Source organism: Lolium perenne, chromosome 1 (genome assembly GCF_019359855.2).
Source record: "Lolium perenne isolate Kyuss_39 chromosome 1, Kyuss_2.0, whole genome shotgun sequence".
Taxonomy (NCBI): domain Eukaryota; kingdom Viridiplantae; phylum Streptophyta; class Magnoliopsida; order Poales; family Poaceae; genus Lolium; species Lolium perenne.
Window position 1 is genome coordinate 185,846,229 of NC_067244.2, and position 72,089 is coordinate 185,918,317.

At 43.0% G+C, this 72,089-nt stretch overlaps 2 protein-coding genes and 1 pseudogene across 19 annotated transcripts; all 3 read right to left on the bottom strand.

Annotated features, from left to right (window-relative positions):
* Positions 1-32,894: 32,894 nt before the first annotated feature.
* Positions 32,895-41,335, bottom strand: LOC127315751 (uncharacterized). 18 transcript variants are annotated; one of them, XR_011745704.1, is made up of 13 exons: positions 41,247-41,329; positions 40,236-40,339; positions 39,778-39,832; positions 39,600-39,697; positions 39,430-39,520; positions 39,069-39,195; positions 38,201-38,958; positions 37,604-37,717; positions 37,005-37,094; positions 33,987-34,019; positions 33,700-33,757; positions 33,501-33,590; positions 32,895-33,334 (listed from the first exon to the last, which is right to left on the bottom strand). XR_011745704.1 is itself a non-coding variant. In XM_071820368.1 (6 exons), exons 1-5 carry the CDS (start codon positions 38,252-38,254, stop codon positions 33,530-33,532), a joined length of 396 nt encoding a protein of 131 aa, XP_071676469.1. In that variant the 5' UTR covers positions 38,255-38,357; the 3' UTR covers positions 32,895-33,334; positions 33,501-33,529. The 18 variants fall into 18 exon arrangements, 4 of the variants coding, with proteins under 4 accessions (XP_071676469.1, XP_071676463.1, XP_071676470.1 ...); XR_011745707.1 differs by lacking the exon at positions 33,987-34,019 and having other exon boundaries at positions 33,706-33,757; XR_011745705.1 differs by lacking the exon at positions 33,987-34,019 and having other exon boundaries at positions 33,700-33,804.
* A 7,256-nt stretch (positions 41,336-48,591) lies between these two features.
* On the bottom strand, positions 48,592-54,938 carry LOC127315760 (mannosylglycoprotein endo-beta-mannosidase). Its single transcript, XM_051346220.2, has 11 exons — positions 54,624-54,938; positions 54,306-54,444; positions 53,774-54,001; positions 53,604-53,662; positions 52,649-52,697; positions 52,234-52,464; positions 51,250-51,419; positions 50,969-51,173; positions 49,947-50,615; positions 49,624-49,851; positions 48,592-49,546 (listed from the first exon to the last, which is right to left on the bottom strand). The coding sequence occupies exons 1-11, from the start codon at positions 54,785-54,787 to the stop codon at positions 48,743-48,745; spliced, it is 2,946 nt and encodes a 981-aa protein (XP_051202180.1). The 5' UTR covers positions 54,788-54,938; the 3' UTR covers positions 48,592-48,742.
* A 1,901-nt stretch (positions 54,939-56,839) lies between these two features.
* On the bottom strand, positions 56,840-59,121 carry LOC127335584 (protein FAR1-RELATED SEQUENCE 5-like; annotated as a pseudogene).
* Positions 59,122-72,089: the final 12,968 nt, after the last annotated feature.

Genomic DNA, 72,089 nt, shown 5'->3' on the forward strand with positions numbered 1-72,089 from the left:
TTATCATCTGAACCCCCTCTAGTATTAAGTTGCTAACAACAGACAATTGCATTAAGTATTGCGCGTAATGTAATCAGTGACTACATCCTTGAACATAGCACCAATGTTTTATCCCTAGTGGCAACAGCACATCCGTAACCTTAGTGGTTCTTGTCATTCCTCCAGATTCACGGAGACATGAACCCACTATCGAGCATAAATACTCCCTCTTGGAGTTACTAGCATCAACTTGGCCAGAGCATCTACTAATAACGGAGAGCATGCAAGATCATAAACAACACATAGACATAACTTTGATAATCAACATAACAAGTATTCTCTATTCATCGGATCCCAATAAACGCAACATATAGAATTACAGATAGATGATCTTGATCATGTTAGGCAGCTCACAAGATCCGACAATGAAGCACAATGGGGAGAAGACAACCATCTAGCTACTGCTATGGACCCATAGTCCAGGGGTAGACTACTCACACATCACTCCGGAGGCGACCATGGCGGCGTAGAGTCCTCCGGGAGATGAATCCCCTCTCCGGCAGGGTGCCGGAGGCGATCTCCTGAATCCCCCGAGATGGGATCGGCGGCGGCGGCGTCTCAAGAAGGTTTTCCGTATCGTGGCTCTCGTGACCGGGGTTTCGCGATGGAGGCTTTAAGTAGGCGGAAGGGCAGGTCAGGAGGCGGCACGAGGGGCCCACACCACAGGGCCGCGCGGCCAAGGGGGGGGGCCGCGCCGCCCTAGGGTGTGGCCACCTCGTGGCCCCACTTCGTCTCCTCTTCGGTCTTCTGGAAGCTTCGTGGCGAAATAGGACCCTGGGCGTTGATTTCGTCCAATTCTGAGAATATTTCGTTACTAGGATTTCTGAAACCAAAAACAGCAGAAACAAAGAATCGGCACTTCGGCATCTTGTTAATAGGTTAGTTCCAGAAAATGCACGAATATGACATAAAGTGTGCATAAAACATGTAGATAACATCAATAATGTGGCATGGAACATAAGAAATTATCGATACATTGGAGACGTATCACCCACCTTGGGTAGGTTTCCCTACACATGGAAGGTTTTGGGTTGGGGTCTTATTCGAAGACTTGTAGTCCAACACTTGGGGGTTCCACCTATATAATGAGGGACAAGGGGAGGGGGCCAGCCACACCAAAGCCACCGTGGCCGCACCCCTCATAGTGGCCGGCCACCCCCTCTCCCCAAACCGTAGCCGCCCTCCTCTCCTCCACCTCTCCCGCAACGCTTAGCGAAGCTCCACCGGAGATCTCCATCGCCACCGCCACCACGCCGTCGTGCTGCCGGATTCAAGGAGGAGCTACTACTTCCGCTGCCCGCTGGAACGGGGAGAAAGACGTCGTCTTCATCAACACCGAACGTGTGACCGAGTACGGAGGTGCTACCCGATTGTGGCACCGTCAAGATCTTCTACGCGCTTTTGAAAGCGGCAAGTGATCGTCTACCGCAGCAACAAGAGCCTCATCTTGTAGGCTTTGGAAATCTTCAAGGGTGAGTCTCGTTCATCCCCTCGTTGCTCCCGTCTTCTAGATTGCATCTTGGCTTGGATTGCGTTCTCGTGGTAGGAATTTTTTTGTTTTCTATGCAACGAATCCCTACAATGACATCGACATGTTTGAAATCATATCACAAGCATTCAATGTGTTGATTTGTTTCCGTAGGTGTTTAACTCAAAAACTGCATGTATATTGATGCTTCCTGAGGCAAAGGTGGGGCTGCGGCACTGAAGCGTGACGTCAACCGGTCAATGATGCATGTAAAATGCATACATGACCTTTATACTTTATTAACATGTATTCCCATATATTTGCAACATATATGATGCTATTACAATGTTTTATATTGATTTATGGGGATTTACCAATGATCCCCTTTATTTGGGTTATTACTCTATAGAATAGGCAAACCCAGTTTTATGTATTTTCACTTTCAGATATAGAGTGAATGCATGTGCTATGTTAATCACGTGACAAAAGTGATGATCTTGTTTGTTCAAGGTAGCATATTTGATATTCGAACATCATGTCAAAGTACTTATGGCTATACTTTGTTAAGTCTTAATACAAGATTATTTGAAGTTTTTCCTGTCTTGTGAAGTATAAGAGAGATGTGTTGCATCATCTCTATGTTAGGACGAGATGTCCATATGAATGCGTATCTTACACATATTGAATTTATATATTCTTTGTTTCTCATTGATGAATTGTTATTATCAACTACAACTTAAAAGAGAGAATAGTCACGAGAACCCATGAACCCCGGTCCAATTTTAATTAGAAGAAACACACTTCCATTGCATTTATATTACTTTCTGTTTACTGCATTATTTTAATTAAAAAATACAAAAATATTTAGTTATCTTCTTTACACACAAAATACCGTAACAATCAACCCTTTAGTTCATTTACTTAGTCTACTTTACTTGTCTAGTTTACTTTACTTTCGTTACTATTTTATTTTACTAATATTAATACGAAACCTTGTGCTTGATAACCACACGGTGGAGTTGAAGACACACGGCTTTATTTTATGTTGCAAGATTGCTAGAAGAAAAGAGGGAGAGATACATTTTTACCCATTCACCGAGAGTTCGATATAAACACTCGAGTCACCCTTGTGGGGAAAATACTCTGCAGACACAAGTTCCAACGGCATCAGTTAGTCATAATGATATCTAAATACTATGCAGACATATCACTCTCTAATCATGCATATAATTTTAAATTTCTATTTTCAATATTATTAAGTGACTTATGAGATGAATTTTATGTGTGATAGAATTATATTGGTATTATTTGAAGCGTGTGTGAATAAGAACCAAAGACTTAGGTCTTGATTTTCAAATTATTTGAATTCAAGTTTGACTAAGTCAAAGATGCATTTTTAATTCAAATGAAAACATGTAAAAATTACTTGTAATTCTTAAGCACACAATGACTAGACTAGGTTGCAAACATTACAAGTTTCAAGTTGCTATTATTTTCCCCAAATTTTGAAATATTCAAATATATTATCAAATTTAAATTTCATTCCTTGTGATGACGGAACTCAAGTTTCATAAGTAGAGTTCAAATTCAATCTGTTTACTTTATGAATAAAAAAGGTTGAAATTTTCCATCATTTTGGAGATTCATGCTATGCAAATGCACAAATTCTATTTCTAGTGCCTTTTTTATGTCCTATTTTTCCAGGTGTTACGCTTTCGTATGGAGCTCCTGCGGATACATAGGATGACTATCGGCACAAACATATTTTTACTAGTGTTTGTGGCAATGTTTGCGTCACTCTATCAAAGGTTACCAAGTAAAGAAGACACAACTCGGGTACTAACACAAAACAAGGTGGCACCATTTCCTAGTATACTTGGAAGAATCAAGTGCATCCATCAGGGCATGTCTAAATGTTCCTTTGGAGAGTGCAGTGTGGTACTTGAATTAGTGACAGAATATGACCTTTGAATTTTTCATGCTTTCTTTATCATGGATGTATCTCACAACGACATCAACCGTGTTGCAACACTGTTGGATGTTTTAGACTTGCTGAAGGCCATGCTCTTGCGGTCAACTATGAGATCAATAGCTTCTCATACACCAAAGGTTACTTGCTGATGGCATTAAATGTAAATGGGAGACATTTGTGAAGACAATCTCTAGCCTCATACTCCCTCTGTTCCTAGATATAAGCCATATAGTTTTTTGAGAAAAATTCCAGAATATAAGGTTTACTGTGTTGCCTCAATTGTATGGACAATATATTTAGAGATTTGATTAGGTTTCCTTAGCTTATGCAAAGATCTCTATTAGCTCAGGTCAATTGCCTAGTGTTAATCTCATCCAAACATTGTGTATTTTTTCCAAAATTTGTGTTCCTTAATTTCCGTGCCAGAAACTATATGGCTTATATTTAGGAACAGAGGGAGTACTAAGGATTCTTTTTGGTTTTCTTCGTACCAAGAGAGGTGTAGGAAGAATGTCGAGCGAGCATTTGGTACTTCAAGCTTTTGTTGCTATTGTCACATACCCTGCTCCTAACTAGTTAACATCTCAGATGTGGGAGGCGATGCATGCTCGTGCACAACATGGATATCATCATCAAGAGTGAGTACATCGCTCTAGTGGGTTGTGATCATCAATATGAGAACTAGGACCCTGCTGCCCAAGTCGATCATGACTGTGGCGACCGAGTTTGGAGATTTTCTCGCCATGCATCGAGAAATGTGAGACGCACATATTCATCATCGTGTACAAGATAGCCTAGTGGAGCCTAGTTGACATGTCTTGATCTATCGGAATTCTTGCGTGAACTAAGAAAATTTAAATTATGCGTAATAGGACTATTTGAAATTGCATGAACTGTTTAGTTTATTGGTTTGGATTAGTGTAATAAAATCATTTAGTTGCTTAAAACTATGCAGCCAGTTCGTATTCAAGTTTTATGTTTCGATTTATCCAGAATATGGAAAATACCATGGGACTCCTTTTAGGTGGCGCCTGCGCCTTGGTACCGATCAAAATCCAGTGGAAGTGGCGATCAAAATGAACGAGCTGAAGCTGAGGCCCCTACTGTCGTAGCGAAGCACTGTTCTTGTCCTTTTCCAAGTCGTGATGAGTCCCCAAATTTAGTGGCCGCAACGGGTTTTTACCATGCCAGAGCCAGATGGAGAAGAGATTACCGTCACCTCGACCGTCTTTGCTCCCGGTCCCGGCCGGGGCAGGCGAGAAAGAGCCGGGCGACAGTGACCACGCACTGTGTGATCGCGCCATGTCCCGTGCGAAAAGGAAAGCAGCTCAGAGGGGGTGTTTGTTGTGGCTTTTTTTGGCTTTTGGCTTTGGCAAAAGCCACCAAAAGCACCTAAAAGGGTGCTTTTTTTGGCTTTTGGATTTTGGAAGCCAAAAGAATAGGATCTTTGTTTTTGGCTTCCAAAATCCAAAAACCAAAAAAAGCCACAACAAACACCTCCTCAGACTGTGGGTTCGGAGTTCCCCCTGTGCCTGTTGGCTCGGTCACAAGTCACGGGCAGCAATCCTGCGGCTGCGAGCCACAGGTCACGCCACCTCGGCCGTCGTCCAGCCGTGCATGCGAGACACGCGCCGCCGCGCGCGCAACGCAAGTCACCGGAAGGAAGTCCGGCGCCGGAGGCAAACTCAGTCCATTTCCACCCGGCGCACGGCTACGGGAAGCCACGGAAGGAATGTAAGAAAAAGGCGGCCTTTTTAACCCCCTGACGCGCACGGAAGCTCTGTGGATTCCGGCGTACGCCAGCTCGGCTGGCGTCGCCGGCGGGGGGAAGCATGGAATGGCATCCGCCGCAGCGCGCCGTTGGGAGGCCACTCGTGCGCTGTCCGTGCCTTGCCTCGCCGTGATCGCACATTGCATGGCTGGCCTTGCGTGGTGGGGTGTGCATGCCCTGCACTACCGTTTAGTCGTCTATCCGAGTTGTGAGATCATGATTAGCCGAGGAGAAATCAAAACGGTGCGTGCGTGCGTGCTTGGTTAGTAGTCGCCGTGCGTGGGGCCTGGTCGACAAGGATTAGCACTAGTGCCCCCGTAAAGAACATGGAAATCCGGCTATTATATTGCGCAGTGGATGTGACTGGGGATTAGATTAGACGATCGGTGGTTGGGCGTACTGGGACGGGATTAGATTCTTGTGCTTGGATGAGTGTGTGTTATAGTGGGAGGAAGAATACCGCACTGCCACTGCACTCGTGATCAGGGGGGCCAAATAGACGCCCGAGTCGTGCCACAGCTTCGTTTCTGGGCTTACAATGCCACGCGGCGGAGGAGTTGTTTATTTATGCCGGGCTGCTGCGTTGTCTGATGTGGCGAGGAGCTTGCGCCTGTGCCTGTCTGCTGATGGTTTCTGCAGAGATGTCGTAAGCTAGTTTGTGCGTGCGTGCGTGTTGCAGGGAAGTCCGTCATGGTTTTTGTTTGCGCGGAGAAAATAAATGGCGATGATGATTACGATCGAAGAGGCTGTGTATAGGAGTATATGCGTTTCGAACAAGACGAAGTTTCAGTCCGGCAAGAGAACAAGGGAGCAGTTTCGTCAGTAAATGCTCTCTGGTGATCGGCTGACAACCTAACGGGCTACGGCCCCTCCTCCGCTAACGACGATGATGATGCGTAGTGCGTGTATGCGTATGGAACGAGACGAAGTTTCCATCATGGAAACAGAACAAGGATGCAGTTTCGCTGGTAGTATATGCTTAGTTGCTTACGCAAGCACGACGGGGAGATCGAAATGCCCTGCAGCTCGCCTGACAACCTAACGGGCTGTTACGGTCCCTCCTCTACGGTGATGAGCTGATGGTGCACGTACCGTTTAATTGAGGCCGGCACGACGCCTTCTGACATGAATTAATTCTTTCTTTTAGGGCATCTCCAACGGGACCATGTATTTTGGACGCGTAAAATAGTATCGCGCGTCGCACAACGGATATGGAATTAGTCTTTTTTTACCGCGCGTCCGGTTTGCACCTGGGATGCTTTGAGTGGGGCGACGTATTTGCGCGTCCGCATGAATTGGGATGTTTTAAACATAAAATAAACATGTTCAAAGTAGTCTCAGTTATTATATCTAAATTTTTAAAAATCTACATGAAAATAAGATGATATTAACCTCTACGCATTGTCTTGATGGCCAACCAATGTCCACTGATGCTCAATCAGATCAACTGTAGACATCTAGATACGTTATCGTCAGTGACTTCAACACTGATATGCAGATACTCCTGCCAGGATGATGCCTTAGGGATTGGCGCAACTAGCTCACCTTGGAAATACCATTGGTGCTCATTGCGGCCATCAAGACGCTTGTTCTTAACTATCATGTTGTGCATCATCACACAACATGTCATCACTTCATGCATGGTCTTCAGCGACCATGTTCTTGCTGGGTGACGGGCAATTTCTCACCAAGCTTGGAGCACACCAAATCCCCGCTCCACATCTTTCCTTCAAGACTCTTGCATCTTGGCAAACCTCTTAGTCTTTTCCGTGTTTGGATTACGGACAGTCTTCACTGGTGTGGCCCATTTAGGGTAGATGCCATCAGCAAGATAATATGGCTTGTCATATTTATTTCCATTGATCTCGTAGCTCACCCGGGGAGCTTTGCCTTGCATAAGCCTGTTGAAAATCGGTGATCGGTGCAACACTTGGATGTCATTGTTGAAAATGGCCATGCCAAAGAATGAATGCCAAATGATAAGTCTTGAGATATCACTGCTTCAAGAATTACAGTGCATCCCTCCGCATGGCCGATGTACTGATTCTGCCATCCAAATGGATAGTTCTTCCACTTCCAGTGCAAGAAATTTATGCTGCCAATCATTCCTGAGAACCCTCTAGACGCGTTGATAGACAACACCCGTCTTGTATCCTCAACGGTTGGCTCCCTACGGTAATGTTGTCTGAACACGACAACCACAGCTCGACAAAACCGGTACATGGACACAAGGCAAGTGCTCTCACCCATTCGAAGATACTCGTTGAATATATCAGCAGCAATTCCATAGGATAGAATGCGAATAGCTGCGGAACATTTTTGGTACGAGGTGAAACCTAGCACACCTATTGCATCGGGCTTGCATTGGAAGTACGGGTCGTAGTCTCTGACGCCCCATAGAATGACCATGAAAAGGTCCCTTGATATCCTGTACCGGCACCGGAACATTTTTTCCGGGAACATCAGATTGGTGCGGTCAAAGTAGTCCCCGTGGAGCCGAAGGTTTCCTTCCACTCTGTTCCACGGCAGGTTTTTGAGCGGCCCTTCACAGAGCCCCGGTGCACCGACATCTGGCTGGCATTGTACTCGTGGAGGATGGAGGCCGCAGCAGTAGCCATGGTCTGCACCTTGTGATCGGACTCTTCGTCGGAAGAGGAGTCAATGACCTCAGCACGGGAACTTGTCTAACATCTTCCACATGTCCATCTGCGTGGGTAGCAACTGCGGATCAATGGTCGCCCACGAAGCGCCCAAAAGATGAGTAAGAAACCTGCTACTGGCGCAATTGACCGAACAGGTCGTGAGCGGCGAGGCCGAGCGGCGCAAACGGTAGATGTTTGGCCCCCAAATAGGCGACAGGTGCGCCAGAACCTTCCCGGCGCGGCGAGGATTGAGCAGACGGTGTGTACTACGGCGGGGTTGGGGTTGGGGTGGTGGCGTCGCACTAGGGCAGCAAAGAGGAGGGAAAAAGAAGCAAATCCACGCGGTTAATTCCGCTGTCCTTGAAGTGCGGGATCGGGTAAGAAAAGAAGGACGCTCGGCATGACCGTGCAACATCTACTGAGAGGCAACCTGCCGCATATTTGGACCGCGTTTGCGTCTCCGTGGATGGCCTGGTCACTATGCGTCGCCCCGCTGGAGCAGGGTGAAGGCGAATTTTTCTATTGCACGGACGCAAATGGTCGCTCAGTGTCCGTTTGCGTCTCCCTCTTGGAGATGCCCCTATCGCATACGGTTCCACCTTTCTTGTCGCATCAGAGATATTATAGCCACTTGATAACTTTTAAAAGACATTACTTTATCAATATATAGCCAACCTTTTAGTCTCAGAATGTGCTTAGAAGCACGTGCTAGAGCTAGCTCTTGCATGAGAGCCCACTTACATTCCCTCTCTTCTTCTCTCCCTCCAACTAAACATAATTAGTATATTTAAATCCTTATAACTTGGTGAATAAACCTTATTGTACTTGCTCTCACCCGACACTATCCGCGGCGTCATGGGCGGTCGGACTGTCGTGGCGAGGTAGGGAATTACAGTAGCCCCGAACTTCACCAATAGCTCCCTTCCCCCGCCACATCAGCTAGAGAAGACAATAGATATAAGTCATACAATACATTATCTCGTATATCCATCTCTAGAAATTAATATTAATAATTTAATTTTGGTTGGAAGTTTGTTGCTAATGGAAGAGATATGTGACATAATGGAGAAAATAGTCTTCTCTTATTTTCTAAGAGATGGTCCCTTAGCTAAGGTAAGACAACCTACTCTCTCTTCATTCTCTCTCCTCCAACTAAGCAAAAATCTGACGTGGCATATCTAAGGAAAGGCAAACATCACCACATTGTACGTTCCCTAATAAGGGCCAGTGGCAGGACCAAGCAGACGTCTGTTGCAAAGGCCACAAAGATGAAGCTCTGAGAGCATCTCCACTGGTACCTCTTCAAAGCCTCTAAAATGATATATGAGGATTCGGGGCCAAAGACCGCGTCGATGGATGTTTGAGCCACCACATTACCCGCATGGCCCACCACAGCAACCGTCCACGTCGCCTGAGTGAAGCTACCGGCGCCTGCCAAAGAATGCCAAGCTGGACCAACGGCGAGACCACAAGCAGGTCTTCGCTCGACGTGTGAGTCCTTCCTTCCCTCCACCCGCTCCCCTACATCGGTGATTCGACTTAGGTTGAAGGTTCAGGTGTGTTTGCCGATTTAGGAAAAGAATTACAATTGTGTTCATAGCTTAAAATTGTGCCAATTCTCGTCGATGTGTTGTACCTCGACATGGACTATGCACCGGAGACCATCGCCAACCCATCATGGACAGACCTTGCCGATCCCGAGCCGGCCTCGCGTTGTGGTATGCACGACCTTCTGCCCCGTGAAGGCCATTTATTTTGAATGCATGGACACGCACATGACACCAGTTCTATGTGTGTTCGAAGAAAACAATAAGTAGTTGTGTGCTACATTGTTTCGATTTAGTACATATGTAAACTAGCTTAAATTTTTTCATGATTCATATTTGTAGGATGGTATCAATAGTGGGTTTATGGGTTGAGCTGGTCCTGAGTGGTCTTTGCAGTGCCAATGTCCATTGACTTCTTTGTGGGGCATGTCTAAGAGGTAAGGTGGAAGAAAAACATTACTATTTAATGATGGATGCGAATCAATGGATGGATGCCGTTGTGAAGGTGGAGCAAAACTATGCAAAATTAAAGAATGGTGTGGACAATTCTGAAAATCAGTTGTGCAAAATGGAGAAGAAGAGAGATTTGATGCTAGAGGAGAAAAATATATGGGAGGGAAAACTAAAAATAGGTTAAGAAGACGTTGAAATACACATTGGTTGATCATCTGAAAGTTGGTAATGCAAGAAAGAATAAGTTGAAGAAGATCCAAAAAAATTGTGATCAGAGAGATTTGTGTATTGAGTGTGTGTGCTCAACAATTTTTTTATTAGTTGTTCTAAAATAGTTATGTCTGAGACTATGTGCTATGAAAACTATTATGCGAGGCACGGGTATAGTCTTCATGGCTAAATGTCGCACATACCAAAACATTTGTGCATAATTTAAACAAATATCATGTTGTGCCAACCTATGCTACAAGCAGATTTAAATAAGATGTATTTGTGTATTGTGTTAGGGAGAGATGTGCATTACTTTATGTGACAGTTGCACATAAAGTAATGCACATCTCTTGAGAGCAAGTTGTCATAAGTTGTCACATAAAGTAAGAAGGTGGTTCTTAATGTCTCTTGAGCAAGAGTAATCCTTCTCATTATTACATTCCAGACATGGATAACACATAAAATCTTGCTTCGACTTGTTGGCCTCGGCCATAAGCAGGAAAGATTTCACGCCCTCTGATGACCCACAAGTATGGGGGTGTATCGTAGTATTTTAGATAAATAAGAGTGTCGAACCCAACGAGGAGCAGAAGGTGTTGACAAGCAGTTTCGATGAAGGATTCACTGTAAATGCTCACAGACAAGTATTCAGGGGGTTTTGATATAGCAGATAAATAAAGTACGAGTAAGTAAAATGCGAGAGAAATAATTGCAGAGAGTGCCCCAATCCTTTTTAGCAAAAAGGACAAGCCGGTTTGTTTACTTATATAATGACCAAACGTTCTTGAGGACACACGGGAATTTAGTCTAGTGCTTTCGCTTCATATAGCTGATTAATCTTCATTGTTTTGATAAGTGTTGTGTGGGTGAACCTATGCTAATGCACCGCCCTTCCTAGGACAAATACATACTTGTGATTATACCCCTTGCAAGCATCCGCAACTACAAGAAAGTAATTAAGATAAATCTAACCACAGCCTTAAACTCTGAGATCCTGCTATCCCTCCTGCATCGATATACCAACGGGGGTTTAGGTTTCTGTCACTCCGGCAACCCCACAATTAGCAAACGAATACAAAATGTATTCCCCTAGGCCCAGAAAGGTGAAGTATTATGTACTCGACATTCACATGACACCACTAGAAGAATAACACCACAACTTAAATATCAAACCATTGAATATTACCCAACATAATTCACTACTAACATTTAGACTTCACCCATGTCCTCAAGAACTAAACGAACTACTCACGAGACATCCTATGGAACATGATCAGATGTGATATGATGATGAATAACAATCTGAACATAAACCTTGGTTCAACGGTTTCACTCAATAGCATCAATAACAAGTAGAAATCAATATTGGGAGAGTTTCCCCTATCAAACAATCAAGATCGAACCCTAATTGTTACAGCGGTGACGATGTGCAGCGGTGGAGATGGAGGTGATGATGATGGAGATGATGGTGATGATGATGGAGATGATGTCCAGCTCGATGACGGTGACAATGGCGTCGATTTCCACCTCCGGGAGGGAATTTTCCCGGCAGATTTCAGCCTGCCGGAGAGCTCTTTTCTCTCTGATGTTTTCCGCCCCGCAGAGGCGGCTGTGACTCTTCGCGACTATCCCCTGGAGCTTAGGTTTTCGGGACGAAGAAGTACGCGAAGGAGAGGAGGCCAGAGGGGGCTGTGGGCCCCCTCCCCACAAGGCGGCGTGGCCAGGCCTGGGCCCGTGCCAGCCTATGGGGGTCCCATGGCGGCCCTCCTCGGCTCCTCCTTTTGGCTACTTCCGTCTTCTGGAAAAATAGGATTTTCCATATAACTTCCGTCAATTGTTGATCTTCCGAAATATTGCATTCTGACGGTGCTTTTTCCAGCAGAATCCTGACTCCGGTACGCGATTCTCCAATAATCCTGAAACATGCAAAATAGATGAAATAACATAAGTATCACCTCTAAATATGAAATATATCAATGAATAACAGCAAAATATGATATAAAATGGTGATGCAAAATGGACGTATCAACTCCCCCCAAGCTTAGACTTCGCTTGTCCCCAAGCGAAACTGAACTCGGTAAACAAGACCACATGTTTATGGAGTGAAGAGTCGATAAACCAAATACGGACAAGAAACATCATATTTATTCACACAATACATTCTAGTGAACAACTTCCTCATATAATTCAACTTGAAACAAGTAGAGAGTAATCACAAATAAAGGTGCATAAGAAATCATAATTGGTGATGGCAAACTTCGTTCTTGGTCAGAGAACAATTAACAGATTATACTTATCTGTCGAGCAGCGCTCTTATGTTAAAGCTTATATGGCACAACTTGCATACTCAATCATAATAATCTCCTCATAATCATTGATAACTTTCAAAGCTATATTCATTCAGATAAAACTTGCACTAAACAAGGAAGAGTAAAAGGCATGATTAAGCAGATCACAATATAGGTAGTTTGATCACAACAACTCAATTGCTTGCTTAAGATGGAGGGAAATAGGTTTACTGACTCAACATAAAGTAAAAGATACGCCCTTCGCAGAGGGAAGCAGGGATTAAATCATGTGCTAGAGCTTTTTCAGTTTTGAAATCATATAGAGAGCATAAAAGTAAAATTTTGAGAGGTGTTTGTTGTTGTCAACGAATGGTAGCGGGTACTCTAACCCCCTTGCCAGACAGACTCTCGAAGAGCGGCTCCCATGAAACTTTTATTTTTGGGTGACACTCCTTCCAACCTTTTCTTTCACGAGCCACGGCTAACCGAATCCTCGGGTGCCTTCCAACAATCACATACCATGAAGGAGTGTCTATTTACAAAATTATGAAGGTTAATTAATTGGGGCTGGGAACCCCATTGCCAGCTCTTTTTGCAAAATTATTGGATAAGTGGATGAAGCCACTAGTCCATTGGTGAAAGTTGCCCAACAAGATTGAAAGGTAAAACACCACATACTTCCTCATGAGCTATAAAACATTGACACAAATAAGGGATGATAAAATTTGAATTGTTTAAAGGTAGCACATGAAGTATTTACTTGGAATGGCAGGAAATACCACATAGTAGGTAGTTATGGTGGACACTGATGGCGTAGGTTTGGTATAAGGGTTTGGATGCACGAGAAGTATTCCCTCTCAGTACAGGTCTTTGGCTAGCAAGGTTGATTAGCAAGCATAAGAGTTGAGGGAAACAAACAAATATACATGTGATTGAAACAATCATGCATCTTCCTTGTAAGCACAAACAATTTTAACTTCAGAATAATAAGCTAAGAGCTAACAAGAAAGAAAGATAATGAAACAACATATCTACATGTATTTCTCTTTTCTACTTAAACCTCAAAGTGTTGTCGCCATTGACCAATGCTAAGTTTGCCAAAACCAAATAGATTTACTCAATGCTCCCAAAGTGATACCAATACTAACAACAAGATCAATCATATAATAGAAATTGCAAACTAAAATAAGATGTGCAATATGTAAATGATAAGACTTCTCATTGATATTTCATAACGATAACTCACACCAAGGGATACATAGACAACCAACTAAAGAGAGATACTTCCACACTGCAACCCATCTTATATGATAACTTCCCTACTCATGATATGACACTACTTGATAGTAAAAAGTAAAAGATAGTGATGATGTGATACCGTGGCACTCCCCCAAGCTTGGAACAAACCAAGGGGGTGCCAATACCGATGATGAATTACTCCTTCGGCGATGGTGGTGATGAATTCTTGATAAGCTTCTTAACAAGCTCCTTTAGCTCATCAATCTCGTACGTGAGGTTGCGGATCATCTCTGAATTGTGCTCGACGCGGTTAAGAAGTATGTCCGACGGCGAGTCCCAACTCTTAGAGTTGTTTCCCACTCTTCAGCTTCAGGCTTCATCCTTCCTGCAGTGTTAGAACGATCTATGTCCCAATTGCTAGGCAATACTGCCTTGGGAATCCTTTCAATTTGACTATTGTAAATTAGATTGCGGAAGGGATTGTAGGTGCCTGGAGGAGATATCTTTGGAGCTAGGTAGTGACGTGGAACCATTCCTCTGGTGCGAATTCTTGCGCTCTTCTTGGTAATGAAAGGGTTTTCCACCACCTCGATGCTTGCAACGGTGGCACGCGGGTATGCATGCGAGTCTTCCTCCACTTCTTCTTCATCTTCTTCCTTGACTCTCTCATCCACCTCTTTCCACTCGGGATCTTGAATATCTTCATCCGAAAGCTCCTTGCCCTTGTTGTTGGAGACCATGGTGCTTCTAGACCAAAGACAGATCCTGGCAGAAAACAGCTCGAAACAAAACACGTCGAGAAAACGATATACGGACCTCCAGGGGTCCGGAGGATTATATAGAAGAAATTTTTACGACAGAAGGAAAGTACCAGGTCAAACCAGAGTCGGAAAGGAGCAGTGAGGGGCTCTCCTCATAGGGCGGCGCGGCCAGGCTGGGGCCCGCGCCGGCCTATGGGGTCACGCCCTCGTGCGTCTCCTCCACTCCGTTTCGATCTCGTAATTTTTCATATTTTCCAAAAACAGCAAAAACATTGTTCGGAAAGTTAAACGCGGACTTTTTATTACCAGTACTGTTACCTATTCAAAGTCGAATTCTGCAGAACTGTCAATTTGACCTTTGATGAAAGCTTCCGGAGTTACCACTCGAATAACATCAACATCTTCATTATAAGAATCTCCAGAGATATAATGCTTGAGTCTTTGTCCATTCACCACTTGTGTGACATCGCCTTGCAGAGAACTAATTTTAATTGCTCCTGAACGATACACCTCCACAATGACATATGGTCCTTCCCATTTTGAGAGTAATTTCCCTGCAAAAAATCTGAGACGAGACCGATACAATAGGACTTTATCCCCAACATTAAATTCTCTTTTGATAATTCTTCTATCATGTCATTTCTTAACTTTCTCTTTAAAGAGTTTAGCATTTTCATAAGCTTCACTTCTCCATTCATCTAAAGAACTCAATTGTAGCAATCTCTTCTTACCGGCAAGTTTAGGATCTTTATTTAGTTCTCTTACAGCCCAATAAGCTTTGTGCTCTAGTTCTAAAGGTAAATGACAAGCTTTCCCATAAACCATTTTATAAGGTGACATACCCATGGGATTTTTATAAGCAGTTCTATAAGCCCATAGTGCTTCCTTCAATTTACTAGCCCAATTCTTTCTAGATTTATTAACAGTCTTTTGCAAGATAGATTTAATCTCTCTATTTGATAATTCTACTTGCCCACTAGTTTGAGGATGATAAGCGGAAGCAATTCTATGATTAATACCATATTTAGCAAGAGTTTTTCTAAAACCACCATGAATAAAATGAGAACCTCCATCAGTCATAAGATATCTAGGAACTCCAAATCTAGGAAAAATAATGTCTAAAAGCATTCTCAAAGAGGTCTCACCATCAGCACTTTTTGTGGGTATGGCTTCCACCCATTTAGTGACATAATCAACAGCAACAAGTATATGAGTGTTACCTTCTGAAGAAGGGAAATGACCCATGAAGTCAAATCCCCAACAATCAAATGGTTCAATAGCAAGAGTATAATTCATAGGCATTTCATTGCGTCTGGAGATATTACCAACCCTTTGACATTCATCACAAGATAAAATAAACTTTCTTGCATCTTTGAAGAGAGTTGGCCAATAAAAACCTGATTGTAGAACCTTTTGCGCGGTTCTATCGCCGGCGTGATGTCCTCCATAAGCACTACCATGACATTTACTCAATATCTCTTGTTGTTCATATTCGAGAACATATCTTCGCAGAATACCATCCACTCCTTCTTTATATAAGTGTGGGTCATCCCAAAAATAATGCCTCAAGTCATAAAAGAATTTCCTCCTTTGCTGAACTGAAAAGGTTGGAGGCAAGTACTTGGAAACAATAAAGTTAGCATAATCAGCATACCAAGGACTGTCTCGCGAGCTCACCTTTATTACAGCCAATTGTTCATTTGGAAAACTATCATTAACAGGAACAGGATCATAAGCAATATTTTCCAATCTAGACAAATTATCAGCAACAGGATTATCAACACCTTTCCTATCTATAATATGTAAATCAAATTCTTGCAACAAAAGCACCCATCTAATAAGCCTTGGCTTAGCATATTTCTTTTGCATAAGGTATCTAATTGCCGCATGATCAGTATGAATTGTAACTTTTGAATCAACAATATAAGGTCTAAACTTGTCACAAGCAAAGACTACAGCTAACAATTCTTTTTCAGTTGTAGCATAATTTCTTTGAGCAGCATCAAGAGTTTTACTAGCATAATGAATAACATTCAATTTTTTATCTACTCGCTATCCAAGAACAGCGCCTACAGCAAAATCACTAGCATCACACATAATTTCAAAAGGTAAGTTCCAATCAGGAGGTTCAACTATAGGAGCAGTTGTTAATGCTTTCTTTAGAGTTTCAAAAGCTTCCTTACAATCATCATCAAAAACAAAAGGTACATCTTTTTGAAGAAGATTAGTAAGAGACTTTGAAATCTTAGAAAAGTCTTTAATAAATCTCCTATAAAACCCAGCATGACCAAGAACACTACGAATACCTTTAACATCCCTTGGATAGGGCATTTTCTCAATTGCTTCAACTTTAGCTCTATCAACTTCAATACCTCTCTCGGAAATTTTATGTCCCAATACAATTCCTTCATTAACCATAAAGTGGCATTTCTCCCAATTAAGAATAAGGTTAGTTTCTTCACATCTCTGCAAAACTTTATCAAGGTTTCGCAAGCAATTGTCAAAAGAATTCCCATAGACAGAAAAATCATCCATGAATACCTCTACAATATTCTCGCAAAAGCCATGAAAAATAGCAGACATGCATCTTTGAAAAGTAGCAGGAACATTACATAAATCAAAAGGCATACGTCTATAAGCATAAGTTCCATAGAGACAAGTGAAAGTGGTTTTCTCTTGATCCTTAGTTTTAACAGCAATTTGTGAAAACCCAGAATAACCATCAAGATAGCAAAAATTAGTATTTTTAGATAATCTTTCTAACATTTGATCAATAAAAGGTAAAGGGTAATGATCTTTCTTAGTAACTTTATTAACTTTTCGATAATCAATGCACATTCTATACCCTACAACTACTCTTTGAGGTATGAGCTCATCATTATCATTAGGTACAACAGTCATTCCTCCTTTCTTAGGAACACAATGCACAGGACTAACTCATCTACTATCAGCAATAGGATATATAATACCAGCTTCAAGAAGTTTTAATACCTCATTTCTTACCACATCCTTCATTTTAGGAATTAGACGACGTTGATGTTCAACAACAGGCTTTGCATCATCTTCCATATTAATGGCATGTTGGCAAATAGAGGGAGAAATCCCCTTCAAGTCATCAAGAGTGTAGCCAATAGCTCCTCGGTGTTTCTTCAATATTTCCAATAACCTTTCTTCCTCGAACTCTGAAAGCTTAGAACTAATAATAACAGGATATATTTTCTTATCATCAATATGAGCATATTTAAGATTATCAGGCAATGGTTTTAAATCAAAATCAGGATCTTCCTTTGGTGGTGGCGTTGTACCTAGATCTTCAACCGGTAAATCATGCTTAAGAATAGGTTGACGAAGGAAAATTTCATCAAGCTCATTTCTTTCTTCCCTAAAAACTTCACTCTCACTATCCTCCAAATGTTGCTGCAAAGGATTATTAGGAGCAAGAGCAATAGATGCACACTGTTCAACTCTAAAATCATTATTAGGCAAATCAGATTTATAAGGAGTTTTGGCAAATTTGGAGAAATTAAACTCATAAGATTCACCAGCAAATTTAGTCACAATTTTCTCTTTCTTGCAATCTATAACAGCTCCACAAGTATTTAGAAAAGGTCTACCAAAAATAATAGGACAAGACTTACTAGCAGCAGAACCAAGTACCAAAAAGTCAGCAGGATATTTAATCTTACCACATAGAACTTCCACATCTCGAACAATACCAATTGGAGAGATAGTTTCTCTATTAGCTAGCCGAATAACCACATCAATATCTTCAAGTTCACAAGAACCAATTTCATGCATGATCTTCGTGTAAAGCTCATAAGGAATAGCACTAATACTTGCACCAATATCGCATACACCATAATAGCAATGATCACCAATTCTAACAGAGAGCATAGGAACACTAGTTTTCCTAGACTTATTAGGATGTGAAACAATATTAGAAGCATCTTCACAGAAAATAATATGACCATCTTCCACATTTTCAGTCACAAGATCTTTAACTATTGCAATAGCAGGTTCAACCTTTATTTGCTCTTCAGGTTCTATAGGTTTCTTTCCACTTTTATTAACCGCACTATTTATAACAGAATACTCCTTCATTTTAGCAGGGAAAGGAGTTCTTTCAATATAAGCTTCGGGAAGAATATGATCAACAGTTTCAATTACAACACATTTATTTATAGATGAATCAATTTTATCTTTATACGGTTCATGATACTTATCAAAATTATTCCTAGGCAATTCAAAATGAGAGGCAAAAGCTTTATAAAGATTTGCAATGACTTGAGAATCAAGACCATAAGTAGCACTCATATTATGAAATTTATCAGTATCCATAAAAACTTCAATGCAGTTATAATCATAGTTTATACCTGACTCTCTACCTTTGTCGTTCTCCCATCCTTCAGTATTGTCCTGAATCCGATCAAGAAGGTCCCTCTTAAACTCTTCTTTGTTGCGTGTAAATGATCTAGAATAAGAAGTATCCAGCAAGATCTTATCTTAAAAAGAAAGTCTTGCATAGAAATTATCAATGATAATATTACCAGGAAGCTCATGAATGGGGCATTTGAGCATTAAAGACTTCAATCTCCCCCATGCTTGGGCAATACTCTCTCCATCATGAGGCTAGAAATTATATATGCGGTTCCAGCCTTTGTGAATTTCACTTGGAGGATAGAATTTAGAATAAAATAGAGGCACAATATCATTCCAATCAAGAGAATCCCCATTCTTCAACAATTTATACCAATGCGCCGCTTTACCAGACAGCGATATAGAGAATAGTTTCTTCCTAACTTCATCCATAGCAATACCTGCACACTTGAATAAACCGCATAATTTATGTAAGAACAGTAAATGATCTCCAGGATGGACAGTTCCATCCCCTTCATAGCGGTTATCCACAACACGTTCAATAATTTTCATAAGTATTTTGTATGGAACCTCTTTCTCACCTGGCGCCTCATCCACTACCTTTGCAATAGAAGTAGATTTTCCAAATAAAAATTCAAGAGAAGATCTCTCAATAATGAATTATAGCAGCATGCAGAAATAAAATCAGCACAAATAGTAAAAGTTTCCCTTACCAATTCCACTTACCAATAGCGCTTCACTCCCCGGCAACGGCGCCAGAAAATAGTCTTGATGACCCACAAGTATAGGGGGTGTATCGTAGTATTTTCGATAAATAAGAGTGTCGAACCCAACGAGGAGCAGAAGGCGTTGACAAGCAGTTTCGATGAATGATTCACTGTAAATGCACACAGCCAAGTATTCAGGGGGTTTTGATATAGCAGATAAATAAAGTACAAGTAAGTAAAATACGAGAGAAATAATTGCAGCGAGTGGCCCAATCTTTTTTAGCACAAAGGACAAGCCGGTTTGTTTACTTATAATGACCAAACGTTCTTGAGGACACACTGGAATTTAGTCTAGTGCTTTCGATTCATATAGCTGATTAATCTTCATTGTTTTGATAAGTGTTTTGTGGGTGAACCTATGCTAATGCACCGCCCTTCCTAGGACTAATACATACTTGTGATTATACCCCTTGCAAGCATCCGCAACTACAAGAAAGTAATTAAGAAAAATCTAACCACAGCGTTAAACTCTGAGATCCTGCTATCCCTCCTGCATCGATATACCAACGGGGGTTTAGGTTTCTGTCACTCCGACAACCCCACAATTAGCAAACGAATACAAAATGTATCCCCCTAGGCCCATAAAGGTGAAGTATCATGTAGTCGACGTTCACATGACACCACTAGAAGAATAACACCACAACTTAAATATCAAACCACCAACATAATTCACTACTAACATTTAGACTTCACCCATGTCCTCAAGAACTAAACGAACTACTCACGAGACATCATATGGAACATGATCAGAGGTGATATGATGATGAATAACAATCTGAATATAAACCTTGGTTCAACGGTTTCACTCAATAGCATCAATAACAAGTAGAAATCAATACCGGGAGAGTTTCCCCTATCAAACAATCAAGATCCAACCCTAATTGTTACATCGGTGACGATGTGCAGCGGTGGAGATGGCGGTGATGATCATGGAGATGATGGTGATGATGATGGAGATGATGTCCAGCTCGATGACGGTGACGATGGCGTCGATTTCCCCCTCCGGGAGGGAATTTCCCCGGTAGATTTCAGCCTGCCGGAGAGCTCTTTTCTCTCTGGTGTTTTCCGCCCCGCAGAGGCGGCTGTGACTTTTCGCGACTATCCCCTGGAGTTTAGGTTTTCGGGACGAAGAAGTACGCGAAGGAGAGGAGGCCAGAGGGGGCTGTGGGCCCCCTCCCCACAAGGCGGCGCGGCCAGGCCTGGGCCCGCGCCGGCCTATGGGGGGGCCCATGGCGGCCCTCCTCGGCTCCTCCTTTTGGCTACCTCCGTCTTCTGGAAAAATAGGATTTTCCATATAACTTCCGTCAATTGTTGATCTTCCGAAATATTGCATTCTGATGGTGCTTTTTCCAGCAGAATCCTGACTCCGGTGCACGATTCTCCAATAATCATGAAACATGCAAAATAGATAAAATAACATAAGTATCACCTCTAAATATGAAATATATCAATGAATAACAGCAAATTATGATATAAAATGGTGATGCAAAATGGACGTATCACCCTCTCTGAAAGCGGGAGCACATTGGTTACCGTACATCCATAAATGACTCATCTGCATCATAAGTACAATTATGTATCAAATGCAATCACCTTGCTAAAATTAGTATTGTACGGACTATGTATACGAGAAAATAGTTGCTAACCTTTTAGGATCAAAAAGAGGAGAAATCTTATCAAATTAAATCAAGTGGCATCATCACAAACATGTCATCAAACAACTCTTGCGCACATGAAGAAAAAAAGAGCTAGCATAAACCTCCAGCTTCCACCACCAAGGAAAAAAATGTAGGGAGGTGGGGGGTGTTGGCTGTGTGTATATATAGGCCTGGACCTTTTGTCGCGGGCCGTACCACGACCCGCGATAAAAGGGGTGCCAGCAGGCCACGGCCAGCCTCAGACCCCTTTTGTCGCAGGTCGTGGTACGGCCCGCGGCAAAAGGCCGCGACAAAAGACCCGGAGCGCTCCAAAATGTTTCGGGGCGACGTGGCCAGGCCATTTGTCGCGGCTGCAGACGCGCCCACGACAAAAGGCTTGTACGAAAGCCCTATTTTCCACTAGTGCATATATATGTTTCTAGCATGACAGGACATCACATTTTATTTATTTAGATTATCCATTTTGAATTACAAAATGTGTTTGTCACACTTCATTTCGTAGATGAGCTATTTTGAATTAAATATTTTTTGGGGATCTATTTGGGAGGCTGCTCCGGTGCGGGCGTCAAAGCCCCAAACGCCAACAATTTCTACTGGCGTCTCCAAATGGCTCTTCCGGCTTAGTTGTTGGACGCCCTTTGGGGAGCGCCGGCGGGGATGCTCTGAGCATCGTCAAGGAAGGGAAAGAGGTCACAGAGTTGGACATGGCAGAATTTTTATCGGGCCAGCACGAGCGAGTCGACTAACGTCTTGTCTCGGCGTTTAAAAGCACCCGTGGCCCGCCTACCTTGTTGTATGGCTAGAAGAAAAATGTGTTGGGAAGCTTCCTTCATGGAATGGAAAATATGTCCACTATGTCCAGCCACACTGCCCTTGTTAAGTTGTTTATAATTTCGTAAGCAACATACTACTGTGCGCCCCTTGTGGATCCCCGGGAACACTAAAGTTCATCAATAAAATCAAGAGATCCATCGTTTGATCGGCTAAGGATAACACTTGCAAAGTTAACTAAGACAAAAGCCTGGGGGGACTAGGTGCAATGCATTTAGAGAAGTTCGCTATGACACTTAGCCTATGTTGGTGATGGCTCGAGTGGAAGGACCCACCTAAAATCTGGTTAGGCTCCGGTAACCCTTGTTCAGAGGACGATATAGACATTAATTTCCTACCCCGCCACCAACATCACGGTTGAAAATAAGTGCAAGACCCCGTTTTGGGAAACCCCTTGGATTCACATTCATGGCCGGAAACCCAAAGAGAATGCGCCCCTCATTTATGCTATATCAAAGAGAAAAGATTGATTGACGTGCGAAGGGTCCGCACAGGCGGCGGCGGAAAGAAGCCACAAAATCCATCTAGGGTTCCATCCTCCTCGCCGGTGATACCGTCGGTCCGCTCCGCCTCCGGTGGCCTTGGGGCCTTGGAGGTGTGGCGGACCACGGTCCCTCGCCGGCGGGGAGTTTTCGTTTTTAATTTAGTTTGCTTTTCAGTCTCTCTTTTGGGATGGTGAGGCGGCGGCTACATCCTGAAGTCAGAATAAGGTCCCCCCCGCCCTATCCTCGCTCCGGTGGTGCATCTAGCGCTAACGGAGGGCGCGTGGAGTTGTGTGCCCATCGGATCTTTTGGGATCCGGTCGGTTTTCGTGTTTATTGGTGTGGTTTTATGATAGTCTCTTCCGATTGTTAGAGTATATCACGTCTAGGCTATATTAGGCAGTTTAAGATTGTACTCCAGTTCTATCTCTACTAGGCTTCTTGCCCTCCAAGTCTTTAGTACTATATAAACAGCCCAAGAGGCTCAATGTAATTACCAATTACCACATATCAATACAATCATATTCCGCAGTCTATCATGGTATCAGAGCGGTTCTTTCTGCGACCTACGGTTTAGCCACCCACCGCTTCCGCCGCCCCCGGGGAGATCGATCTCCATGATCTCCGCCGGGGGCATCAGATCTCGTAGCTAGTTTTACTTCCGATCTAGTTCATAGTTTTAGCAATTTTCGTTTTCTGCTTCCTTTTTTTCCCCAATTAGATCTGTCTAGTTTCTTAGCCACCAATCCTTTGCCGATCCAATCTTGGTGACTCGGATGAACGGGCCCCTAGCACCCCTCGTGCACGCTGAAAACCCTGGTACCAGGCTCTGATACCATGATAGACTGCGGAATATGATTGTATTGATATGTGGTAATTGGTAATTACATTGAGCCTCTTGGGCTGTTTATATAGTACTAAAGACTTGGAGGGCAAGAAGCCTAGTAGAGATAGAACTGGAGTACAATCTTAAACTGCCTAATATAGCCTAGACGTGATATACTCTAACACCAATCTACGGTTGTCATCATTGACGATGGTTGCTGCCCTGGTGCGCTGGTCCTTTGGGGCCTTAGCACGACGACTTCCCGTCTGTCTACTACAACAAGCTCTACTACGACAAGCTTTGCCTGACTCCGGTGATGGAGGGGCGAGGACAGCGGCGCGCCTTCGGCTCGTGCTAGTGTTTGTAGTCGTCGCTAGGTGGTCCGAGTACCAATTTGTAATTTTCTTTACTTTTTGGCTTATTTGTACTACTGTTGATGATTATTAATAGATCGGTGGATTTCTCGCAAAAAAAAAAAAAAAAAGAGAAAAGATTGGAAAGTTTGCCAAGCCATGAGAGACAACTGCTTGGGTTGGAAAACTGGAGTTGGGTTCAACTTTGGGTTATCCTTAAGATGTTCAACTTTGATCCAAATGTTCTTTTTTTTGAGCTGAACTTGATCAAAATGTTGAGTGACGATATAAGTTGGAAGCTCTGAGAGTATTTCAATCATCGCAGTATGTACCGCGTCTCGGTAACGTACTGCCGACTGCGACGAGCCGGGGCCGACCGGCCGAGTGAGGTGTGTAGCGTAAACCTGTTGGAGTTCCAGCTCTGAAAGTGCTCATCGTGGCTGCAAACAGTTTTCTGTGAGTGCTGGTAGGTCCTGGCATGATTGGCTGTACGTACGTGCCACTTTCTAGGGGGGCTGGACACGGACGGCCTACTCGCACCAGCCGGCTTGGCGGCATGCTCTGGACTCCGGACTGATCCGGCTGTTTTGTGCACATGATTTTAGCTTCGAGTGCACACCATCCATCTCATCTTCCCGTTCCAGCCCAGCAGATTTGTGGGCGCCGAGCACCTGGTCGGTTCGGTGTGGCGCATGCATGCATGCGCGCGGGGTGCGCGAAGATCTGGTGAACGGTGACCCGTCACTGGTAACCTGATCTTCAAAGTGCTCACCCTGCTGATTTTGTTTCGTCCTTGGCAAATTTTCGCAACATCATAGACGATCAATCGGGTACCTTATACATAATAAGGATTATTCAATCGGTTTTGTGAACGTGTGCAATTGCCGGCTTTGCTAGCGCAGCGGGAGATCCAACGGGATCAGAGATGCCGGGGGACCAACATTTCCAGGGCGTGACTACATTACATCTATGTTTCTGTGTCAGTCAGGCTGCGGCTCAACGGTAAAATACTCTTGCTTCTCGATCGTCTCCCTCTCGTTGCTCTCATCCGGCACCAAGCATTCTCATGCGGCCATGCCAGCAGCGGCTGAGAAGAAACTGACGGAGGAAACGACGAGCGGCACGAGGCCGTATGCCTCTCGGCCGTCGCTGGTTGTGGAGCCTACGCGGGCGGATCTGATGTCACCGAGGAGCCGCTGACTAAGAGCATCCCCACTCGTTGGCATTCCCCACGCCCAAATTCGACGAAACAACCGTCGGATTGAACGAAATTAAGTCGTGGGGAGTACCGTATTTCCAATCGTCCACCCGGAGTTCGGCGGACATAGTTTAAATTCAAACAAAGCGCCGTCCCGCGCTACAAGTACGGCCAGTTGATCGGCAAAAGGAGCAAAAGGATCAGCCACAGATCGGCGATCGGAGGGAAATTACACGAAAACAGGCTCATCGGCAGTCCCGGCCGGCACGGCGGTGTCCGACGGACCAGTTTCCTCACACGCCGTGGCCGAAGCGGCTGCGGCAGCCGACGAGGAAGCAGCGGCAGTGGACGTCGAAGCAGCCGCAGTCGACGAGGTAGATGGTGAGGAAGCCGAGGCACCGAACGGGAGCGGCCCTCGTCGCAGGGCCGGCGAGGTGCCCTCGAACTGGCCGCCGCTGCCGACGTCAAGCTCGGGCAGCGACGGCGTGGACCTGGACGGTTGGACGTAGGCGCCCTCTTGGAACACGGCAGGCGGCGACGGCGAGTACATCGAAGGGGAGAAGGACGACGGGGAACTGGTTGTACCTTGCGTCGGCCATTGGCCGGGGAACATGCCACCGCCGCCGCCGCCGCTCATGGCCATGCTGATCTTCCTCGCTTGTTCGTCCTGGGCCGCCGCCGCCCTCTTGGCGGCGGCTTTTTTCACCCTCTCCGCCCTGCCGCTTGTTTCCACCTCGCGCCGTTTCTCGTCCGCCGCCCACTCGGCGTTCGTCATGCCCGGCGGCCGCTCCTTCTTCGCCCGCGGCTTCCTCGTCGTCGCCTTCGGCGGCATTGTGGTGGACGAGAAGACGAGGAGGAGAGCGGTGGTGGACGAGAAGACGCCGCCGGGAACTGGAAGACGAGGAGAATGGACAAATTCGGCGGGAGAGAATGGGGATATGCAAGCAAATTGGAGGGAATGGGGATATGCAAGCAAATTGGAGGGAAAATCGACAGGATTTGGTTTTCCTTTCGCCGACTACGCGGGTCCACACGACGTTTCGTGTCAAAATCTTTCGTCCGGAGTCCCCGAGCGCGCCCCGGGGGACCGGGGATGGCGTGGGCTCGCCGGATGGATGAAGGGAGAAACCGAGGGCGCGACTGGACCGATTTACGCCGTCCGAATGTAAAAATGGCTCGCCGGGGGCTTGTTCGGGGGGACGAGTGGAGATGCTCTAAAGCCGGTCGGCAGCTGATTCACTTGACAAATGGCCGGCCAAAGTCGGTAAACTGTGAGTGCAACCTATCGATCGGCTGCAGGATCAAATTCACTGCGTTGCAAGTTGGCTACGGTTTTGTCGTCAGCTCTGAAGCTTGCAACTCAACGCGGGGGCATCACAGTCAGGGCTCATCGCACGACCCGCTGCAAGTAGAATAACTGGAACGAACGAAAATTTGAAACATACGGAGTACTATAATTTGGCACTAGCAATGCGAGAAACAGCACAATTGGTTAGTCAAACGGAAGACCTGACGCCGCGAGCATTGGATTGGGTGTATATCCTAATGGAAATGGAATGCAGTGCGGTTCGTGGCCATGTGCGACCTCCCAACGCGTACGTAAAATACAGAGTTCGTCGTAGCTGCGCTGAGACGACCTGCCTTTGCCACGCATCGTACACTACCACATGTAGGCGCTAAAAAGTAGTCGGGGGGAAATCGGCGCGCGGGATTCGACCAAGTTAAAAATAGGGGAACAGAACGATAGAAAATCGTCGACGACATGCCAGAAGGAAGCCGTCGTCGATTGTCGCCGGTTTAAGAGGCTCTGAACTTCTTGGTCGCTTAATCGTAAGTGCAGTTAACTAAGTGGTCGCTGAGGTCGTGCAAGAGCAGGTCAGGCCATTGTATCTACCCAAAAAATATACAGGGGGGAGAATCAAGAGGCCACCGGTGCCTTGTCAAATTCAGTGGAACATGTGTTGCTCCAATGGAGATAGTAATATACACTCGTACGTTGTTTGAATCATGATCCTTGCAACAGCAAATTATTTGGAACTAGATTTATTTTTAAACGAGTGGAACCAGAATTGATAAACACCATGGTTCCTACGTTTGCCTTCGCAAAAAATAAAATAAAAAATGTTCCTTACGTTTGACACGCCCCGCATGTTACCAGCCCGGCTATAGCCTTTCGCGAGGCCTGCGGCTATAACTAGAGACTTTAGAGGCTAAAACAGAAATAGCCGCTAATAGCCCGGCTAAGGCTATTTAGCCGTATAGCCGCTAACTTCCCACTCAATGGGTCCAAAATTTTGGACCAAAAATTTCAGTCGACCAACCCATTTGCTTGACGAAATAGCCACCAAGCCGAGCGGCAAGCATAACTATGTCCTAAACTACGTAATGATGTTGTAACATTTGGACAAAACTATATATTTAACTATGTATGAACTATTATGTGTATCTTGTATGTGAAGATGTTATTATGTTATTAATTTGTGAATTATTGATATATATATGACTATATGTTGCCCAATTTTTTTCATTATTTAGCAAATCGGCTATATGGTTATAGCCCGCTATAGCCCGGCTATAGCCTTTCATAGCTTCAAAAAAATTCGCCGGCTATCGGCTATAGCCGGCTATTTTAACCAGAGGGTAAGGTGTCAACCTCGTCCAACACCAATTCGGCTACCTTGACTGCGTCATATTTCAGCAGGTCGTGATATTGGCAGCACGTAGCTAGCTGGCTAAGCTTGTGATTAGTTCAGACTTAGCAGTCAATCTCTCTCGCATGACTCTGTGACTGACTAGTGAGTAGTGACTACGTGTTTTTTCCGGAGGTTGCAGCTGCGGTTCACGCACACGTCCAGGGCCCAGGTGACATGTGTTGGAGTGAAATTCCACCAAAAATCTAATAGAAGTTGACTAATTACTTTCATCAAAAACCTCTTGTATTGCTCCCGGCTATGGTGTCAAGTGGGATCCCATCTAAATCTCACTTGTAGTATATTTTATTTTTTCTTGTACAAATTTGAACATAAGAAATTGAACTAAAAAGACAAAATACACTAAAAGTGAAATCCCACGGGATCACACCTTGACACCTTACTCCCGGCGGAGGCCAAGGGTGAAAGCTTAATCGCCTCCCATCGCAACCACACGGGGCGCCACCGGGCAAAGCCTAACCGTTTGGTGGCAGTAAGCCAGTAAGGCCATTTTCCTCTCCCTTGCAAGGCTGGAGGGGATGGCTCACCAGCTATGGCTCGGCGTCTCAGTGGCGGTCTGCGCGTGGCACATTTTATCTTATGGGCGGTGTGGCTTGGTGGAAGTCTTGGATACAGCAATATCGGATGGTGTGACAAGACATCAGGAATAGGGGGCGGTGCTGGTTCAACGGTGCCGACGGGCGGGCAACATGAAGGCCTGGTCTTAAGATGGCCATGGTATTCTGCCCCACTCGTAGTTGTGATATTCGAAGGTGGTTCTGTAGTGACTGGAAGCACACAGGGGGTGTTGAAAAAAATCATCTAGAGGCAATCATGTGACAATGACATTTCCCATCTATGCATGATATTTTTGTGTTGTCGTTGAACATCATGTATGGAACTATCGACTCGTCATTTGCACATCAATACATAACAAAAAATCAAAGAGTGTGTTAAAAAAGTATTTTAAAAGTTAGGTCTTCGCACTGAACCATTATTGGTATAACTCGCCACGAAAAAAAAAATCGCCACCTGATTTTGGAAGCACAGTTTTTTTTTTTTTTACCAATTTGCGCTGTTTTTGTTCTGGACCCATCACACCACATGGTTTTCAAAGACAAATCAAGTCCACGATTCATTTGAACTTGCATTAATTTTATTTTAGATTTTATGTGTTTATATTCTCACGCTGATGTACTTTTTCGGGCTGTGTAATTATCTAACCACAGGGCGGTTGTGAGGAAGGAGCTCCTGCTGAAATGAGAGGCTCACATGGCTCTCTTTCGTTATGAGCTTTGTCATGACTCGTGAGGGTTTTAATATACTAGATGACCCGTTGCGCTATCGCGCAATGACGGAGGCTAACCATAGGGTTTCGCTTATTTTAGTACCGAAGGTTGGAGCAGAGCTCTTCCATCGAGTATAATAGTATCCGACGTGCGTGTTATCACATTGCTCGACGACCCTTGTACTTTCAAGTGGGTAATGCTCTCGATATCTCTTCCACTTCCTTTGCGTAATCCACTTGCTATCACGGGAATATTATGGTTAAGTGGCTGCGATTTCTTATTTCATCACTTGCACATTTGTCTTTCATCGCAATGTTTAAGTGTACCTATGCACGGCGTTTTAATAACTTTCAAATAATACCCGTTGCGCTATCGCGCAAATGGCGGAGGCTAACCATATGGTTTGGCTTATTTTTTTATACCGAGGGTTGGAGCAGAGCTCTTGCATCGAGTACAATAGTATCCGACGGGGCGTGTTACCGCGTTGCTCATCGTAACCGTTGGTTTATTTCAATACTGGAGGCTCGGGAGCGTGTAGCTCTTTCGATGGCCGTCCCATGGTGAGCTATAGTAGTATTCAGCGTGTTTCGTTGGAGGAAACGCCCTCGACGGCCCTTGTACTCTCATTTGGGTAATGCTCTCGGTGTCTCTTCCACTTTCCTTTGGGCAATGCAGTTGCCATCACTGGAAAGTGGCTGCGATTTCTTATTTCGTTACTTGCACATTTGTCTCTCATCGCAATGTTTAAGTGTACCTATGCACGGCGTTTTAATAAGTTTGAAATAATTTCTAGGAAGACGCCGCTTTAACAAGTTGCCCAACTAATAAGTTGCCCACGTACTCTCGGAAAAAAAATTCGCTTACGCGCACGCAGTTTGGTGTCACTATTCACTCCCTCTAGACAGATAACGGTTCCGAGTTGCTTAACAAGACTGTTGATAATCTCCTCACCACCCACGGCACCGCCCTGCGACTATTATGCCCATGCACTTCCCAGCAGAACGGTAAAGCCGAGCGTGCCATTCGTACCATTAATGATACTATGCACACCATTATGTTCCAGGCTCACATTCCAGCTCCTCTCTGGGCCGACGCTCTGGCTACTGCCACATACCTGCTTAATCGTTGTCCTAGTACAACCATAAAGTCCCAGGTTCCGTACACATGCCTCCACGGTCGTCCTCCCTCATACATTGATCATTGTGTCTTCGGTTGTCTTTGTTATCCTAAAATCGCGTCCACCGCTCCACATAAGCTTAGTGCTCGTTCCATGGAATGTGTCTTTCTTGGGTATCCCTCTAACCATCGGAGTTACCGCTGCTTTAATCCTGTCACTGGAAGAATACTCGTCTCGCGACATGTTGTCTTCGATGAGAAGGTTTTTCCTGTTCAGCATGCAGCTTCGTCATCCGCGCTTGCGCCTCCTGCATCGCGCGGACTCGACAACCTCTTCGGCACGCCGCCCGTGCCGCCAACGCGAGCTCTTGCACCGGCCCTGTGCACCCTAGCACCGGCCGAAGTGCGCCCGCCCCGGCCTCGAGCGCCCCCGCCTCGCCCAGCCGGGTCCTCTACCGCGGCAGAGAATTCGGCGTTTTCTCTGCCGCGGCGGGCTGCCACGGCAGGAATTCAGGCAGTTTGTCTGCCGCGGCAGGCAGCCACAACAGGAACTCCTGCCGCACCTCGCGCTCGGCCCGCCGCCGCATGCCCTGCCCCTGCCACAGCTGCTGCTGCCGCCGCCTCGACGGCCTCCTTGAGGTAGGAGGTGAAGTCGGCCTTCTTGACGTGGTTGAAGCACTCGTCGCGGGGCACGTAGAACTGCTGAAGCACGGGCCTTATCTCAATAGTCGTTCAGCATTACGATTGTTTGACATATGTACTTATCCGCAACAATATATTTTATTTTGTTTCCAACTAATAAGTCACTTGGCGCAACCGTCAATACTTAAGCCAAAAGTTTTGTTTTCCATGGTCTGCGGTTGCTATAATTTTGAGGAAAGAAAGTGAAATAAAAAATGAAAATGGGTTATACACAATCAAATAAGTTGTGTTTCTTTTTCTATACATGTTCTATATGACCAAATTAAAAGACTAACTCATTAATCTTGGTCAAAATATAAAAAAGGTAGTCTCAACATTTCAAAAAAAAAACTAAGAAAACACATGATGTTGTTTGAAAACCCTAAAAATAAATCAACATAAATAATAAAGGCCGTACCAATGCACGCACATTCAACTGAAGCAAAGACTTCAAAAATAAAACTAAGACTTAAATATTTTATCAAGACCAAAGAGTCGGGATACTATCCACATGCTATCGTCTAAAATTTTACACACACTTTACTGTGGTTTAAATAAGCTAATTGCTAAGAGTCTACATGTTTTGTCTCTTATCTGAAAATTAAAAGGAATAAACACGTCACACAATTGTCTGTAGACGGTGTACCGGTCAATGACCTTCCCCTTTCTTCTCCAGTGGTCTCGTCTTGTCCCCCACCCAATTCTCCAATGTGTTGCGGCTATGCCCGCCAATTTCTCTCCCCGACCACCTTGGACTGACTCCACCGGTCCCAATCCCTCGTTCTATCGTGTCTCAACCACGCGACCCAATCATCTCTCATTAGTCCTCTGCCCAGCTTGATTGTCGTTGGTGGCGCCTAACACTCACCGCGTGCCTCTACGCTGCATAGGCGCCTGCCGCTCTAGGAAGCTGCAGTGCCAAGACAAGCCGCGCCCTCGCTGCAGATTTGCTGGGATAGAACCAAGAATTAATTGGTGGAGCGGGATCTAACCAAGAATTAATTGGTGGAGCGGGATTAAAGTAAGGTAATTGCTTTGCATATTAAAATGTACAGGTTGTTGTCGGCCAAGGTACTGCCCGCGCAACACCTAGATGGTGTGTTAATTGTGGGATTACACTGGTGCAAATGGCTAAAGCGTGACACCTTTTAAGCCATAAGTTTTATTCATAGGGATGTTGATGCTTCTTAAATGACACCCTAGAAAACGCCTAATTTTCCTCGGTAAATTAGGATTGCCATCTTTTTTTCAACACCACCTTTGATGTAGGAGTATACTATATATGAAAGAAAAACACCAATAATACAGTGGTTGACATGTGAAAGATATGCTGAATTCAAATGGTTCCCAAGAGCCATTTTGCGCAAATACTGAAATCATATTAAAAGTTGTTGACATGTGAAAGATATGCTAAGAGTTATCCAATGTTTATAGAAACGCAGGTGACACAATTTGTCCTTATCAATAATGTATCATTAATTAATCTCCGAATTATCGCTCAAAAACCAGCAACTTTCATACTTGCTTCAGAGTAAAACTATGATGTTTCTTGTTTTTTTTAAACAGGATGACGTTCCTTGTAAGTGTGGTAAGATAGGATGAATTGATGTTCAATATTCCCTATTAGCTGTAGTTTTTATCTATGTTTAGAAAAATCGTGTAATTAGGTTGTCATATGTCATGACCTGTGGAAGACATGTTAAATAAATAGTTCTGAACGTTTTTTAATTAGGCCATTTCATGGATCAGCAATTTCTGTAGAAACTGTATTTTTCTAACAGCAATTTTGAACTGGTAGTAGTTACACCGGATCGGTTCAACTGACCAACCAACACATAATTGGAATGTAACGTACAGTGAGACTCACACTCACAGGGCACCAAAATGTTGTGAAGGCCATGCAAGATCTCTTACAATATTATATGCATGGTGTGGATTAATGAGCTTGAGTGGTTACTGGGATGACATGCATATGATAATCACTTTACCTTACGGGTTATAGTTTCGATGGCGAAAAAACCATGGAAGTGTATCTCATACCTCTTCAGGACACTGAAAACTACTATATATTCCACTTAATTGTGCACCCTAGAGGTGCTAATTAAGTTCTAACAACAAATTGGAGCAGCAGCCACTGCTGTCCAAAATGTAAGGCCAAGACAGCATGATTTATCACAATTACCACAGAAGACAAAATAAGCAATATCACGACTGCGAAGGAGAAACAGACGGAAAGTGTATCAACAAAAATTCTTCCTGGGCAACAGTTCGTGTCATGCATAGGAGTAGTTAAAGAGCATATAAAGCTAAGCCCGTATTCTCAACATAGGGTCTGGATGAAGGATTATCTTACAAGCCTCCCAATCAGCCAGAGGATGTACTGCACTTACACAAAATAACTTTTACATAGCCCTATCTACATAGCTACCACAGCAGGTCAATGCCGCAGCATAGAAGACACATCCAGCGGAAGCATATAGGCAAATAATAAGGGCATCACATTAGCTTGATGCTGTCAAGGCGGTGAGCCCATCTCGCTAGCTTGATGATGTATGGAAGTCACACCAAGTACCAGTGGACGCCGAGGTAGTGAGCATTACTAACATATACTGATGAGCTCTCACCTAGCCCCTGCAGCCGAGCCCGTCATGAAGATATGGCTGTACAGAACATGACCTGGTAAACAGAGAAAAGAACAAATAACAAAGAACCATTATAGTGTACTGGTACTCGGAAGCAAAAGAGTCCCGTGAAAAAAAAGGAACGACATAGAAACAGAACTATTTCAAGATAGCAGTATCAAAGATCATAAAAGTGTATACACAAAGTAAGTAGGTTCTACCTTATACACATACACCATTTGCAGATACATCAGACCAACTTCTGGTTTGGTTTGTTGCCCGTTCCACACGAGCTAGCAGCAGTGTCGGTCCTAAGACATAAGAATGAGTGCACGATAAGGAATTTTTTCAACCTAGGCGACACATCGGGAAGAACCAAATAAGCCAAGAAAGTTCAACAAGAGAAATAGAAGTGTTCACCCTAACTTTGGCCTAGCTTCATATATTCTCTTCCTTATCAAGTATGGCAAACTCATGCCTACATTTTCACAATAGTAACATAAGAAAGCAGACACAACCTTGACTCTATTCAAAGAAACATATGTCAGTCTCAAAAAAGATCATAGTGATACAAAGCAAAATGTAAAAGCATGGACAAATGCTATTAAAATAGAATGACGGGCAAAAAGTAGATTTAGCTATATATGCCAATCTAAATTCACAAATACTATAGTTAACACCAAGCCTGTTATTTTTCATTCAGCTACCTCATTATCTACTCTGCTGTGTTTCCGCTTTAACTACAAAAAAAATATCATTCTTAGATTGTGAAGGCATCACAATATCTCAGGGCACTTCAAAATGGTGCATCCAGAAATGGAGGATCGAGAAAGGGCGATAAAACAACTATGATACCTCGCTACGGCCAGACCATATTGATCTAGCATGTAACAGTCATACATATTTTTGTAACACAGACTGGAGCATGATCTGAACATATATATTAAGCAAAGAAAATGGGGAATCGGGATGACATAACTACACATGTAAGTGATATGCTGGGTCTTAAATGCAAAAACTACAGAACTGCATTTCCTAGTAGAAGATACAAATCAAATATATCAATTAGTTAGAAGTAAATAGTCAAACAGAAAAGAGGGCTCAGAACGGCATATGGAATACGTGATACAGTTGCTCTTGAAAATTATAACGATCACACAACAGTTAAGCTAAAGAATTCGCCAAGAAAACCTACCACAACCCAAAGATATCATGCGGGCCGTATTGTCTATACTGACCAAAAATTTGAAATGAGTGCTCGTAATTGTAATAGTTCTATTAATATTTTCAATGCTTTCCAGCCAAGAGAGTATGCAACAGTATGGTTACCTTGCCTGATTAGCCGTATTCTCTATATTAAATGCTTGATAACTATCTCTTTTTCTTATGCTAAATACACTGCAGAACTGTCCATAAATTTTAAGCTTATAGACAAAGTTTTGTAGCATTTTTTAAGCATTTTTTATCAGTTTTCCCTTTTGCAAGCAATACTTAATTATGAGAAGGTTTTCCGGATAAATTGGAACATCCCATATGTCACGACTTAATCCTTTTCTTCATGTAAAGTTCGGAACTACATAATATAAGATGAAACAGAAATATAAACTGGTCCTATTTGATTTAAGTTGAGAATAAATACACACATTTAACTGTGAGAAAAAAAATACGGCCAAGGTTGGCTCAGCTAACAAACCATGGTGCAGCAAAACTGATATGACCATATCTGGGCAAGATAATTCGGCAAAATCCTAATGCAGCATGGTAGAAACATGCACAAGACACAGCAGGCTATAATCTAGGAAAAAGTAGATAACACAACTATATACTCACAATCCATTGCCATTTTGACTATTTTAACCATGTCCTTATCATGAAGGAAACTACATGCTTCAGCGATCATGAGGATCACATTTCAAATAGCTTCTCAAACTACAGTAAAGCTATAAGTATATTACAGTCTCAATCATGCTGAAGCTAAATCGAGTGGGGACCTCAACTTGAAGTGTTGCTCTGAAAACTTACTATCTGCTAATTAAAGAATGAGCGATTCTTGGAAGAAATTGCCAGGAAAGAAAATCAGTTTATTTTTATTTACTGAACTTTTTGACGAAATCTGAACAATCAAATCTTGCAGAACAGCTAGCTATTGAGCGCTATCAGAAGATAGAATAAGCTGCTGGAGCAAACATGGTAATATGTATTCCTTACCGTAACTAATACCATATATCGGAAGAAAAAGTGGTGTATGGAAGAAATTATAAGAAATGCAAAGCTTATGAGATAGATTTTGTTACTACCATAACCCCATCTGAAACACACACATACGAACAATGGTCACGACATTCAGTTATGTGTATGAAAGACAATTTTTTGGGCCACAAACACAAACGTGAAGACAAATCTATACACATAATTGAATGTATTTACCAATTACCCTTAACCATCCCACCATATTAGCATCATAAAAAATAATCAAACACCTTGGTAGTTACTTTCATCTAGGAAGCAACATTAAAACAGAGATAACATCATAATATCGCTAATGCCTCCCAGTCCTCTCTCTCTCTCTCTCTCTCAGGAATAATACCTAGCAAAAGGATACCAAGAAACATCCACATGAACATGACATACTTGAAAAAATCAAAAAACAACACACAAAACTTATCAAACATTCAGTACAAAAGATGAATTGCACTATAGCCTTATGTAGAACTTATGCAACTACCCTTAAGCAGTACCAAAGATGCTTAGTGGCTTCCAACAAGGCAACTTATCTGAAACATGAAACACTTTTTAGATGGTATTCTCTCTAGCTAAGCAACCTCGGCTATATCATCAAACCAAGTACACATTCCTCAAGAGTTAGTACCACATTTTAAAATATGTCTATTCTTTCTTTCTTTCTTAGAAATGCACCATATTGAAAAAAATTATCCTGTGAAATTCTGAAATTTGCAAGCTCTGAAATGAAACTGACCTCACATTATCCATACAGGCTTGTGGTCTGCAATCACCATTTGAGCTGCAACCATACAAAGAATTACAAAAATAGAGTTATTACCAAGCTGTAGCAAAAGAAAAAAATACTACACAAAATTAAACCTGCAACAATGGGCACTAAAATAGTCAAGCGTGAAACCATATTACAACCACAGATTTTCGTGAGCTCATGTCATACAAACGACTGAAATTCTGAAAAAAATTGAGTGTCTAGCAACCCAAAAGATTATGATCTTACAAAAGAAATTAAGGATAAAAATGATGCTGATGGCCTAGAATGGGGGCTGTGAGGTGAACTTGCCTCCCTTATGATCCTGACACCAAGGTTAAACGCATCGAAATGATACCACTGTTGTAGCAATGAGGCATTGCCAGTCTACTGTCTCCTTCACGGTGGAGCTCCTCCTTGCCGCTTGGTCAGTGGATGAGAGACTGACACCTCCCGCTTTGTCGGCGGACAATCGGCTAGCGCACATGTCTTCTAGAACCTCCCAGCCAAGCATATACACACCTTGTATATTTGATTGCTATGCCATCACAACCACACTGCAAAAAAATGCATTCAATATACTAAACAACCGTTGACAACGAATTTACCCTGACACCTTAAATAGTTGGTTTTACAGTCTACATAATTATACCGGGAGCCACTGGCTGGGGAAGATTCGTAGAAGAGGCAACGGATCTCCTTCGCGCTACTAGATATGGTTATAAAAGAGGCTCACCTGCAACCAATGAAAACAGTATATTCGTCAGGCTGTCTCATCTCACCCCATACTGCTATCATCTTAATCTGAGTAAAAAGGAATCACAACCTGGGATTAAAAAAAAGGAACAAAACCACGCACTAACATGTCAGATGAAGATGAACTCAGTGATTTATCACTAATTTAAATACAAGATAACCATATTAAAAGCGTCATATAAATGATCTCTCATATATTCCAGATAACCTTTGATAGTTCATAGTTGGCAACAAGCCTATCAGCAACAGGTAGACAAATTTAGGAACTCACTACATAGTTGCATCAACAAATGCTTGTCGTTTTAGGAGCCAATTGTTAAAAAAAATATATGGACTGTTGATTAAACGAGACAAGCAATTCAGCCCTAAACCTGTGAAATTATTGCTTCCATTGGCCTATTTTAGATGTTAAAAAAAGCTACCACAACATCATCAATATCCTTAAAATATGCCATTTGGATGATCAATACTTCAGTCAAGCAAGAACAGAGATGTGACTACAAAACCATTCAACCATAGCTTATGGAAACACAGAGAGAGAAACCATACATAAGGGGAGAAGGATCGAGAGAAGCTCACCTTGGCTGCAGGAAACTTGTTGTACATCAATGCGGGCATCTCTCCCCAAGCTGCACCAGCGGTCATGAACACCACTCCAGCAGCCTGTCCCAATGACATATGGATTGCAGCAGACTGAAAATAGCAGTACGGCAATCATTGAAATGACAAAAGAAATTGTGTAATTGTAGTGATTTATACATGATGAATTGTATCCACGGATGAAACGATGACTTCCTGTGAGCACTGAATATTGAGCTAACAATTATATATCACTTCACAAATAATAGAAAGCATAGCCTGTCAGTAAACATATATTCTATCCATCTATAAGCACTGAAACTTCTCTAACCAATTGTAATTATAAACAACTCTCTTGAGCAATACAAAGTACACATAGGAAAATCAAAGCAAGTAGTAACCAGTGCTTTAATATATTGCCATTATCTTCTTTCCACAAAGATATCATAGTCCAGTATTTAGCAATAGGAGTAAACATACACTATCAATTATTAATAGCAAGAAAAAAGGTTGACACCAATGATTTCACAACCAATCTCAAAATTTCAGATCTGCTACACCGATCAACTATGAAAAATACACGGGCAGTCACAATACCTCTAGGGAAGGCCCTCTTTGCTGCGTGTGGCTTGTTATCGACAGCCTCATCATCAACCCTATCACATGAGCCTCATCATTAGCAGTGCGTGCATAACCTCCATGACCATTGTGAGGTCTGCGACCTTAGCGGCACCTAAAACCAAATAACACAATAACCAATCAATAAGATCTCAAGTTTTTCAGCATACATTCATAGCCTGCGGCTTCTCTGGCATCCGGAACCAAATAGCACATATAAGAATCAACAAGAATATTTCAAGTTGGTCAGCATAACCTGGCGATTGATGAAACTCTTGAATCTGACTAAAACCTTACTACTAATCCGTTTGAACTATGCATTTACGATTTGTAGCATGTGCCATTTTTGTTACAACAGTATCATTCCAGCAATTGGAATGCCACCAAGAAGATATGACCGTGTACTGAATTAATCACTTCTTTCAAACATTTACTCAATGTTAGAGCTAGATTGAGTGACAAGTAATGACCCCTCTGCATTTACTCAAGACGACAAGATAGAACAGAAATTGCAAGCAAAATGAAATAAAAAGTGGTTTAACCTACTGCTCAATTTTCCCACGGCCTTATGGTCAGATGGCAACGCCTTCAAACTTAATTATTATCCTCTCCATCGCTTTCAGCCAGGTCCCCGCAGGTGAAGGCATGGTGACGCCCCTAAGCTATACGGTGGTGGTAAAATCTGCACGAATTACTGCCACTCAACCAGGCATAATTCCTCTTAGCAAAAGAAAGTGCTGCGAAAGTCAGATAAGATAATCAGAGGATGAAAGTGCCGAACATTCATCGTTGGCACATATCAATTATTTTACAGAATATAGTGAACAAAAGAACAAAGAAATCTTACCTCAGCTCAGCATACACAAGTTGTTTAATCTAGCGGATTATAATGCACGGAGATAGAAAAATAGGCATGATCAGGAATACAATTGGAGGTAGGGTCATAGCAAAATCACCATGGATTTTGAACAATCCTGTACAGATGAGACAAACTATCAGAGTTAAAAAGTTACTTTAGGCATTGATACTTGATATTAGCACCCACAAAAACCAATGAGGGAAATTCAGTTTCAGTAGTTCAAATATAGGATTTGCAACAATCTTCTAGAATTCGTAGGAAAGAAGTATAATTCGGTTATTTCTTAGGACATTAACACCATGACTTCTGCCCAAACTGAGCAACAATCTAACCGATTGGTCCAGCTTACCTTCTCTCTTAAAGCCCACATCACTGAAGTTTGCTATACTACTTCCAATGAGAAGAGCTCTCTTTCGGCCATCAGGATCAGCGGTGACACACTACACAACATCAAAATGATTCAGAACCGAGAAAACGAATATGCGGATACAGTGAGCTGTAAGATTCCAAGTTTCTTACATCCAAAACCACTCTAGCATACTGCAAAACCTCTCTTTGGGAGCCCCACTGTATTCTCCATAATTTCCTAGGTCTGGAGCATATCCCAAATCTGCAACCTGGAAATAAGATTGATCTGTTATCATCTTGATTATTTTTTACAACCAATCTATAACACCTGGAAGAAAGTTAAGATTACCGTGCCAGCGTATATGACACTCGCGCCAGCACCTGTAACCATTGCCCACATGCACCTGTACAGATGAAGAAACAGGGTCGGTTTTGAAATAGTAATGTAAGATAACTCCATGCCAAGATGTCCTTTAGCATTAGGGCGTCACCAAGATCAAGCAGCAAGCAACCAAGGGCAGAGACGCCAACAGACTACTAAGAGATCATAAATGTTCAAGATTTAGAAAATCAAATAAACCCTTGACTCTCATTACTGAGTACTAATTCTACCATGAAAAAGAAAGGAGTTGCCTTTTTGGCAACGGAATCTCGTAGTTGTCCTGTATAAATTGCCTACAGCCTTCGCGCTGTTTCCCAACCATCAGCAGCGAGTTCTTGAGGTCCATGAATGATAAACAAACATAAAAAGTGAATATGTTGCTAGTAGAGAAGTGAGGATGAAGAAATAAGGAGAGAAAAAATTACCTGGCAATGACAGCTCTTCACCTAGCTCCGTCACCAATGCTTCAAACCGGGCGCCACCTACTTCGCATGTTCGCGAGGGAGGAGGAAAAGGAAAGAAGACCGACCTGCACATGTGTTTGAAATTGAAGCCAACATAGATGCGCTCATCTAGACAATTTTGAAAGACTCAAACACTAACTATTCCAAAAATATCAAGCTTTACGTGAATGTCAAAAAATTAAGATGTAAACAGATAACAAAAAAAAGAAAACAAAAATGCAAGGTTAAAATAGGAAAGAAATGGAAGAAACCAAAGAAAAGAATTAACCCTTTTTGAGGAAAAAAGCAGTCTGGAAGAGGGCCATCTAATCTCAGAATAGAAGGAGGTTGCAAAGTGATAGTTGTGGTGAACAGAGAGAACACAAAATGTAAGTAATACTACATGACTTAAGATATTCACACATAGATGGAGAAAATTATTTTCAGAATTGAAAGGAGTACATAACTGTAAAAATGCAATTTTATTTGCTGGGAAGAAAATGCCACAAAAAGAGATAATACAAATATTGTTTGAGTTATGCATAGCTGGAAATCCTCCTAGCCAATTCATGATCTGAAATTTGGAAGTGATACTTGAAAATCTTCACAGAAACACAAAAAAGTCACAGACTGAACAAATTACAGAAATGCCAAGATACAATTTAATTTGCTAGAAAGGAAATGTCATGTTCTTTATTTAGATGAAAGGAGATACATCAAAATATTATTTGATTTCTGCTTAGTTCGAAATCTTCCTAGACAATTCATGTGTTGAAATTTGGAAATGCTAGAGCCTCAAGGTTTAAATAAGATATGCTTATTAGGACTTTAGAGCCTCAAGGTTTAAATAAGATATGCATGTCAATACCTGTAAACAAAACACACTTACAATTTCCCACTATTATCGCCCCCCGCAGGTTTTCATTGGAAAATAAAAAGATAACAAGAAGACTATTACCAGGCCATGGTTGAGAGCTATGGTAAATGACTTACCAACTTCCAAACTTTCCCCTTGCTTCCCATGGTCTCTTCCCCTAGCTACAAAAATAACAATGAAGCGTCTTAGGGATGTATGCTTGCTCAATTGCATCCTACTCCTACAGGAAGAAGTCATATGAATAGGTAACAATTGTGACATGACCTACCTGATGTTAAGGAAACACTGTAGATGACCCTCCTAACCGAAATCCAGCTTTGCAAACGGATTTGACCCCAAATAGCAGTTTGTTTGTGCCAAAACCCCATTGTGTGCCACCTTTGCGTCGTCCCTACCGGTGCTTAGAGACAGAGTAGGAGGTGAGATTGGGGAGAGAGAGAGAGAGAGAGAGAGAGAGAGAGAGAGCAGAGACGGGGGAGGGAGAAGCCAGGAGGGCCTTTCCTCGGGCGAGCACCCCTGCTGCCGGTCGCTGTGGAGTCGGGGGCGAGCTGTTGGAGGTGGAGTTCCCTGGAAGGGGGAGTTCAGGGAGATGGAGATGACGGGCGACTCTGCGGACGAGCGGCCCCCTCCCGTGTTTTCCCCACAAGCCAGCAACTGAGATCTGCCGGGCTCGTGGTCGGCATAGAGGAAGCGGGAGGAACACCTGCTCTGGACGGGGATGAGGTGGAGAGGGCGGCGGCAAACAAGCCGCTACTGGCCGCCATGGACCCAGGGACGTGTGGAGGTCGAGCTCATCATCCTGCATCCCCTGTTTAGAGAGAGGAGGTGAGACAAGAGAGAGCGGAGATAGGGAGGGATAGGCCAGGAGGGTTACCTGCGGACGAGAGTGCGGCTGCTCAACCGGCAGCAAGGAGAGGGGGCGGCGCCATCGTCCTCCACCTGAAGCTCCGGTAGTCAGAAACCCTAGGCGGACGGTGCGCCGCCATCACCCTCGGCGCCGCCGCGCCTCCTCTGGCCCGCCACCGTGGCGCGCGACCTGCTGCTGCTCGCCTCCACGAGCTCCTCCTGCTGCGGCTGACCAACACGGAGCTCCACGAGCTGCCGCTGGCCACGTCCGTCGGGGGAGGAGGAGATGTGGGGATTGGGGAGGAGAGGGCTCGTGCGGGGGATTGGGCAGGGGAGGGAGGCGGCTGATTGGGTGTGTGCCCCGCGCGATCTAGGTTTTACTGCTCCGCGTGGGGACGTGAAAGAAAGCGACCCAAAACGAGCAGCGTCGCTGCCTCTGTCTGCCGGCCCCGCAAGAGCTTGGTCCTACCTGTCATTGACCCATTCAGAGAACCCATATGTGTAAAAAGGAATCACAGCATCCAACGGCTGCTGTGAAAAGTGGGGCTGAGAACTTACTGTGCCTACGGGATTGGACGACCCAGATCAATGTGCCCCTCTCAGATGGCCTGGTTGGCCGAGTAGTCTTTGAACATTTATAGGAGAAATCTCTTCTTTGAATTATCAGAGTATGATCATCGAGGATTAAGTGTCTCTCTTCTTGCATGCTTGCTATTTTTACGCTAATGAAAACAAACGTATGTATGTTGAGGCCACATAATTCCTTTAATAAAATGTTGTGTGTATCTATTGATGTAGAGACCGGGGTATCCCCTTTCTAGAAAAATAATATTATCTCTTTAGCCATATAACTGATTCATTTCATTATTTATATGTAAACAGGTGAAACATGGTGCAATTCACGGGCTATACCTCCTCCAACTATAGTGTAACTTTGAATCACCGACATGCATTTGCTATCCAGGTGAAAATATGGTGTCATTTTTTTTTTTCAAAAAACACTGGCATTGTTTTGGACATGTTCATGTCCATATTCTACACGCTCATGTAAGACTTCATCAAAAAAGGTCCAGCTTTGGTGTCTTGAAAAACAAATCCGATGTTGTTAAAATTGCTTTTAAGAAACTTGCATTTTGTTATTGGCACGGCACACCAGATGTCTTCTCTTCGTCACATACATATAAGATACAAATATGTTCATAGTTAAAAAAAAAAAGATTATTTTTCTTATAGTTTTGATGTCTTTACTGTTCATCTGCGTGAAAAATACACCTGGGGTACGCTCAGATTGCATGTGCACAATGTCCACTCTCTTCTTGTACCCATGCATACTCTAAATTTCTGTTGTCGTTTTTTCACCACGACAGATTGCATGTGTACTGTGACTGTCGATCCATTTTACAACGAAATCTTAATCAGCTAATCAAAAAGGATGTATTCCAACTGCGTCGCCTACTTGCATAAGCTGTTGCGAATCTGTTCTTTCTCATAGTTGGTAGTAGTGGTATAAGTGTAGAAACTTCCCGTGTCCAATTATTGTTCCGATGTGACTCAACATGTTTCTTTCCTTTTGCCATATATTTCTTTGATCCACCGACTATAATCTAGAGTACATGTTTGGCTTGACTTGTGTTAGCTCACCAAACTTCTCTGATCGAAACTGATTGCGATTGCAGGGTAGTATACTGAAGAAAGGAAGATCTCATGCAATTTCTTCCATCCTGAAGTACTACTTTCTGACAAGTACTAAGAATCTATGAATCGTTCACATTTAGTAGTATATGATTCATACTTTGTGATATGCCCATCATGTTATCGTTTTTTAGCATTGTTTCAGTGGAGTCGGTGTAAACAGAACTATTAACCAATTCTTTTCCTCGACACCCCCATAGTTTTCGTGGGTACACAAGAAAAGATAAATATCTATCGAATTATAATTCGGCTTCTGGATGCATATGATGTCTCTACCTAACAAAAAGTATTATTAATTGTCAAACGAATTCGCATATGCTCTTTCCCTCTAAAAAAACATATTTATAATTGCCAAAAAAATCCAACAAAAAATTCTGCATGTACTTCTTGACAATCTATGCACATTCGTACAGTTCGAAAAACGATATATTTTGTGGCCGATGTAAAAAATGACAAAACATATCTCACAAAAAGTCTTATTTTAGCACCAAATTTTGTCCTTTTGCACCGCTCAAACGACATGCCGTTTTTCCATGAAAGACTTTGTACGCACGTAGCATGTAAAGATATACACCTGAATTTTTCTTTTAATTTTTTTAACATTTCAAAATGTATCAAAGATGAATTTTAAAATCAAGGGAGCATGTGCACCTAAGAGTCCAAACAGCACTCCCAGAGTGCTACATCATTTATCCGCCAGAAACCAGCAACCCAGCTGCCCCCAACCCTAACCCTCCCGCACCCTGCCCTCCGCCGCCGCCGTCGCCGGTAGCGCCGCCGGGGGCAAAGTCCCTCGGGGCGTGGCGGCGGCGGGGGCCCTTCCTCGTCGCCGCGTGGAGATCGGCGGCCGGATCCCCACCTCCTCGATTTGGCGGAGAAGACGCGCGTGGGACGGGCGACGGCGGCGGCGGCCCTCCTCCCGTCGGCTGTCCCCTGGCGAACCGGTCAGCGCGGGTGGGATGGGCGGCGCTGCGGTCTCCCTCTTCTCGTCGGCTTCCCGCAGTACTCCGGCAGGGGTTGGTGGTGGGCGGCGTCCAGACCCTCGGTCTGCGCCATGCCATCCACCCCCGCCTCTCGTTGGTGCGTGGAGGCGATCCCGGGCATCTTCCGTGACACGAGGGCGCCCGGGGCAGCAGCCTTGGGTTTGACGGAGGAGGTGGCCTCTTCTTCGCCGGAGAGGGTCGGCCTGCGGTTGGTGGTGGTGGATTTTTGATCTATCATCGCCATCCGGCGGTGAGACGGATGTGCATGGAAGCCGGCGATGGTGTCGCCGGTGGAGGGTTGGGTTGGCCAGCCCGGGATGGTCGCCGACGTGGGGGTCCGACCTGAATAAAGGCGGCGGTCCTAGGGCCTCTCTTGCGTGAAGAGGAGGACCTACCGGAGGCCTGGACTCGTGATCTGGCCGGAGGGTTGAGTTCCGGAAGGCTCCGCCGGCGAATGTAACAGTGCTTTGCCTGGAGTTTGCTGGATCGGAGGTATTCGGTCGTGCGCACCCATGCGTTTATTCCGACCGTTTGGTTCTGGAGGGAGCGGCGCGAAGATCTTTTTCTGTGTTGACATCAAGTGACTATGGATCCATGATGAAAGTCAGAAGAAGATAATTTCATGAAGGCTGGAGGGGAGGACTAGCTAAGGGAGGTTCAAGTCTCCGCGCTGTTGAGGGGCTTGCTTGGTGTCCGGGCTTCACAGCAGCGGTATGAAAGTGGGGGGCGACAATACATGTGGAGCGCAGAGTCCTACCTTTCAGGGTGAAAACCCAAGGTCTGGCCTTAACTGGTTGTGCCTGGCAGTGACCTTAGTGGAGGCATTGTTTTGAGAGTGGGGACTATCTTCAGGGTGAAAACCTAAGATCTTTGATCGGGCGACGACGGTGTTGGAGCACTGTTCCCTTCTTGGAGGCGTCGTTTTTTGGAGAGTCTGCAATTCAGGTGTTGTCATGGTGGTGGTTGTATTGCTGTTGTTAGGTCGGTGATACTGTAGCGGGACTTTTGTTTCTTAGTTTTCTTTTCCTTTTTTTTTGGCTGTGTGCATCCGTAGTGCCATTAGGGTGGTGCGTTGTTGCAGAGGCTGGGTGTAATTGGTATCTCTCGATATTAATATATTCCCTTTATCAAAAAAAATCATATAATAGGCGTGAAGAACCTTTAAGCAACAAATTCAACCAAGGATGACAAATATAACGGTGTGAGTTGAAGGGTCGGCACTTACGCTAGTGACACAACCGATGTCGCGCACATTTTAGTTTGTGAAGTCATTTAGCAGCCGAACATATCCTAAAGCGACATAAGTCATGTAGCTCACTACTCATCACATAATGACTCGGTGATGCCCACGGATCTATCTGGTGGGCGTTGTTGCGGGTCTAGAGCACAAGTCCCCCATGACATATTTTCCGCATTGTCGGGTTTGTAGGTTGTGGAATGGTGGCTTCTGGTTGTTTCATGTATATTTTTGTCAAATATTTGTTGAATAAATGAATGATAAATACCGTGTAAATATGTTTGATGCAAAGATCGGGGTCTTAACTTCTTTTCGAAAAAAAGTACAGAAGTATTCTTCATAGGATAAACCATGCGGTGATGTGGTTGAACGGCTAGGAGGGCTGACATCCTATGTGTCTCCCTTAGTAGGTTTCAGTGCGACGATGAAGAGGAGAGGAGAGGGAGCGATACGAAGAACTTGTCGAGCTAAATGGAATACAAGTCGTGGCATGTCTTGTCAAGATTGGGTGTAGCTGGTCTCACGGGATGTGTCATTTGTGAGGTTTGATGGTTTGGGATGTGATCTTTTCAACTCTTGAGTTCATCTAGAATCTCATAATTATTGAAGCAAAAGGATAGGTACATTCTTACAGTTTACTACTGTTGCAATAGGGGCACGGTGCATGATCTACTATTACGAGGCAAGAAGCAAGCAAAAGTGGACGCCTTCAGTCTTTGTCCTCACCGTTCCAATGACAGACAAGAGAAACATGGAGTCACACTGGACTTGTTGCTCCACTGTTTTTGGTTGTTATATATGGTACTCCCCATCATATCGCCCACTTATGTGTGTGCCCTGATCATCCGGGTGGAAAAAAAAAGAAATAAAAGAAAAGGGCGAAGAAAAGATGAAAGAAAACCTAAAATGGGTAAGCAAAAGATGGAATCAACAGAAAGCTCACATGATTATCACTAACAATCGGCTTTTTAATGAAAGGTCGGTCTGGGGATGGCCCAGGTTGTTACGAATCACTAATCATGCCTGTTGTTGCATTGACAAACTCTTTCTTCCGAATGTAATAAGTTTTGTTTTTCAACAAGCTTTGTTTGTCTCAAATCGTTGGCAGATTATATTCTGCCTTCATGTTTGCTCTGTGTTTATCTTTCGTTAGAAAGCGAGAAATGGGAAGTAGAGTCTGGAGAATATAAAAACAGAGCAGGGAATGGGATTGTCTGAAACACAGAAAAGTATCTGAAACATATATTGGCACAACTGTTTGATGCTGGTGATTGTGCATGCACCGAACTGTAGAGCACAATCAAATGGGTCAATCCACTTATCTGAACTTTGACAGGGAAGTTTCTCGGTGATCTAAGCTGCCCTACAAATTGGATATCTATGGCGATTGCAGGTTTGAGTAGGCCGAGTTATGCACAATTAATATTTGATCATTAATTTGTAGGCCAAGCATGGATTCTATTCTGATGCACATTTGGTCAGTCAAGATATCTGCACTGACGCTGACAGCAGCTAGCCAAAGCCGTTAGAAAACGCTTACCAACAAAAGCTTCAATCATCTTGGCGCCAAGCCTCCAAATCACAACCCACTCCAGTTAAGCTAGCGATCAATATTATCCGCTCTTGTATCCATAAGTGAGCCCTACTATCTTCTTTTGTTGCCCTAAGCACTAGTTGAGATTTGGTAGTAGGTAGTATGATAGAAATCCGGTGGTTGTCTATAGATGATCTAATCGGATATGTCATGGGCGACATTTGTCCCTTTTATGCGAAACAAATGAGATAAGACCGCACGCATACACGTCAATACGGTCATGTCGCTGTGCAATTCCGTACTGATATAATGTCAAGATGTGCATTTGTAGAACTTCGTTCATAAATTGAAGGAGATGTTGTGCACGAATCATTCTGGGGGGTACTTGAAGACAACAGTGACTGATGTGGCGGAATAGTCGAACTGATGCATAGCATTTATCACTTCTCAAGACTCGTATTCTCTCTGTTTTAGGATAAGAACTCTCCTTTTGCTCTTAGGGTGGAATGGCCTTTCTGTAGCACATAAACCAGAGCCATAACATGTTGCACACATGTAGTTAATCTTGTAAACTTGCAAGTTCACAACATATATTGGCGGTGCCCGTTAATGATGGTGATTGTGCAGGCACGCAAACTCCAGATCACAATCAAAGGGGTCAGGCCACTTACTTGTACTTTGACAGGGAAGTTTTGCGCTGATCAAAGGCGTAGGCTGAGTCATGCACAACAGGTACATTTATTCATGGATTAGTAGGCCAAGAACGGGCTGCTTTCTAAGCATATTTGGCCAGTCAAGATACCTGCACCGATACTGACAGCGGCTAGCCAAGGCCGTTAGAAAAGCTAACCAACAAAAGCTTCAATCATCTTAGGCCCCAGGATCGCAACTCCCGACCCAATCTAGCTTGAGGTCGATATTATCCACTCATGTATCCTACTAAGTGAGCCCAGTAGTGTAGTAGCTGTGATAGAAATCTGGAAGTTGTGCATAGATGATCTAATTGGACAGGTGCGCTTGTCCCTTTTATGCTAAACAGATATAGGATTATATATGATTAGATCGAATGCATGTCACTTGTCGGAAATTTTCTCAAGTATCAAGGTAATGTGTACATGCTTGAAGTATTTCAATTTTTCTCAAACATTGGAATAGCATTTTTTTTAAAAAAAAAAAAATCAAGTTCACCTACACCTTGGTTCCCTGACATTTTCACCGTCGATTTCATGTCTGCACTTTATTAGAGATCGATGTGCTTATTTTACACAGATCTTATTCCACTCCTCTACTCAACTGCATTTTTCACAGACAAAGTACGCCTCACATCGTCATGGTATGGTTCAGATGATAGTTCCAGCCTCTGAGAATTACCATGGGCTTGGAGCCCTCCGGAGCCTCGAAGGAGATGTCGACAGTCGTCTTCTCCCCTGGTGTGAGCGAGAAATAGTTGTCTGAGTAGTGAACTGGAAGGATTCTCGTGTCCTTGTAATTGTAATTCTCCTGGGTGGATGATTCAGAGGTGTGCACAGAAAACTGAAGGAAAAACGCGACGCCTGAATCGGTCCCGTTCACCTCAACTCTTCGCAGGCTGTCATCTGATTTTGCCACATCGGTTCCTCTGCATATTTTGCTCCAGAGGCTGCCAATTCCCTGTACCTCGGAAGTAGCTTCTCGGCCAATGCTGTGGAAACCATTTCTATCATGTAGTTCCATAGTTGAGACAGAGGTTGCGCTTTCTGTTGCCTGTTTCTTTGACTTGTTCTGCACAGACATTCTTACCTTGTATGTAGAGCCTGATACAGAAATTTTGGACCCAATCTCGAGCGGAATCATCTTCCGCCGATACTCTTCCAACAACTTGTAGTCTTTCCCAGGAAGATGCAGCCAATAGAAGTTTCTGGAAAGTACTTCCTTATCTGACAGCCTGAAGAGTTTAAGTAGTAGAAAATAGACAGGCTTGGCGTTCTTCATCTTAGGGTATTCCATCTCCATAATTTTCTTCACTTTCTTTGGCGGTATCACTATTTTCTCGGCAACTTTGTAATATGGGGATGTACCATCAAGATCCCATACTTGAATTTCTACAGCCACGTCTTTAAGTTCATCCGACTTAGTGTTAACTACCTAAAAAAGCACTTTTCACATATCAATTTCTAGAACGTTTGGCAGAGAGATTAACTGTTCTAAGTTGCAGAGAGTACCTCTATGTAGTAACTGGCCAAATTCAATTGGACATGAATTGGCTCAGCAGCACAACGGCAACCATAAAACCCAGCAGTTTGATCTTGGAGGTGATCATAGAACTGTCCACGTAATCCGGTCCATGGATTTTGTGTCTTCCAAATTAGAACACCTGTGAATTTTGTCCACATGAAAGAAGTCCATCCTTCTAGGAGTGCTCTGTACTGAACATAGTTGACCAATTGTGCCTGAAGATTAAGGAGGCCATTAGATACAAAGTACATTGCTTCATTTATGAAGCATAAAGCTTCTATAGATGGAGAAAATGGCAGAACTAAATTACTTTTTCACAGAAATCATCAAGATCTGTTGGATGGCCGTATTGTTCAATTTGGTCATGGACCTTCCCTGGTTTTGAGTAGGGAATGTATTTGTGGTAATCCCATATCGGGTTTGGGACTTCTTTTATGTACCCATCAATTCCCTTCCTAAAGATCGGAATGCTCCATCCTTCTGGAGGCATGGTTGCTCTAATAGTCGCAGCGACTGGAACGCCCACATTACCAACTTCCGGGTTGAATCCATATTTGTAAAAACTGTCCTTGAAAAAGCTCTCTGGATACTGGATCTCGTATGGACCATCACTGAAGTCACCCTCACCATCGGCAAAACCATCCCACATTGATCCTTGAACATACACCCTAGTACCGTCCAGGTATTTGCTTGGGTCAGTTGAGTCTTGGGATAGATATTTACCTTGATCTTTTGTTTTCGGATTACTGGAAAACATCGGATGTAGCTTCAAATCATTCTTCAGTGCTTTGTTAATGTCAACTGGTGGGACTTGCTCATTACCACCAACCCATAGAGCTAGGCTAGCATGATTCCTGAGTAACTTGACTGTATCTCTAGCACACAGAAGGAAGAGAGCATGGTCCAAAGGACCATCTGGGTTTGATACTGGATCTCCACGGCCATCAACATCTCCAGTTATCCAGAATTCTTGCCATACCTGCATAAAACGGTTTGATGCTAAGTAAACACAGAATGGAACCAAACCGGTTACTATGTGAGTTAAAAAGAATAATATCTTTCCAAAAGGATATTTCAGAACTGTATGTTTCCATGAAACAATAATCAAATTTAACTAGAAGTAAGTTATCAAAAAATCTAACCCAAATCACAATCATGTGAACGCAAGGAAACCCAGCAACCAGCTGGTAATTACCAGCTTTCTCAATACTAGAAGGAAGCAAAGGTTGGTCGATGTTATTCAAAACCCTTTACTCTTATGACAAACAAATATCTTGTAATCTGGATAAGAAAACAGGAAAAATAAATTGCCTGAGACAAATTTAACCCTACCATCAAACCATATACATCACAAAAATGATAAAAATCAGGCCTCTCTGCTAATCCACCACCCCAACAGCGAAGCATATTGAAGTTCATATCAGCATGGAACTTGATATCAGTCATATATCGCTTCTTTGTTAATCGAAGCAGGCCATCTGACAATATCCAGTTCCCTCCTCGGATGAAAATAGGCTCACCATTTACCTTGAAGATCCTGCAGATGAGTTACATTTACACATGTTTTCACGGGCACAGATTTTATACACTTGACAGATAATAGAATAAGTTACCTTCCACCAGTGGAACCATCAATGGTACTCTCAATCTTACGGAACCCGAAATAATGACTCCATGCATCGGACTCTCCTAATCCTTTAACATCCACACTAATTTCAACATTGTACAAGGATTGCTTTCCCATGCCATTTGGCCACCACAAGTTTGGCTTATAGAAGAATAGCTGCCAATATATAAAAGAGTTAACCAGTTTGTGTATTTGGGACTTTATGGCAATATAAATAACTATCACTAAACAGATTCAACACTCACGGATAGCGCAAGACGGATGTGCTTACACCAAGGTTACCGTGCCTTTAAGAATGAACACTGGATATTTTCTGCTAAAGATCTAGGTAGGAGAATGACAAGCTACTTCCTTGCATAACATGACAACAGGAGTCAATTTGGTGCTGTGGTGTCGTAATGTGCTGCACTAACATGGTTAGTTAAGGTGGTCTTATTAATTACATATCTCTGTTTAAAAAAGAATGGGTGAGGAAATAGACATTGGATATCCTGAGACCATCGTTGAAAGCATATGATGGAGAGATTATGTTCGATGGAGTTTGGTCGAAGCCTACATCTCCATGGGCCGTTGCTTGGGAGTTCCCCCCATGTATTAAAAATTGACATAACATAACTGAAGAAATTACTCGGTGATGCCTCAGACAGCGTCTCCAACCAACCACCATGAGCGGTCTGGCCACCTTGCCCACTGGTGACCAAACTGCCCCTCTCAGTATCTCGTGTCTACACCTACTGTTTCGTCTAGTCTACTTGGGTACCTTGTGGTGTCTTCATATATTACGCCCAGGTTACAAGTGTTCAACTCCAACACCTAACCATCTGTTAATACCAAGTTCAAATTATAACCCTAAACACATGTGTGGCACTAATTCCAACAGAACCCATTTGTCGTGCTATGTCATAATCATAACTAAAATAAGAAAATTGACAAAAGAATGCAAAAGGCGCAACATGGAAAATTAACTTACAGGAGGAATGGTGTATTCAAGAACTGAACTAGGAGGAATTGATATGGCAAAACTCTGAAGATGTTCCACCAAACAAATGTCCTCTTCAAGTTCAGCTGAGACCTGGATTTTCAATGTACAATCTGCAAGCCATGAACTTTTGTTCTCCAACTGAAGTGCACAATGTAGGTAAGATCTCTTAAAATCGTCATGAAAAGTTGAAACCAGATGGGGGTCAGTTATCTTCACAGCCTACATCGGAAAAAAGTGTAAACAGACATAAGCAAAAACCATGACTCAAACAATCATACAATCAGTAATCAAGGAGCAGTTTCTTCGATTTGCATTTCATGTTTGCAATATTCATGATGATACCACCAAAGGATAACATAAAGGAGAGAGTATAAGTACATGATAACAGGACTACTAAACTCACCCCAGTTACGCAAATTGACACTTCATCCCAGATTCCAGTGTTTCTATCCCTAGGATGCCAAAAACAATGAGAAATTACTGCTGTTGCAAATTACGATTTGAATAATCAAATAGGAAAATGGAAGGAAAAAAATTCCTGTAAAGTTTTTTATGGTGGTTTGTTAGTAAAAGTGCAGAAGAAACTATAGGAAGTGGCTATTTGGAACAATTAATCAAATGTGTAAAATAACAAGGACATTATATATTGTTGCCACTTGGCAGTAGTCTTCGCCACATGGTCAAAATATTTGGCTAGTGATGAATTCTAAAGGAATTAGCACACACTCTTGGGTTACTGAAAAAAATGTTGTGCGAACAGTAATGAAAAAAAATCCATTTTGGTGATTTTTTTTGTTATAGTGGTCAAAAGGGGAGAATGGAATTCAGCACAGAGGCTCTCCTGTGTTTGGTCGACATTTTAATGTGTAGTTTCTGCTACTTTCCCTTCCAAATTAGAAACATCATAATTAAACTGCATTACGATGCTATTTTTGGATGTTAAGAAAAATGTTGGATTCCTGTTTTACAGTATTAAAAAAATCCTAGCTGATAATTCACATAGCAATCAAACTTGCCTGCTGACATCTATACCCCTGATGTGCTGGCCTGGTAATGAGATTTTCAAGTGCCTCAAAAGGGCAGACATGCTATATCATGTATCATGGTGGGGATACATAATGCTTTTAGAAGCAACCCGTTTGAGTGAATTAGTATCATGCCAATATGTGGTCGACGTTGAAAGTCGAGAAAGAGAGTGTATAAAAGAATTCAAGTTCAGCATAGTATTCAAAATTTTCATGAAGTGAATGTTAATTAATTATTGGAAATCATAGGAATATACTATTGGTGTTAGAAAAACTAATGCGGAAAAATTATGTGCTTAATAATATCATAATCATACAGGAATCACCAATTACCTTATTGGGCACATCCAATCCCATCCTTCAACATACTGTGTGGCAACATCTTTTCCAATCTGAAATGGACCAAGTACAAAAATATGACCATGCCGTATTCCTTTTCGGAAGAAAAGTACTGAAGGTGAAATAGAATGAAATTAGCATCTTTTGCTGTAAATCATTGATACCTCGTGATCACCACCCTGGCCTCCCTGAGGAGGAATTGTACCAGGATGATCAGGAGGATGAACGAGGACAGCAAGCAGGTTGGTGCCATCAGGATGCAGAACTTCAGTAATATCAAGGGTGTGCCTCCGGAACATTCCTTTCGGAAGCACCTCCTTGTGCCCATTTATGTACACTTCTGCTGAGTAGTTTATTGCACGGAAGTTTAAACTCACGTGCTGATTTCCTGCCTGGGGATGGAATGATACAGAAAAAAAATTAATAACGTTAAGTCCAGCTCGCATCAGTTAAGAGAACTTGCAATATTTGGCACCCGTTAAAGCAGATAGTTCGGATAAAGAAATATGCAAGTATATCTCATAGTGTTGCAACACCACTTCCATGAGAGAATTCGGTATAATAAATACTAAATGAAACTTAGGTCGTGGAGATAGTTCAACTGTGCCGAATTGGCAACTGCCTTAAATCACTATACTACACTAGGATCATGCTACATTCCTTATTAAGCAACGGCATAATTGCGTAACTGCATACCGGAGAACACTGGAAGGTGGTGAAGAACCAGAAGGTGTAGTGCTCCCTCCCGGAATCTGCAATGTCGATGATTGCCTCGTTGTTCAGCCCGTAAAAGGGGTCAGGGATCAGCTTGTTCTTGAGAAGGGTCCCCAGCACGCTGCATTCGGAAGCATCCAAAAGTTTTGTTAGCAGTAAAGCAAGGGCCACGCTCCAAAAGTCCAAATAAACAAATCTTCCCAGTGCTTTACACCCAAACCGCAGGAATCCAGTCAGCCGCTGGAAGATGTACTACTAGAAACAATCGCGGAGGATAAATCGGCGAGGGGAAGCACGTACGTTCCGGGGACGGCGGCGTGCATCCACGGGGCCGCGGCGGCGCTGGACGGCGGGTGGGTGGTGGTGAGCTCGACGCCGGTGAGGGCCACCTCGGTGGAGCGCGCGGCGAGCCAGCCCGTGTCGAGCACCCGCTTGCCCGCGGCCGGCGGCCCCGCAGCTGCCATCTCGCCGGATCGGTTGCTCGGGAGGAGGATGCCGCGCTCCGAAGGGAATGGATTGGTGTGTTGGTGATGAGTGAGTGCGCGCCGGCGGCGGGCTCTTGTTTTCGGCGGTTGCGAGGACAGGGCGTCAGCGTCACGTGGTGCTGAGGCGGGGACCGGGACGGGGAGCGGAGGAAGTGACGCGGCTGCCGTTTACGGAATCGGGCATGTGCGGGATTGGGCAGCGAACTGAAAAATGTATCTTCAAGCTGCAGTTGAAAAATGTACCACCATGTCAGTTCAAGTCAATATACTTGCCCCTCCGATCTATAAGTACTTGCAGCTGTATCGTAGTATATCTAAACATATTTTAGTGTATCTGTTTACTCGTTTCACCATTAATTATTATGTATCGAAGGGAGTAATCAACTCCCAGACTCAAGACGAGCACACTTTTAGCATTGGCATGTTCTACAGTGATGAATTATGAAAATATTGGTTGTATTGATTTGAATCTTATGGGGCTGTTTATATAGGGGTACAAGATTTGGACTCCAAAAAGGCTAGAGATAGATCCAAATTGTAATCTTAAGATACTAACATAACTAAACCGTACTGACGCGGACTCCGTAAATATAGGGGCAAATCCACATATGAACAAGGGGGTTTCACAAAAAATTCCACCAAAGAGGGGGGGGGGGGGGGGGGGGGCATGCCCCCTCTGCCGCCTCTGTCTATGTTGTAAAGCACATATATGAAGTTTACAAAAACCATATCTGTCACACCACACCGGTGCTGCCCTGCACAATGGGCATTGTGGGATCTCAAGTGTTACCTCTTCCTCGAGGGAGCTGTAGTGGAACATGTGCCCACACGCTGGGAGGATTGCGATGCGGTCACACCACCCAACTCGGGCACGCCGCTCGCTGGGTACGCCATCCCCTTTGGCGGGTAGATGCAAAAGGGTATGTTCCATCGTCGAAGCACGGTCTCCAATGTGATGAAACGGTAGAGAAGCACCACAATGGTCATCAATTGCGATCCTCCTATCGCGATGTAACCTACAACCTCTAGGCCCTTAATGTTAATTTTATGCTTCAAATATTTTGTTGGGAAAGCATGAATGTAAGTCGTAAGCCGGCATGGGTATCATGGGAAGCATTGTGTTTGCCTAAATACTCTCAAAGTTGGGCTTTTTATGACATTGAGTTGTTGATGCCCACAAGTATATGGGATCGCTGAAATTTTCATTGGAAAGTATTACCAAAATTTATAGTTCGACTCAAGAGGAACACAAGAGTATCAATATGATTTTAGCAATTGAAACGTCACTCTCAACCACACTTGTATTTCAATAAACTCACAAAGCAAGTGGTAATTTTATAACAGTTGATTTAAAGCAATAGAACAAGGAGGAAACAATAGCATAAAATTTCCAGTTTTCACCAATAGTGATGTGTAACTTTCAGTGGCTAAGGACGTAGGCATGAGGTGATAGCGGGGTGTTGCATGAATTTATTTATCATATAATGTAATCCTAATAACATAGCATTTATCCTTAATTCAGTTGTGTATAAGTGTGTGATCTTAATATAATGCATACTAACCAAGAGAATTCTAAGAGAGTGCATATGATTAAAATGTTTGGTCACTACACGTGATTCTAGGGTGGTGCTACACTACAAGAAAAATTGTCATGGTCGACTAATTTCAAGTCGGGTCGTGGTTGTTGATGCACATCCTCGACGATTTTTGCTCTCTTCATGGTGCATTTCAAAACTTTTTTTCTCGTTTTTGAGGTCATCTAGCACCACGGAAACGTGAAAAAATGTCGCGCATGGTGGCTTGTGACGTCGTGCATGATAAATTCTCGATTGCACCGGCCAAGTCAACGCAAATCCGCACCCCCCAGGATTGCAGGGCCCAGATGGCAGCGTCTCTAGCAATGGTTTTTTTCGATCGTGCCCTCTTGTTCACATTCTCTAATCGAGTCATTTACGCTGCTGGCTCATGGGTCCCACATGTCATCCTCTCTGAATGATAAATGTTTCTTTTCTTGATTTTTTGACCCCTAATTCATTTCTTCCTCTGTTGCTCGCGTGAACTTGATATGTCGCTTCTTGCATCTTTGCAGACACATACAGTTTTAAAGTAGTAGAAAATCAGAATAAGAAATTGATTGACGAAGACTTGTGAACATAGTTGCTAATTTGACTGATATGCATAGGCTGGTTCAATTTTGCTTCGATACAAGAGATAAACTCTATACAACATACTGATTAATTCGGCTTCAATTGATTGAACAAGGTTTGCTGTTGTCCTGCCATCATAGTAGAACTAGAGGGCCCAATGGTTTGTTGTTCTGAGTAAATCGGAGTTGAGTTGTTCTGTTGTAAGAAGGCATGATTTTGTTGCGCCATCATAGTAGAAGCAGAAGTCCCAATTGTTTGTTGTTGTGCGTAAATCGGAGTTGAGTTGTTCTGTTGTAAATATATGTCCATGTGATTTGTCGGATGACTCCGTGGAAAAGTAGCAAATTTCAATGCCATTGAATTTTGAAAATGACAAAAACATACATTGTAGAATGCTCAGACCATTAGTGTATTGTATGGTTGGAATCCTGTCAACATTCTTTGGTCGTGTGGCGACATCGAGATGGCAGTACCAAGTGATGGCTGCATCGAAGCATTTAGAAATGGGTTGTACTGTAATTGGTATGCACCCATTTGATTTGTCATCAATTCCAAATGACCCTATTAAACGTGTACATAAATGTTAGAAAAATTATATTGTGTATGTGAAACAAGTGAGAAAGTTCTATACTGTTGAGCTGGTTTGAGGTTGTAGCTGTACAATAGGATTTGTGCTTTTCTTCTTCTTCTTCTTTCCCGTTGCTTTCTCGAAACCACCAACGGGTCTTCTTGATCCTCGGACAGCCTTCTCCTTGACCTTGACACCTACTGGTTGTCCAAGCCCCTCGTTGTGTTTTGAAATTCTTTCAATATTGATGTTCAATCATGCAACTATAAAGATAAATGTGAGTCCTTAGTTTCACAATATTATTGGCCAATTAGCACTATATTACATACCTTCTGAAGTAGAGGACTTGCCCAAATCTGGATCAGTTCTAACTTTTAAGATTTTCTCCACATCTAGTGCTAATTGCTCTGCGCAATTAGCACCCCGGTTGTATGATTCATCAGACTCAGCAGCACGGGCAGCTATTCTCGTAAATATTTTGCACAACTCCTTGTAGCGATTAGACATTCTTGCTTTTGGGTCCTCATGATGCTCGCGATTACTTGTTATGTTCAAAACTTTGGCACGAATTGTCCATCTTTTCAAAATATATTCTTCTGGAATATGCTTAATATTATTAATATCAAGTACCTTTAGGCAATGCGAGCAAAGAATCCCTGCAAATTCAAACTTCTTGCAACTGCAATTGATCTTTTCTTCTTCTGGAAAAAATCTAACGACATGAACACGTTGTGTGCCATGAAAATTAACTTTGTAAACCTTATGTTGTTTGTCACTATCATCACAAATGAATGTGTCATAGTTCAGAGTTCTTAGCACTTGTTCCTGAAACATCTTAAATATTGCAGGAGTATATGTAGTTGCCGCTTGCTTAACATGTAGCTAGCTTCTGTCTTCATCTTGGGAGTAGTTTGTGTCGCTTTGAAGTCACACCTCACCTCTTCAAACCTTTTATCCGCAAGTAGCCTTTCAAAATAATGGAAGAAAGTTACCATGTCATATTTAATACTAATGTATCTCTTCAGTTCATTGTTCATACTTTCACTTCTTTGGGTAGTGCTCATGTGGGCAGAGAAGGTATTTCTGCCATACACTAATGCCCAATGCTCTCTTTTCTCAAACCACCTTTGGAGCCACTCATTTTCATCTAGTCCATACTTGTCAAGCATTCCATTCCACGCACTTATAAATTCATCTTCTTCCTCTATGTCATAGATGCAATGTTGGAAATCAACATTGAACTTCTTATAGTCTTGAACAACTCCAGCAAGGTGCTTGCAAGCATTTTGATTCATATGCCACACACAAAGTCTATGGATAGAAAGGGCTAGGACTATACTGATTGCCTTGGCCATTGTTGCATCTTCATCAGTTATAATTGTTCGTGGATGTTTACCATACATAGCTTTTAAAAAAGTTCTAAAAAGCCAGCCAAAACTTTCAGCGGTTTCATCATAGAGAAGGGTTGCACCAAAGACAGCAGTTTTCTTGTGATTATTCACTCCAACAATCAAACCAAAAGGAAGTCCATCATCTAGTTTCCTGTAAGTGGTGCCAAAGCATATAACATCGCCAAACATGGCATAATCTGAGACCATTCTAGAGTCAGCCCAAAAAATGTTAGTGATCAAATCATTTGCATCTACTTGAATTGAATAGAAAAACTTGACATCTCATGCCACCTTCTTCTCCATGTATTCTAATACTCCCCCGGTGTCACATTGTTTTGCTTGTAATGTTCTTTTTGTATACAGATGATTTTTCATATCTTCACGTGTAAAGCCAAGGTTTCCCCCGCATGCTTGTTTGGCCATAAGATCAATAGTTGCTTTATTTGAAATTCCTACAGACTTTGCGACCTCTGCAGATGCTATTTGTATGCTATTTGTGCTTCGGTTACTCTCCTATGAGATCTCAAGTATTGGGCCATGTCGCCCGTTGCAAGGATGTGATTATGTTTCTCCTCAAATTCATACACATGATAAAGTCTGTTCCTTAGAGTTATCTTCATGTGTGCATCACAACCACAACGTGATTCAGGCCTACTATATTTGAATGTATCTTCTCTTTTATCTTCAGCACGGGATCTGTAATATCCCAGGTTTAGAGACGATCGAGGGGTAGAATTTAGGAAGGGATGTGCATTACATCGTAAAAATCTGGGGAAATTTCGCGCTTTTATAGAAAAACTGCATCGTAGGGGGACAAGTTTCTCTCTCGACACCATATAGGATTAGGGTTTCGAGAGTACGATAAATTTGGACCTAACTAAACTCAATTAGGGTTTTCGAGAAGAGAGGGGAACAAATTCCTTCTCAACTTAAGTTGAATGATTGAATTCTAACATGTTGTATTTGAATTTCAAAACTCAAACATTATTCAAGAATATTATAATTCAAATAAGGATAATTCAATAAACAATTGAATAAATAAGAATATGAAACAATAGAAATTATAAGTAAAGCTCATTAGAAAAACCTTGAGCTTTATTGATTAACACACATAATACAAAGTCATTTACAATATCCTAAGATTGAATTATAATATTACAACACATTACATAATTGAATAAAGGAAAAAGGAAAAATAAAAGAAATACAAGTATCAACAAAATTCTAAGCTAGACAAGTAAATCTTCATGATTTGCTTGATTAATGCTTGAATGATCTTCACTTGGATCATCCAAAGTATCCCTGCAATCAAAAACAGAAAACAAAAAGAAGGATTAGGCTGGCAAGTTAGTCAAATAAGATGGAATTTGGTGGATAATACCAAGTCTGCCGGGGGAACATGGCAAAAGGGCCCAAGTTCCAACCAGAGAGCACACAGGCGGCTCACCAGGCTACCTGCATGTTCTCCACACACACACAGCCAGGGGAGAAGCACCCAGGAAATGAAGTGATGTCGACCATAGGACCAAGGGAGAGGCAGTATATAAACTTTTCACAGCCAAACCCTAGCAGCTCATCGACAGAGTCTCCAAGGGTAAGAACAGCAAGAACAACAAGAACAAGAAGAACATCTAGAGCCGTTCAACCTCTCCAAAACCAACAAAAAGTAATCAAGCCAAGCCAGCAGGAGGAGCAGGGCAAGCCTTGATCAATTCCCAGAAGCAAAACCTCTACATCAGCAACTAATCTAGGAGCTGGAGTGAGGTATACCATATGATCATGAGAAAGCACATGTTTTGCTCATAGATAAGCATACACATGCATCACAAAAGCAAAGAAGGGTATAAAACCCTGTTTGTATCATCATGTGGCTGTCAAGCCATTTGGTGCTAGCAAACAAGTGATTTAGCTAGAAGGAAATCACCAATGGAACAAAGGTTCTGTCAACATAGTGACATAACCAAAGAAATCCATCATGGATGGATCCTATCTAGCTAGCCAGATTCACAAAGCACCTATAGCTTGCTAAACCATCAGATTTCTGGACAATTATTTGTCAGTGTTATTTCAACATCAAATAACATAGCAGCCCATGGAAGACTACCGGGAAAATTGCATAGAAGCATCCAATAGAGGTAGGAGCAACCATTTCTAGCAGATCAAGTCTGCTAGGGTCACAACAGCTACCTAGCCACACAAAAAAGCTTACTGAAGCATCACATCATCACCCAATAGGGTTCAGTATGAGCTAGGGTACCCAACCAGTGGTTGGCATCCCTCTAGCTGCATCAAATCCATCCATGAGATCACCACTGCTAAGCAGTTCACCTCATTTATCCATTCAATAAATCAGAACTACACAGATAAATGAAACAATTAAGCAAACCAAGCACCATGCCTTGCATATGATCCAAGGGATCACTACAAGCCACATCAGAAGCTTGAGAAAGCACAAGCATGCACCAGCCCAAGCTTGAGTACCACATAGGCTCAAAGGAAAGCACCAGTGAGCCACAAGTCATAGGACGACAGTCAACCACCAAGCAACTGGTGATCACATGATCACCAGAAGTTGACAGTGCATGCTAGAGCATGCTAGAGCCAAGCCTAGCAATAACAGCAGCATAAGAATTGAACTCATGCACATACATGAACCAACAGGAGGTCCTAGAGATCACAGGATCATCCAAAGCCACAATTAATGAACCAATGTATCACAGATAATTAAATAGATGCATTATAATTGTATACAGAAGCACACCAACAAGAGAGAAAGTTGTCTAGCCGACAATCATGCTCAATTGAGCATTCCCAGGAATTACAACTCAAAGAGCATCACATAGAGGCACTAGTTCTTGCAAAAATGCAAGGATTACCTACTGTAATCAAGCCAGGGGAAAGTACATGATTACATAGAAAAGGCACATCACCAGTAGCAAGCTCAGGACCAACCTAGCATGGTAGGAGCATCACAGAATGCTCATGAGCAAGTGCTCATGAGCCAAAGCAGCACATCAGGCAAACACACATGCATAATCCAGAGGGAGGAGAACAACAGCATGGCATAGGATAGGATCAGTAAGGCAATAGCAGCAGCTAGCTCGCAGCAGCAGCACACGCACAGCCAGTAGCATACACACAACTCTAGCAAGCACGGCAGCAGCGGCCAGTCGAGCAGTAGTTGCAGCACGACAAGGCATCTACATGAGGAGAAGCAGCCCCAGCTCAAGCTAGGAGAAGGAGGAGAAGAGCTGAGAGAGAAAGGGGAGGCGATGGAGCACTTACAGGTGAAGCGGGTCGACGAACGCAGCCATGGCGGCCACGGCGGCACACGCCAGGGCACGGCAGCGCCAAGCTAGGCCAGGCCACGACAACGCCGCAACGCCCAGCACCACCACGGCAGGGCTCATGGCGACGCCATAGCACCAGGAGCGCCGGCGGGCGGCGCATCGCCGCAGATCCTTGCGGCCGTGTTGCAGAGGAGTTGGGGGCAAGCAGAGGTGACAATGAATCCCATATCAACTTGGATCATCAGATGAGCCGTCGAGAGGCGGTCAGTTTGCGACCAATCTCATCGCCGGGGATTGTCGGAGTCGCCTGGAACAATTCGGCGACGGCGGCGGCAACAGAAAGTCACCAGAGAGCGTAGGGTTAGGGTTCGAGGCAACACGGAGGAGAAGGAGTGGAGTGAGCGACCGCACGGGTCGGTTGGAGCCGAGTGGGTCTAACCCAACCCGTTGGGCTCCACTGATAGGTGGGCCCAAGGGCAAAATTGCCATTTCACAATTTTGCTAAAAATAGAAACTTTGAATAAAATTATAAAATGGATAAGAACTCTAAAAAATAAATAAAAATATGTAAACCACTCAGAATAAAATTCCCTATCATAATAAAATATGAATAGGATTTTTGAGACAATTAAAAATGAGTCATATTTAAATGCAAGGAATTAATCATGAAAAATCAACCCTTATATTTTTAATGATAAAAATGAGTCCATAAATGCACTTGGAGTTAAAAACACCTTGGCAATATTCCAAGGTAGAAAATTACTTTTAAAAAGTATCCCTAAATTGTTCTTAGTAATTACCTCTGATATAAAATGATAGAACACCGGGAAGGGGGAACAAAACCCTAAAAGCTGAAATCATGCATAATTGCTTCTTTAACCATTGCCCTTATCAGACAATGATGCTCTTTCAGAAACAGAGGATCAGGGTCAATCCAAAACATCCAACTGCAGTACATCGCAGTTGCCAGGCAAGTTCATCGCTTGCTCATGTCATTTGAATATTTTTACCAAATTACCAGGAAGAGGTCAAAGATATCCCTCTCATGCAACCCTGCAACCACAAAGCAAGAAGTCTCTTGTGTCCCCAACACACCTAATAGGTGCACTAGTTCGGCGAAGAGATAGTGAAATACAAGTGGTATGAATAAATATGAGCAGTAGTAACGGTGCTAGAAAAGTGCTTTGCTGTCCAGGACTGGCGTGTGGTTGATGGTGGTAATATTGCAGATAAGACAGTGATGCAAAGAGAACAGTAAACAAGCAGCGATAGCAGTATTGGAAACAAGGCCTAGGGATCATACTTTCACTAGTGGACACTCTCAACATTGATCACATAACAGAATAAATAGATAAGTGCTAGACTCTACACTCTCTTGTTGGATGATGAACACCACTAACTGTGTAAGATTACACGAACCCTCAATGCCGGAGTTAACAAGCTCCACAATATTCGATGTTCATATTTAAATAACCTTAGAGTGCACGACAGATCAACACAACCAAGTACTAACATAGCATGCACACTGTCACCTTCACGCTACGAAAGGAGGAATAGATCACATCAATACTATCATAGCAATAGTTAACTTCATAATCTACAAGAGATCACAATCATAACCTACGCCAAGTACTACACGATGCACACACTGTCACCATTACACCGTGCAGGAGGAATAGACCACTTTAATAACATCACTAGAGTAGCACACAGATAAATTGTGATACAAAACACATTGCAATCATAAAGAGATATAAATAAGCACTTCACTATGCCATTCATAACAGTGAATAAGTATTCTGTGAAATATAGCCTAAGAGACCCACACGGTGCACACACTGTCACCTTTACACACGTGGGACAAGGAGTCTCCGGAGATCACATAAGTAAAATCCACTTGACTAGCATAATGACATCTAGATTACAAGCATCATCATATGAATCTCAATCATGTAAGGCAGCTCATGAGATTATTGTATTGAAGTACATAGGGAGAGAGATGAACCACATAGCTACCGGTATAGCCCCTTAGCCTCGATGGAGAACTACTCCCTCCTCATGGGAGACAGCAGCGGTGATGAAGATGGCGGTGGAGATGGCAGCGGTGTCGATGGAGAAGCCTTTCGGGGCACTTCCCCGTCCCGGCGGCGTGCCGGAACAGAGACTCCTGTCCCCCAGATCTTGGCTTCGCGATGGCGGCGGCTCTGGATGGTTTCTCGTACCGTGGCTTTTTCGTATCGAAGATGTAGGTCAGGGACCTTTATATAGGCGAAGAGGCGGCGTCAGAAGGTCAACGAGGCGACGACACAACAGGGGGGCGCGGGCCCCCCCTTGGCCGCGCCAGGGTGTCATCTGGTGGCCCTGCGGCCCCCTCTCTAGCGACTCTCGGGTGTTCTGGAAGCTTCGTGCAATCCTAAGATGCTGGGCGTTGATTTCGTCCGATTCCGAGAATATTTCCTTACTAGGATTTCTGAAACCAAAAACAGCAGAAAACAGCAACTGGCCCTTTGGCATCTCGTCAATAGGTTAGTTCCGGAAAACGCATAAATATGACATAAAGTATGCATAAAACATGTAGATATCATCAATAATGTGGCATGGAACATAAGAAATTATCGATACGTCGGAGACGTATCACTGTCGCCACCAAGAAAATTTGGGAGGGAAACAAGTCCCGAAGCATAAGACCAAGAAGACCACGTGGTTCTCCAAGAAACTTCTCCAAGAGCCCAAGGGAGGGGCAAAGGGAGAACATGCTACAATTGCGGCGACAAAAGTCATTTTGTTGCGGATTGTATCTATGAGAGAAGAGAAGATAATGGTGGAAGGATTGTCCGCAAGGAAAAGTTCAAGTCACTCTCCAAAGGATTCTCCAAGTTCTCCTCCAAGCCCGATGACAACAAGGTCTCCTTCACCAAGAAGCCAAGAGCCTTTATCATCCGTGAAGAGTACTCCTCCGATGAGGATGAGGAGCACGAGGATAAGAGCTCCAACAAGGAAGGAGAGGGAGTAGCTGCCATCGCCATTACCACTCCATCTATCTCCCTCTTTGACTCTCCAAATGAGAACCTCGTCACCAACAACGCGCATTGCCTTATGGCAAAGGTATCCTCGGAGTTAGAATCCCCTTCCAAACTCACATCTCCAACTAATGCTTTATCTATTGATGATGCCACTAGTCTCACCATTAAGCGTGAGATTGTGGGTTTGGATTATTTCCTCACTAACATGCAAGGGCATACCAAGACTCATGTTGGGGCTCTCTTGGCCCAACTTGGTGCGGCTCAAGACCTTATAGAGGAGAAGGGGAGGCTTGAAAGGGAGGCGGCAAATGATATTGCCTCTCTCAATCAAGCACTTGAGGAGGAACACAATTTGCGCATTTCTCTTGAAGCTAGTGTCATCACCCTCGAAGACTCCAATAATGCCATCATCTCCCAACTCACCAAGGACCGAGATCATGCTCTTGGATTGATGGGTGAGCTCAAGAAGAATATGCTTTCTCTCGAGGAAGCCAACAAGGAGAAAAATGAGGAAGACCCCAACTCTTTTCATGACGAGCTTGTTGATCAAGTTGCTTCTTTGAAGAGGCACAATGCTCTACTCTTGGAGGTCAATGCTCTTCAAGAAGAAGATTGGATGAGTATTACCGCTTATGCAAGGAGAAGACCTCATGTTGCAATCATGAAGAAGAAATTGCCACTCTTGAGAACACCAAGGCCAAGCTATTGAGTTTGAGTTGCCTGCAAGAAGAGTCCTTGCTGGAGTGCCTCCGTGATACGTCTCCGACGTATCGATAATTTCTTATGTTCCATGCTTGTTTTATGACAATACCTACATGTTTTGTTCACACTTTATGATGATTTTATGCGTTTTCCGGAACTAACCTATTGACGAGATGCCGAAGTGCCAGTTCCTGTTTTCTACTGTTTTTGGTTTCAGAAATCGTAGTAAGGAAATATTCTCGGAATTGGACGAAATCAACGCCCAGAATCTTAAAATCCCACGAAGCTTCCAGAACACCCGAGAGCCGCCAGAGGGGAGCCCTGGGGGCCCCACACGCCAGGCTGGCGCGGCCAGGGGGTGGGCCGTGCCCCCCTAGTGTGTCACCGCCTCGTCGACCTTCCGACTCCGCCTCTTCACCTATTTAAAGGTCCCTGACCTAAATCTTCGATACGAAAAAGCCACGGTACGAGAAACCTTCCAGAGCCGCCGCCATCGCGAAGCCAAGATCTGGGGGACAGGAGTCTCTGTTCCGGCACGCCGTCGGGACGGGGAAGTGCCCCCAGAAGGCATCTCCATCGACACCACCGCCATCTTCATCACCGCTGCTGTCTCCCATGAGGAGGGAGTAGTTCTCCCTCGAGGCTAAGGGCTGTACCGGTAGCTATGTGGTTAATCTCTCTCCTATGTACTTCAATACAATGATATCATGAGCTGCCTTACATGATTGAGATTCATATGAGTTTTGTATCACTATTCATCTATGTGCTACTCTAGTGATGTTATTAAAGTACTCTATTCCTCCTGCACGGTGTAAAGGTGACAGTGTGTGCATCGTGTAGTACTTGGCATAGGTTATGATTGTAATCTCTTGTAGATTATGAAGTTAATTATTGCTATGATAGTATTGATGTGATCTATGCCTCCTTCATAGTGTGATGGTGACTGTGTGCATGCTATGTTAGTACTTGGTGTAGTTGTGTTGATCTATCATGCACTCTAAAGTTATTTAAATATGAATATCGAATGTTGTGGAGCTTGTTAACTCCGGCATTGAGGGTTCGTGTAATCCTACACAATTAGTGGTATTCATCATCCAACAAGAGAGTGTAGAGTATAGCATTTATCTATTCTGTTATGTGATCAATGTTGAGAGTGTCCACTAGTGAAAGTATAATCCCTAGGCCTTGTTTCCAAATACTGCTATCACTGCTTGTTTACTGTTTTACTGCATCTGTACTGCCTGCAATATTACCACCATCAACCATACGCCAGTTGTAGCATCAAGCTATTTTCTAGTGCCGTTACTACTACTCATATATATATTCATACCACCTGTATTTCACTATCTCTTCACCGAACTAGTGCACCTATACATCTGACAAGTGTATTAGGTGTGTTGGGGACACAAGAGACTTCTTGCTTTGTGGTTGCAGGGTTGCATGAGAGGGATATCTTTGACCTCTTCCTCCCTGAGTTCGATAAACCTTGGGTGATACACTTAAGGGAAACTTGCTGCTGTTTTACAAACCTCTGCTCTTGGAGGCCCAACACTGTCTACAAGAATAGAAGCACCCGTAGACATCAAGCACTTTTCTGGCGCCGTTGCCGGGGAGGAAAGGTAAAAGGTACTCACACTCCGTATCTCGGCTACTAAGCTATTTTCCGGCGCCATTGTAAGTACTCGAAGCTATTTCCTTTAGATCCTGCAATTGCATCTTTTTGTTTCTTGTTTTACACTAGTTTGGCATAATGGAAAGCAACATGGAGCTTTTTATTCTTTTTCCTGAGTTAAGACATGGATGGTTTGATGCGAAAATTAAAAAACCCATGGAACATATTAGTATGAACACTATTGTTGCTAATGATATGGAAAATTCTAAGCTTGGGGAAGCTGGTTTTGATGAGCATGATATTTTTAGTCCCCCAAGCATTGAGGAGAAAATTTACTTTGATGATACTTTGCCTCCTATTTATGATGATTATAATGATAGTAGTCTTTTGGTGCCACCTGTTATGGAGGATAAATTTGATTATGATTACAATATGCCTCCTATATTTGATGATGATAATAATAATGATAGCTACTTTGTTGAATTTGCTCCCACTACAATTAATAAGAATGACTATGCTTATGTTGGGAGTAGTAATAATTTTAAGCATGAGACTCATGATAAGAATGCTTTATGTGATAGTTATATTGTTTAGTTTGCTCATGATGCTACTGAAAATCTTTATGAGAGAGGAAAATATGGTTGTAGAAATTTTCATTTTACTAAAACACCTCTCTTTTTGCTGAAAATCTTGAAGCTGCACTTGTTTTATCTTTCTATGCTTGTTGCATTATGCTTCATGAACTTGTTTATTTACAAGATTCCTATGCATAGGAAGCATGTTAGGCTTGAATGTGTTTTGAATTTGCCTCTTGATGCTCTCTTTTGCTTCAAATACTATTTTTTGCGAGTGCATCATTAAAACTGCTGAGCCCATCTTAATGGCTATAAAGAAAGAACTTCTTGGGAGATAACCCATGTGTTTATTTTACTACAGTAATTTTGTTTTATATTTGTGTCTTGGAAGTTGTTACTACTGTAGCAACCTCTCATTATCTTATTTTGTTGCATTGTTGTGCCAAGTAAAGTCTTTGATAGTAAGGTTCATACTAGATTTGGATTACTGCGCAGAAACAGATTTCTTGCTGTCACGAATCTGGGCCTAATTCTCTGTAGGTAACTCAGAAAATTATGCCAATTTACGTGAGTGATCCTCAGATACGTACGCAACTTTCATTCAATTTGAGCATTTTCATTTGAGCAAGTCTGGTGCCTCTTAGAAATTCGTCTTTACGGACTGTTTTGTTTTGACAGATTCTTCCTTTTATTTCGCATTGCCTCTTTTGCTATGTGGGATGGATTTCTTTGTTCCATTAACTTTCAGAAGCTTTGGGCAATGTCCAGAAGTGTTAAGAATGATTGTGTCACCTCTGAACATGTGAGTTTTTGATTATGCACTAACCCTCTAATGAGTTTGTTTCGAGTTTGGTGTGAAGGAAGTTTTCAAGGATCAAGAGAGGAGGATGATACAATATGATCAAGGAGAGTGAAAGCTCTAAGCTTGGGGATGCCCCGGTGGTTCATCCCTGCATATTTCAAGAAGACTCAAGCATCTAAGCTTGGGGATGCCCAAGGCATCCCCTTCTTCATCGACAAATTATCAGGTTCCTTCTCTTGAAACTATATTTTTATTCGGTCACATCTTATGTACTTTACTTGGAGCGTCTGTTTGTTTTTGTTTTTGTTTTTGTTTTTGTTTGAATAAATGCATGCTTGTGTGGGAGAGAGACACGCTCCGCTGGTTCATATGAACACATGTGTTCTTAGCTTTTAATTTTCATGGCGAAGGTTGAAACTGCTTCGTTAATTGTTATATGGTTGGAAACGGGAAATGCTACATGTAGTAATTGGTATGATGTCTTGAATAACTTGATACTTGGAAATTGTTGTGCTCATGATTAAGCTCTTGCATCATATACTTTGCACCTATTAGTGAAGAAATACATAGAGCTGGTTAAAATTTGGTTTGCATGATTGGTCTCTCTAAGGTCTAGATATTTTCTAGTAAAGGTGTTTGAACAACAAGGAAGACAGTGTAGAGTCTTATAATGCTTGCAATATGTTCTTATGTGAGTTTTGTTGTACCGGTTCATGCTTGTGTTTGTTTCAAATAACCTTGCTAGCCTAAACCTTGTATCGAGAGGGATTACTTCTCATGCATCCAAAATCCTTGAGCCAAACACTATGCCATTTGTATCCACCATACCTACCTACTACATGGTATTTCTCTATCATTCCAAAGTAAATTGCTTGAGTGCTACCTTTAAAATTTCTATCCTCTATCTTTGCAATATATAGCTCATGGGACAAATAGCCTAAAAACTATTGTGGTATTGAATATGTACTTATGCATTTTATTTCTTATAAGTTGCTTGTTGTGCGATAACCATGTTCCTAGGGACGCCATCAACTACTCTTTGTTGAATATCATGTGAGTTGCTATGCATGTCCGTCTTGTCTGAAGTAAGGGCGATTTACCATGAGTTGAATGGTTTGAGCATGCATACTGTTAGAGAAGAACATTGGACCGCTAACTAAAGCCATGATCCATGGTGGAAGTTTCAGTTTTGGACAAATATCCTCAATCTCATACGAGAATATTAATTGTTATTGAATGCTTAAGCATTAAAGAGGAGTTCATTATCTGTTGTCTATGTTGTCCCGGTATGGATGTCTAAGTTGAGAATAATCAAAAGCGAGAAATCCAATGCGAGCTTTCTCCTTAGACCTTTGTACAGGTGGCATAGAGGTACCCCTTTGTGACACTTGGTTAAAACATATGTATTGCGGTGATAATCCAGGTAATCCAAGCTAATTAGGACAAGGTGCGGGCACTATTAGTATACTATGCATGAGGCTTGCAACTTGTAGGATATAATTTACATGATGCATATGCTTTATTACTACCGTTGACAAAATTGTTTCTTGTTTTCAAAATAAAAGCTCTAGCACAAATATAGCAATCAATGCTTCCCTCTGCGAAGGGCCTTTCTTTTACTTTCATGTTGAGTCAGTTTACCCACTTCCTTCCATCCTAGAAGCAAACACTTGTGTTAACTGTGCATTGATTTCTTACATGCTTGCATATTGCACTTGTTATATTACTTTATGTTGACACTACCCATGAGATATACATGTTACAAGTTGAAAGCAACCGCTGAAACTTAATCTTCCTTTGTGTTGCTTCAATGCCTCTACTATGAATTTATTGCTTTATGAGTTAACTCTTATGCAAGACTTATTGATGGTTCTCTTGAAAGTACTATTCATGAAAAGTCTTTGCTATATGATTAAGTTGTTTAATCATTGTCTTTACCATTGTCTTGAATCGCTGCATTCATCTCATATGATTTACATTAGTATGATTAAGATCATGTTGGTAGCATGTCACTTCAGAAATTATCTTTGTTATCATTTACCTACTCGGGGACGAGTAGGAACTAAGCTTGGGGATGCTGATACGTCTCCGACGTATCGATAATTTCTTATGTTCCATGCTTGTTTTATGACAATACCTACATGTTTTGTTCACACTTTATGATGATTGTATGCGTTTTCCGGAACTAACCTATTGACGAGATGCCGAAGTGCCAGTTCCTGTTTTCTGCTGTTTTTGGTTTCAGAAATCCTAGTAAGGGAATATTCTCGGAATTGGACGAAATCAACACCCAGAATCTTAAAATCCCACGAAGCTTCCAGAACACCCGAGAGCCGCCAGAGGGGAGCCCTGGGGCCCCCACACGCCAGGCTGGTGCGGCCAGGGGGTGGGCCGCGCCCCCCTAGTGTGTCACCGCCTCGTCGACCTTCCGACTCTGCCTCTTCGCCTATTTAAAGGTCCCTGACCTAAATCTTCGATACGAAAAAGCCACGGTACGAGAAACCTTCCAGAGCCGCCGCCATCGCGAAGCCAAGATCTGGGGGACATGAGTCTCTGTTCCGGCACGCCGCCGGGACGGGGAAGTGCCCCGGAAGGCATCTCCATCGACACCACCGCCATCTTCATCACCGCTGCTGTCTCCCATGAGGAGGGAGTAGTTCTCCCTTGAGGCTAAGGGTTGTACCGGTAGCTATGTGGTTAATCTCTCTCCTATGTACTTCAATACAATGATCTCATGAGCTGCCTTACATGATTGAGATTCATATGAGTTTTGTATCACTATTCATCTATGTGCTACTCTAGTGACGTTATTAAAGTACTCTATTCCTCCTGCACGGTGTAAAGGTGACAGTGTGTGCATCGTGTAGTACTTGGCGTAGGTTATGATTGTAATCTCTTGTAGATTATGAAGTTAATTATTGCTATGATAGTATTGATGTGATCTATGCCTCCTTCATAGTGTGATGGTGACAGTGTGCATGCTATGTTAGTACTTGGTGTAGTTGTGTTGATCTATTATGCACTCTAAGGTTATTTAAATATGAATATCGAATGTTGTGGAGCTTGTTAACTCCGGCATTGAGGGTTCGTGTAATCCTACACAATTAGTGGTGTTCATCATCCAACAAGAGAGTGTAGAGTATAGCATTTATCTATTCTGTTATGTGATCA

What these genes read in the sequence shown, in the direction of transcription:
- LOC127315751 (XM_071820362.1), bottom strand. Translation starts at nt 38,254, where the DNA reads ATGATGAGGCTGTCGATAACAAGCCACACGCAGCAAAGAGGGCCTTCC. An exon ending in AAAGAGGGCCTTCCCTAGAG is followed by an intron (nt 37,718 to 38,200) that starts GTATTGTGACTG and finishes TGCTATTTTCAG; the next exon opens with TCTGCTGCAATCCATATGTC. An exon ending in ACAAGTTTCCTGCAGCCAAG is followed by an intron (nt 37,073 to 37,603) that starts GTGAGCTTCTCT and finishes CTTTTTACTCAG; the next exon opens with ATTAAGATGATAGCAGTATG.
- LOC127315760 (XM_051346220.2), bottom strand. Translation starts at nt 54,787, where the DNA reads ATGGCAGCTGCGGGGCCGCCGGCCGCGGGCAAGCGGGTGCTCGACACG. An exon ending in GATGGTTCCACTGGTGGAAG is followed by an intron (nt 51,174 to 51,249) that starts GTAACTTATTCT and finishes ACTCATCTGCAG; the next exon opens with GATCTTCAAGGTAAATGGTG. An exon ending in TGGCCAGTTACTACATAGAG is followed by an intron (nt 49,547 to 49,623) that starts GTACTCTCTGCA and finishes GTGCTTTTTTAG; the next exon opens with GTAGTTAACACTAAGTCGGA.